This window comes from Carcharhinus amblyrhynchos, chromosome 13 (genome assembly GCF_965287045.1).
Source record: "Carcharhinus amblyrhynchos chromosome 13, sCarAmb.v2.hapA, whole genome shotgun sequence".
In the NCBI taxonomy this organism is placed as follows: domain Eukaryota; kingdom Metazoa; phylum Chordata; class Chondrichthyes; order Carcharhiniformes; family Carcharhinidae; genus Carcharhinus; species Carcharhinus amblyrhynchos.
In genome coordinates, this window is record NC_137336.1 from 78,236,280 (window position 1) to 78,308,368 (window position 72,089).

Here is a 72,089-nt window from a genome sequence, read left to right on the forward strand (position 1 = left end):
ATAATAACGCCAGAATAGGAATACAACGCACGCTGAACAGAGTCAGAGTCAGCAGAGCAATTCCACAGCATGAATGCAATACTCACAGGCCAGAGTCAGGGTGGTAACTTCATAGTATGAATAATAACCACTAAACAGATACAAGGTAATAAATTCATACAATGAATACAATACATCCCGAACAGATTCAGGGGAGCAACTTCTCGGCACAATACGCACTGAACACAGACAGGGTAGTAACTCCACAAAATGAATACAATAAACACTGAACAGAGCATCATAACACTACAGCTTGAATGCAATACACACTGAACAGAGTCAGGATAGTAACTCCACAGTATGAATACAATACACACTGAACAAAGCGTCAGAACTCAGTAGCATGAGTACAACACACAGTGAACAGAGTCAGGGTAGTAACTTCACAAAATGAATACAAAAAAAACAGTGAACTGAATCAGGCCACTCTTCACAGTATGAATACAATACACACTTAAGAGGTTCAGGGTAGTAACTCCACAGTATGAATACAATATACTTTGATGGGAGCATAGTAGATCCACAGTTTGAATACAACACATACAGAACAGAATCAGGGTAGTAACTCTACAATATGAATACAATACACACTGAACACAGTCGGGATTGTAACTTCACAGTATTAATACAATACACACTGAACAGAGTCAGGCTAGTAACTCCACAGAGTGCATACAATACAGACTAGACATAGCATCACAACTCCGCAGCATGAACACAATAGACGCTGAATAGAGTCAGGGTAGTAACATCACAGTATGAATGCAATATACACTGAACAGAATCAGGGTAGTAACATCACAGTATCAATACACTACACACTGAACAAAGTCAGGGGAGGAAATCCACAGCATGAACACAATACACACTGGACAAAGTCACCCTGATAACTTTACAGTGTGAACACAGTGCACACTGAACAGATTCAGGATAGTAACTTCACAGTATGAATACGATGTACATTGAACAAGAGTCAGGATAGTAACTCCACAGAGTGAATACAATACAGACTGGCCGAACATCGCAAATCCACAGCATGAATACAAAACACACTGAACAGAGCATCATAACACTGCAGCATGAATACGATATACACCAAATAGAGCACAGTAACTCCACAGTAGGAATACAATTGTCACTGAACAGAGACAGGGGAGCAACTTCACAGCATGAAAACAATACAAATGGGCCTGAGCCCAAGTAGTAACTGTGCAGAATGAAGACAATAGACACCGAACAGAGCATCAGAACATTGTAACACCACAGCATGAACACAATGCACAACAAACAGTCACAGTGGTAACTTCACAAAATGAAGACAATAAGTGCTGAACAGAGTCCTGATAGTAACTTCACAGTGTGAATATAATAAGCACTAAATGGAGTCAGGGTAGTAACTCCACAGAATGAATACAATAAGCACTGAACAGAGCATCATAAAATTGCAGCATTAATATAATACACACTGAACAGAATCAGGGTAGTAAGTCCACAGTATGAATAAAATACACACTGCACATAATCAGGGTAGTAACTCCACAGAGCGAGTACAATACAGACTGGACAGCACTTCGTAACTCCACAGGTTGAATACAATAATACTGAACAGAGCATAGTAACTCCACAGCATGAATACAATATGTGCAGAACAGAGTCAGGAGAGTAACTACACAGTATGATTGAAATACACACTGAACAGAGTCAAGGTAGTAACTCCACAATATGAATTCAATGTATACTGAACTTGGTCAGGATAGTAACAGTACAGTATGAATAAAATACACACTGCACAGAGTTAGGGTAGGAACTCCACAGTATGGAGTACAATACATACAGATTCAGTGAAGTAACTCCACAGTTTCAATACAATACACACTGAACAGAGTCAGGTAAGGAACTCCACAATATGAACACAATACACACTGAACAGATTCAGTTTAATAACTCCACAGTATGAATACAATAGCCACCTGAACAGAATCAGGGTAGTAACTTCACAGAATGAATACAATACACGCTGAACAGAGCCAGGGTAGTAACATCACAGCATGAATGCAAAATACACTGAACAGAATCAGGGTAGTAACTCCACAAGATGAATACAAAATACACTGAACTTCTTCAAGATAGTAACAGTACAATATGAATAAAATACACACTGAACACAGTCAGGGTAATAACTCCAGTTTGAATATAATACTCACTGAACAGAGTCAGGGTAGTAAATTCACAGTTTGAATACAATACACACTAACAGAGACATTGTAGTAACTCCACAGTGTGAAGACAATATTCATTGACCAGAATGTGGTAGATCCACAGTTTGACTACAATATACACAGAACAGTGTCAGGGTAGTAACTCCGCAGTATGAAGACAATATACATTGTTCAGTGCGGTAGATCCACAGTTTGAATACAAAACACACAGAACATAGTCAGGGTATTAATTCCAAGAATGAATACAATATCCCTAAACAGATTTCAGGGTAGTAATTTCCCAGAATGAATACAATACACACTGAACAGAGTCAAGGTAGTAACTCCACAATGTGAATACAGTACACAATAAAAGAGATTCAGGGTAGTAACTCCACAGTATGAGTACAATATGCATTGACCTGAACTTGGTAGATCCAGTCTGAATACAATACACAAAAGAACAATGTCAGGGCAGTAACATCACAGTAACAGAATCAGGACAGTAACTCCACAATATGAACACAATACACACTGAACTTGGTCAGGATAGTAACTACAGTATTAATAAAATACACACTGCACAGAGTCAGGGTAGTAAGACCACATTATGAATACAATATGCATTAATCAGAGCATGGTAGATCCACAGTTTGAATACAATACACACAATAGTGTCAGAGTAGTAACTCAACAGAATGAATACAACAGCCACTGAACACTGAGTTTAGTAACTCCACAAAATGAACACAATACATGCTAAACAGAGTCAGGGTAGTAACATCACAATACAAATGCAATATACACTGAACAGAGTCATGGTAGTAATTCCATAAAATGAATACAATACACACTGAACTTGGTCAGGATAGTAACAGTATAGTATGGATAAAATAGACACTTACCTGGTTGATCCTGCCAGTAGCATATGCTTGATTCAAAGACTAAAATAGACACTGAACAGAGTCAGGGTAGTAACTCACAGTATGAATACAATACACTGAGAAAAGCATCGTAACTCAGCCGCATGAATACAATACAGAATGAACAGAGACAGGGTAGCAACTTCACAGTAGAATACAATACAGACTGGACCAAGCATCGCAACTCCACAACATGAATATGATACACACTGAACACAGCATAGTAACACCACAGTAGGAATACAATTGTCACTGAACAGAGACAGGGGAGCAACTTCACAGTATGAATGCAATACACATGAGCCTCAGCCCAAGTAGTAAGTGTGCAGAATGAATACGATAGACACCGAACAGAGCATCAGAGATTCATAACACCACAGCATGAATACAATGCACAACAAACAGAGTCAAAAGTACTAGCTTCACAAAATGAAGACAATAAGCGCTGAACAGAGTCCAGATAGTAACTTCACAGTATGAATATAATAAGCACTAAACAGAGTCAGGGTAGTAACACCACAGAATGAATACAATAAGCACTGAACAGAACATCATAAACACTGCAGCATTAATACAATACACACTGAACAGAATCAGGATAGTAACTCCACAGTATGAATAAAATACTACCCTGACTATGCGCAGTGTGCAAGTCCACAGAGCGACTACAATACAGACTGGACAGAGCTTCGTAACTCCACAGGTTGAATACAATACATACTGAATAGAGCATAGTAACTCCACAGCATGAATACAATATATGCAGAACAGAGTCAGGGTAGTAACTCCACAATATGAATGCAATATATACTGAACTTGGTCAGGATAGTAACAGTACAGTATGAATAAAATACACACTGCACAGAGTTAGGGTAGGAATGCCACAGTATGAATACAATATACACTGAACAGAGTCAGGGAAGTAACTCCACAGTATGCATATAATAGACTGAACAGAGTCAGTGTAATAACTCCACTGTATGGAGACAATATACATTGACAAGAGTGTGGTAGATCCACAATTTGAATACAATGCACACAGAACAGACTCAGGGTAGTAACTCCACAGAATGAATACAATACACGCTAAACAGAGTCAGGGTAGTAACATCACAGTATGAATGCAAAATACACGGAACAGAATCAGGGTAGTAACTCCACAATGTGAATACAAAATACACAACTTCTTCAAGATAGTAACAGTACAGTATGAACAAAATACACACTGAACACAGTCAGGGTAATAACTCCACAGTTTGAATATAATACTCACCTGAACAGAGTCAGGGTAGTAAATTCACAGTTTGAATACAATATACACTAACAGAGACATTGTAGTAACTCCACAGTATGAAGACAATATACATTGACCAGAATGTGGTAGATCCACAGTTTGAATACAAAACACACAGAACATAGTCAGGGTATTAATTCCAAGAATGAATACAATATCCCTGAACAGATTCAGGGTAGTAACTCCACAGAATGAATACAATATGCATTGACCTGAACTTGGTAGATCCACAGTTGGAATGCAATACACAAAGAACAATGTTAGGGCAGTAATATCACAGTATGAATACAATACACTAACAGATTCAGGATAGTAAACCCACAATATGAACACTATACACACGGAACTTGGTCAGGATAGTAACAGTACAGTATGAATACAATACACACTGAACAGATTCAGTGTAGTAAGACCACATTATGAACAGAATATGCATTAACCAGAGCATGGTAGATCCACAGTTTGAGTACAATACACACAGAACAGTGTCAGAGTAGTAACTCCACAGAATGAATACAACAGCCACTGAACACAATGAGTTTAGTAACTCCACAGAATGAATACAATACACACTGAATAAAGTCAGGGTAGTAACATCACAGTATGAATGCAATATACACTGAACAGAGTCATGGTAGTAACTCCATAAAATGAATACAATACACACTGAACTTGGTCAGGATACTAACAGTATAGTATGAATAAAATAGACACTTACCTGGTTGATCCTGCCAGTAGCATATGCTTGATTCAAAGACTAAAATAGACACTGAACAGAGTCAGGGTAGTAACTCACAGTATGAATACAACACACACTGAGAAAAGCATCGTAACTCAGCTGCATGAATACAATACACAATGAACAAAGTCACGGTAATAACTTGACAGTATGAATACAATACACTCTGAACAGGGACAGGGTAGCAACTTCATGGTAGAATACAATACAGACTGGACCAAGCATCGCAACTCCACAGCATGAATACAATACACACTGAACAGAGCATCATAACACCGCAACATGAATACGATACACACTGAACACAGCATAGTAACACCACAGTAGGGATACAGTTGTCACTGAACAGAGACAGGGGAGCAACTTCACAGTATGAATGCAACACACATGGGCCTCAGCCCAAATAGTGACTGTGCAGAATGAATACAAGAGACCCAGAACAGAGCATCAGAGCATCGTAACACCACAGCATGAATACAATGCACAACAGAGTCAAAGTAGTAACTTCACAAAATGAAGACAATAGGCGCTGAACAGAATCCGGATAGTAACTTCACAGTGTGAATATAATAAGCACTAAATGGAGTCAGGGTAGTAACTCCACAGAACGAATACAATAAGCACTGAACAGAACATCATAAAATGCAGCATTAATTCAATACACACTGAACAGAATCAGGGTAGTAACTCCACAGTATGAATAAAATACACACTGTGCATAGTCAGGGTAGTAACTCCACAGACAGAATATAATATAGACTGGACAGAGCTTCATAGCTCTGCAGGCTGAATACAATACATACTGAACAGAGCATGGTAACTCCACAGCATGAATACAATATATGCAGAACAGAGTCAGGGTAGTAAATTTACAGTATGAATACAATACTCACTGAACAGCATCAGGGTAGTAACTCCACAATATGAATGCAATATATACTGAACTTGGTCAGGATAGTGACAGTATGAATAAAATAGTATGAATAAAATACACACTGAACAGAGTCAGGGTAGGAATGCCACAGTATGAATACAATATACACTGAACAGAGTCAGGATAGTAACAGTACAGGATGAATACAATATTCACTGAACAGAGTCAAGGAAGTAACTCCACAGTATGCATATAATACACACTGAACAGAGTCAGTGTAATCACTCCACTGTATGGAGACAATATACATTGAAGAGTGTGGGGTAGATCCACAATTTGAATACAATGCACACAGAACAGAGTCAGGGTAGTAATTCCAAGAATGAATCCAATACCCACTGAACAGACTCAGGGTAGTAACTCCACAGAATGAATACAATACACACTAAACAGAGTCAGGGGAGTAACATCACAGTATGAATGCAAAATACTCTGAACAGAATTAGGGTAGTAACTCCACAATGAATACAAAATACACTGAACTTCAAGATAGTAACAGTATGAACAAAATACACACTGAACAGAGTCAGGGTAATAACTCCACAGTTTGAATATAATACTCACTGAACAAAATCAGGGTAGTAAATTCACAGTTTGAATACAATACACACTAACAGAGACATTGTAGTAACTCCACAGTATGAAGACAAATATACATTGACCAGAATGTGGTAGATCCACAGTTTGAATACAAAACACACAGAACATAGTCAGGGTATTAATTCCAAGAATGAATACAATATCTCTGAACAGATTCAGGGTAGTAACTCCACAGAATGAATACAATACACACTGAACAGAATCAAGGTAATAACTCCACAATATGAACACAATACACAAAAACAGATTCAGGGTAGTAACTCCACAGTATGAATACAATATGCATTGACCTGAACTTGGTAGAGCCACAGTTTGAATACAATACACATAGAACAATGTCAGGGCAGTAACATCACAGTATGAATACGACACACAGTAACAGATTCAGGATAGTAACTCCACAAAATGAACACTATACATACAGAACTTGGTCAGGGTAGTAACAGTACAGTATGAATACAATACACACTGAACAGGTTCAGGGTAGTAAGACCACATTATGAACACAATATGCATTAACCAGAGCTTGGTAGATCCACAGTTTGAGTACAATACACACAGAACAGTGTCAGAGTAGTAACTTAACAGAATGAATACAACAGCCACTGAACACAGTGAGTTTAGTAACTCCACAGAATGAATACAATACACACTGAATAAAGTCAGGGTAGTAACATCACAGTATGAATGCAATATACAGAGTCACGGTAGTAACTCCATAAAATGAATACAATACACACTGAACTTGGTCAGGATACTAACAGTATAGTATGAAGAAAATAGACACTTACCTGGTTGATCCTGCCAGTAGCATATGCTTGATTCAAAGACTAAAATAGACACTGAACAGAGTCAGAGTCAGGGTAGTAACTCACAGTATGAATACAACACACACTGAGAAAAGCATCGTAACTCAGCTGCATGAATACAATACACAATGAACAGAGTCACGGTAATATCTTGACAGTATGAATACAATACACTCTGAACAGGGACAGGGTAGCAACTTCACAGTAGAATACAATACAGACTGGACCAAGCATCGCAACGCCACAACATGAATATAATACACACTGAACACAGCATAGTAACACCACAGTAGGAATACAACTGTCACTGAACAGAGACAGGGGAGTAACTTCATAGTATGAATGCAATACACATGGGCCTCAGCCCAAATAGTAACTGTGCAGAATGAATACGATAGACACAGAACAGAGCATCAGAGCATCGTAACACCACAGCATGAATACAATGCACAACAAACAGAGTCAAAGTAGTAACTTCACAAAATGAATACAATAAGCACTGAACAGAGTCTGGATAGTAACTTCCCAGAATGAATATAATAAGCACTAAACAGAACATCATAAAACTGCAGCATTAATACAATACACACTGAACAGAATCAGGGTAGTAACTCCACAGTATGAATAAAATATACACTGTGCATAGTCAGAGTATTAACTCCACAGACAGAATACAATATAGACTTGTCAGAGCTTTGTAGCTCCACAGGTTGAATACAATACACACTAAACAGAGCATGGTAACTCCACAGCATGAATACAATATATGCAGAACAGAGTCAGGAGTGTAACTACACAGTATAATTGAAGTACACACTGAACAGAGTCAGAGCAGTAACTCCACAGAATGAATGCAGTACACACTGAACAGAGTCAGAGTAGTAACTCCACAGAATGAATGCAGTACACACTGAACAGAGTCAGGAGAGCAACTTTACAGTAAGAATACAATACTCAATGAACAGAAACAGATGATAAACTTCATAGCATGAATAGAATACATACTGAAGAGAGCCAGGGTAGTAACTCCATAGAATGAATACAATAAACAGTGAACAGAGCATAGTAAAAATGCAGCATTAGTACAATACACACTGAACAGATTCAGGATAATAATTCCACAAAATGAATACAATATACACCTGAATAGAGAGTGGTAGCTCCACATTATGAATACAAAACACGGTGAACAGAGTCAGGGTAGTAACTCCACAATTTGAATACAATACTCACTTAAAGTCAGGATAGTAACAGTACAGTATGAATAAACTACACACTGAACAGAGCCAGGGTAGTAACTTCACAGTTTGAATACAATACACACTGAACCGAGTCAGCAGAATAACTCCACAGTATGAAGACAATATACATTGACCAGAGTGTAGTAACTTCACAGTTTGAATACAATGCACATAGAACTAAGAAACATAAGAACATAAGAAATAGGAGCAGGAGTAGGCCATCCAGCCCTTCGAGCCTGCCCCGCCATTCAATAAGATCATGGCTGATCTGTCGTGGCTCAGTTCCACTTTCCTGCCCTCTCCCCATAACCCTTAATCCCCTCTCTTATCAAGAACCTATCAACCCGCTTCTTAAAAATATTTAGCGAGGCAGCCTCCACCACTTCAACGGGCAGAGAATTCCAGAGATTCACCACCCTTTGAGTGAAGAAGTTCCTCCTCAACTCCGTTCTAAACCGCCTCCCCTTTATCTTGAGGCTGTGCCCCCTAGTCCTACTGTCTTTTTTGAGCGGGAAGAGTCTCTCCACCTCTATCCTATCCATCCCATTCATCATCTTATACGTCTCAATGAGATCTCCCCTCATTCTTCTAAACTCTAACGAGTACAAGCCTAGTTTATTCAGCCTCTCCTCATAGCTCAATCCCCTCAACTCCGGTATCAGCCTAGTAAACCTCCTCTGCACTCCCTCCAGGGCCAAAATATCCTTGCGCAGGTGCGGCGCCCAAAACTGCACACAGTACTCCAGCTGCGGCCTCACCAATGCCCTATACAGCTGCAGCAAGACCTCCCTACTTTTATATTCAATCCCCCTCGCTATGAAGGCCAGCATCCCATTCGCCTTCCTGACCACCTGCTGCACCTGCAAGCTGGGTTTTTGCGACTCATGCACAAGGACCCCGAGGTCCCTCTGCACCGTCGCCTGCTGCAGTTTTTCGCCACGTAAGTCCTTGAGTCAGGGTAGTAATTCTAAGAATTAATCCAATACCCAATGAACACATTCAGGGTAGTAACTCCACAGTATGAAGACAACACACACTGAACAGATTTAGTTTAGTAACTCCATAGCATGAAGACAATATACGATGAACAGAATCGGAGTAGTAACTCCACAGAATGAATACAATACACACTGAACACAGTCAGGTTGGCAACATCACACTAAGAATGCAATACACACTAACCAGAGTCAGAGCAGCAGCTCCACAACATGAATACAATACACACTGAACTTGGTCAGGATAGTAACAGTACGCTGAACAGATTCAGGGTAGTGAGTCCACAGTACGACTACCATATATATTGACCAGACCTTGCTAGATCCACAGTTTGAATACAATACACACTGAATGGAGTGAGGGTAGTAACTCCACAGTATGAATACAATATGCATTGACCAGAGCTTGATAGACCCACAGTTTGAATACGATACACACAGAACAATGTCAGGTAGGGTAGTAACTCCACAGAATGAATACAATAGCCAGTGAATAGAGTCATGGTTGTAACTTCACAGTATGAAGACAATATACACTGAACAGAGTCAGGGTAGTAACATCACAGTATGAATGCAATACACATTGAATAGAGTCATGGTAGTAGCTCCACAATATGAATATAATACATACTGAGCAGAGTCAGTGTAATAACTTCACAGTTTGAATACAGTACCCACTGAACAGATGATGGTAATTTCAAAGAATGAACACAATACACACTGAACACAGTCAGGGTAGTAACTTCACAGTATGAATGAAATACACACTGAACAGAGTCAAGGTAATCATTACACAATACGAGTACAATGCTCAAGAACAGAGTCTGGGCAGTAACTCCACAAAATGAATACAATACACATTGAACGTGGTCAGGATAGTAACATGAATAAAATACACACTGAACTGAGTCAGGACAGTAACTCCACATCATGAATACAATACACACAGAACAGAGTCAGGAGTAGTAACTTCAGAGTATGAATGCAATATACACTGAATGGAGTATGGGTAGTAACTCCACAGTATGAAATCAAGAAAATTGACCAGAGCTTGGTAGATTCGCATTTTGAATACAATACACACAAAACAGTGCCAGGATTGTAACTCCACAGAATGAGTACAATAGCCACTGAACAGAGTAAGGGTTGTAACTGCATAGTATGAAGACAATATATACTGAACAGAGTCAGGGTAGTAACTCCACAGAATGAAGACAATACACAGTGAACAGACTCAGGATAATAACTTCACAGAATGAATACAGTACACACTGAGCAGGGTCAGGGTAGTAACATCACAGCTTGAATGCAATACACATTGAACAGACTCAGGATAATAACACTACAGAATGAATACTGTACACACTTCATACAGTGGGATTAGTAACTTCACAGTTTGAATACAATACAGATCGAACAGAGTCACAATAGTAACTCGACAATATGAATACAATGCACACTGAACAGATTCAGGGTAGTAACTTCAAAGTTTGAATATAATACCCACTGAACAGATGATGGTATCTTCACAGAATGAGTACAATAAAGGCAGAACAGAGTCAGGATTGTAACTCCACAGAATGAATACAATACACACTGAAAAGAGTCAGCGTAACAACTTCACAGTGCAAATGAAATACACTCTAAACAGAGTCAAGGTGTTTATTACACAATATGAATGCGATGCACAATAATAGAATCAGGGTAGTAACTCCACAATGTGAATACGATACACACTGAACTTGGTCAGGACTGTGACAGTATAGTATGAATAAAATACACACTGAACAGAGTCAGGGTAGTAACAACACAGTATGAATACAACACACACTGAACACGGAGTCAAGGTTGTAACTCCACATTATGAAGACAACGCACACTGAATAGTGTCAGAGTAGTAACTCGAAAGCATGTATGCAATATACACTGAACAGAGTTAGGGTCGGAACTTCACAGTTTGAATACAATACACACTGAAATGGAGTCAGGGTAGTACCTCCACAGTATGAATACAGTATACATTGACCAGAGCTTGGTAGATCCACAGTTTGAATACAATACACAGTGTGTATTGTATTCCTATTGTGGAGGTACTATCCTGATTCTGTTCATTTTCTTCATACTGTGGAGTTACTATACTGACTCTGTCCTGTGTGTATTGTATTCAATATGTGAAGCTACTAACCTCAGTGTTAAGTGTGCATAATATTATTATTAATTAAGGGATTAAGGGTTATGGGGAGAGGGCGGGAAAGTGGAACTGAGCAGCGACAGATCATCCATGATCTTATTGAATGGCGGGGCAGGCTCGAAGGGCTGGATGGCCTACTCCTGCTCCTATTTCTTATGTTCTTATGTTCTTATGAACAGAGTCAAAGTAGTAACTCCACAACATGAATATTATGCACACTAACACTGAGGTTAGTAGCTTCACATATTGAATACAATACACACAGGACAGAGTCAGTATAGTAACTCCACAGTATGAAGAAAATGAACAGAATCAGGATAGTACCTCCACAATAGGAATACAATACACACTGAATTTGGTCAGGAGAGTAACCGTAAAGAGTAACAATAAAGAGAGTAACAGTAATAGTGTCAGGGTAGTAACTGCACAGTATGAATATAATCCACACTGAACCAGCACTGGATAGTAACTCCACAGTATGAATACAATATACATTGAACAGAGTCAGGGTATTAACTTGACAGCATGAATACTATGCATATTTAACAGAGTCAAGCTAGAAAGTTCAGTTAGAATACAATATACTTTGAACAGAGTCAGGGTATTAACTTGACAGCATGAATACTATGCATATTTAACAGAGTCAGGCTAGAAACTTCACAGTTAGAATACAATACACACTGAACAGAGTCAGGGTAGTAACTCCACAGTATGAATACAATATACATTGAAGAGAGTGTGGTAGATCCACAGTTTGAATACAATACACACAGAACAGTGTCAGGGTAGTAACTTCACAGAATGAATACAACAGCTACAGCACAGAGTCAGGATTGTAACTCCACAGTATGAATACAATACATGCTGAACAGAGTCAGGGTAAGAACAATCACATATGAATGCAATACACACTAAACAGATTCAGGGTAGTAACTCCACGATATGAATACAATACACACTGAACTTGGTCAGGATAGTAACATGAATAAAATACAACTCTGGTTCTGTTCAGTGTGGAACACCACATGAATACAATACACACTGAACAGAGTCACAGTAGTAACTCCACAGAATGAATAATATACACACTTAACATAGCAGGTTAGTAACTTCACAGTTTGCATACAATACACATTGAACAGAGTCACGGTAGTAACTCCGCAATAAGAATACAATACACACTGAACAGAATCAGGGTAGTAACTCAGCAATATGAATACAGTACACACAGAACAGAGTCAGTTTAGTAACTGCACAGTATGAATACTATACACACTTCATACAGTGGGGTTAGTAACTTCACAGCTCGAATACAATACAGATTGGACAGAGTCAGGGTAGTAACATCACAGTACGAATGCAATACACACTAAATAAATTCAGGGTAATAACTCCACAATATTAATACAATACACAATAACACATTCAGGGCAGTAACTCCACAATATGAATACAATACACACTGAACTTGTTCGGGATCATGACAAAAAAGTATGATTAAAATACACTCTGAACAGAGTTAGGGTAGTAACACCACAGTATGAATACAATCCACACTGAACAGAGTTGGAGTAGTAACTCCATAGTATGAGCAATATACACACTTAACACAGGAGGTTGGTAACTTCACAGTTTGCATACAATACACATTCAACAGAGTCACGGTAGTAACTCCACAATAAGAACACAATAAACACAACAGAGTCAGGGTAGTAACTTTACAGTTTGAATACAGTAACCACTGAACAGACGAAGGTAACTTCACAGAATGAATACAATACACACAGAACAGTCGGTGGTGGGGGGGGGGGGGGGGGGGGGGTGGCGGGGGTTGGGTCTTTCAGGTAGAAAAGTCAGGGTAGTAACTTCACAGTATGAATGAAATAAACACTGAACGGAGTCAGGATAGTTATTACACAATATGGATACAACGCACACTGAACAGAGTCAGGGTAGTAACTCCACAATATGAATACAATTCACACTGAAATTGGTCAGGATAGTAACAGTAAAGGATGAATAAAATACACACTGAAGAGAGTCAGGGTAAAAACTCCACAGTCTGAACACAATATACACTGAACAGATTCAGGGTAGTAACTCCACAGTATGAATACAATGCATATTGAACAGAGTCAGGGTATTAATGCAACAGCATAAATATAAAACCCACTGAACAGAGTCAGGGTAGTAACTCCACAGCATGAATACAATATACATTGACCAGAGCTTGGTAGATCCACAGTTTGAATACAATACACACAGAACTGTGCTAGGCTAGTAACTCAACAGAATGAATGCAATACACGCTGAACAGAGTCAAGGTAGTAATTCCACAGTATGAATACAATACACATTGAACAGAGCCAGAGTAGTAGCTCCATAATATGAATACTATACATACTTAACACAGTGAGGGTAGTAACTTTACAGTTCGAATACAATACACATTGAACAGAGTCATGGTAGTAGCTTCACAGAATGAAGAAAATACACACTGAACAGAGTCAGTTTAGTAACTCCACAGAATGAAGACGATGCACAATGAACAGAATCAGGATAGTAACTCCACAATATGAATACAATACCCACTGAACTTGGTCAGGAGAGTAACCATATAGAGTAACAGCAAACAGAGTAAGGGTAACAGCAAACAGAGTAAGGGTAACAGCAAACAGAGTAAGGGTAACAGCAAACAGAGTAAGGGTAACAGCACAGTATGCATATATGAATATAATCAACACTGAACCAGTTCCGGGTAGTAACACCACAGTATGAATACAATATTGCCCTGAACAGAGTCAGGGTAATAACTCCACAATATTAATACAATACACAATCACACATTCAGGGCAGTAACTCCACAATATGGATACAATACACACTGAACTTGGTCAGGATAGTAGCAGTACAGTACAAATAAAATACACACTGAACAGAGTCAGAGTAGTAACTCCATCGTATGAATAATATACACACTTAACACAGTGTTTAGTAACTTCACAGTTTGCATACAATGCAAATTCAGTGTCACGGTAGTAACTCCACAATAAGAATACAATACACACTGAACAGAGTCAGGGTAGTAACTTTACAGTTTGAATACAATACCCACTGAACAGATGAAGGTAACTTCATAGAGTGAATGCAATACACACAGAACAGAGTCAGGGTAGTAACTTCACAGTATGAATGAAATGCACACTGAACAGAGCCAGGGTAGTTATTACACAATATGAATACAATGCACAACAGAGTCAAGGTAGTAACTCCACAATATGAATACAATACACACTGATATTGGTCAGGATAGTAACAGTAAAGGATGAATAAAATACACACTGTACAGAGTCAGGGTGGTAACTCAACAGCATGAATACTATGCATATTTAACAGAGTCAGGCAAAGTTCACAGTCTGAATACAATACATCATGAACAGAGTCAGGGTAGTAACTCCACAGCATGAATACAATATACATTGACCAGAGCTTGGTAGATCCACAGCTTGAATACAATACACATAGAACTGTGCCAGGCTAGATACTCAACAGAATTAATTCAATACACGCTGAAGACAGTCAGGGTAGTAGCTCCACAGTATGTATACTATACACACTTAACAGAGTGAGGGTAATAACTTCACCGTTTGAACAGAGTCACGGTAGTAGCTCCACAGGATGAACACAATGCACACTTAACAGAGTCAGGGTAGTTACTCTACAATGTGAATACAGTACACACTGAACTTGGTCAGAATAGTAACAGTAAAGAATGAATAAAATACACACTGAACAGAGTCAAGGTAGTTACTTCACAGTATGAATACAATTCACACAGAACAGAGTCGGAATAGTAACTCCACATTATGAGTACAATATACAATGCACAGAGTCTGGATAGTAACTCCACAGCATGAACACAATACACACTGAACAGTCATAGTAAACTACACTATATGAATACAGTACACTCTGAAGATTCAGGATAGTAACTCCAAAGTATGAATACAATGCACGCTGATAAGTGCCACGATTGTAACTCCAGTTTGAATACCAAACACATCGAAAATGTGGATGTGTGCAGGCAATAGATTCATTTGGAACTGATACAGCATTTTGAGTGATATTTGGATAGTTAATTTGGTTTTGTCTTATTACAGGAATATGGGGAAAATCTTGGAATGGATAATATAGCTTTCAGATTGATACATGTTCTTTGGGAGTTAGTGCAGTCTCTTTTGGATTCATGTGGAGCAAAGGAAAAGCGCGAGTCAATGGCATAGCTTATGACCAATACCGCATTATAGAAGTATAACTGCACACTGGGTCTAGTTTAGGGATTGACACAGGGCTATGGGGAGATGCAAGCAGTACAGTGCGATTAGTTTGGGATTGATACTGACCTATGGAGATTTTAGGAAAATACAATTAGTTTGGGATTGATGTAGAGGTGTGTCAGATCCGGAGTAAAGTACATTTAGTTAGGGATTAATGGAGGTGTATCAGTGAACGGTGACTAACCTTGCCGTGATACAAGATTATGTGGAGAGAGCAAGGCAATGGGATTTGTATTGGATAATACAGAGCTATGGGAAGAATTTGTCTGGAGATTAGTTTGGAATTGATACAGGGCTATAGGGTTGAAGCAGAGCATAGCTTTGGTTTATAACAGGGCTATGAGGAGAGAATGGTTTAGTGGGAATCATTTGACATTGATACTGGGCTTTGAGGAGAGTAGGAGAGTGGGATTAATACCAAGCTATGAGATTTCAGTACAATAGGGTTGGTTTGCGATTGATAGTGAGGTATGAGGATAGAGAGAGACAGTGGGGTTAGACTGGGATTGATACTGGTTTATGAGAAAAGAATGAGCAAAAGGGTTAGTTTGGGATTGATACAGGTACGTGAGGAGAGAGGGGAACAGTGAGATTAGTTTGTGACTGTTTATGTGGACACAGTGGGATAGCAGGGTTAGTTTGGTATTGATACTGGTTTAATCAGGAGAGAATGGGACAGTGGGGTTAGTTTGGGATGATACTGGTTTATGTGGAGAGAATGGGACTGTGGGATGAATGAGAGATTTATTCAGGTCTAAGGGAAAAAGTGGGGCAGTGACAGTTGATAGGGTCTGAAAATGGATTATTGGGAGGAAGTCAGGCAATGGGATTTATTATTTCCCACTGTGGGGAGGGAGTGAGACAGTCAGTTACCTTTGTTCCATTCCTTGCTTCTTTACATTGATAGGTACATCATTTATTAGCTGGACACAAAGCCAGTGGTCTATTTGACTCTATCTGAAGTGCAAACCAGAGCTTGCGAGTTCAGATCCTGTTTTATTGCGGTGAGTTACTGAATTTTAATCTATCGGGCCATTTTGTTAGTTGGTATCAGTAATGGGGAGCAATGTGTATCCGTCAGTTCGCCAAAAGTATTGGCTGTCCCTCAGAAAATGGGTTTCTGCCCAGTACAATTCCTGACTGGGCCTACAAGCTTCTAAACGTGTGGTTATCTCTTGTACATCATCTTCAGTGACCCAGCCAGGGACCTATTTATACAGTCAACAACTCAAGAATGAGGTGCGGGCAACATCAGTGTTCAGGCAACTCATGGTCACTAAACTGGCCTTCAAATAAAAAGAATAAAGAATAAATAATAGTATTTTAGATAATCTATTTTATTGCAATGTATTTCAATACAGTTTTGTTCTTTGTTTGTCATTCAGAGAATGATCCCCCGTGGCCCAGTCTCATTAGGCTGCTTGAAAACGTCATTCTCGCTTGCCAGCTGAGGCTTTGTTTACCAGCTCACATCACGAGACTTGTTTTTGCAGGCAGAGAACAGCGTCTTCTGTTAACTCACTGACTGCCAGTGAACAGGCAAACAGCACAAGACTGCAACTAACCACTGCTGACCTTCTGGTCGCAGGGACAGAAGAACAGGAGTAGACCATTGAGGCCTCCTCTGCTCAATGGGAACATGGCTCATCTCTGTCCTAACTGCTTATCCCCACCTTTTTCCTCACAATTTCTTTGTACATTTGGCAAATCTATAAATCTGAGGTTCAAAATTAGCAACTGACCTGGCCTAAGGCAAGAAAATTCATCAAGTTTTTTTTTTACTATTTCCATTCTGCTATTTGATGGAAAACTTATTACAGGAGTGTTTTCTAAACATCCAACACTGGTTGCATAGAGAAATGTGCCTTCACTCTTTTTTTTTAGGCTAAGCCTTGATATTCCAATCAGCGTGTCCCTTATTGTCACAGAATTATTACGGTGCAGAAGGAGGCTATTCAGCCCATTGTCTGCGCACTGGGTCTCCAGATGAGCATCATGGCTTAGTGACATTAGCCCTGCCTTTTCCCTGCACATGGCTACTCTTCAAGTAATCATGTCATGCCCTCTTGAATGCCTCAACTAAACCTGTCCCACCACACTTCCAGGTAGTACATTCCAGACCCCAACCATTCGCTGTCAGTAATTTTTTGTTTCACATCACATTTGCAAATCACTTAAGTGTCTGTGCCCTCTCGCTCATGAAAGTTTTACGAGGGTAAACAGTTTCTCCCGAACTGCTCTGTCCAATTCTCTCAATTTTGAATATTTTCCCCTAAATGTTTTGAAAACTTCAATCCCCACCCTTTGAATTGCAATGGATCCAACTCTTTGTTTGTCTAATATGTCCTTGCTATTCATCTCTTGGAGAATAGGGGTCATTTTGGTGAACCTCAGCAGCACTAGGTCGGGAAGTGACCCGGAAACTTAACACAGTTCCCTAAAACGGAGTGTTTCCACCTGAGGGAACTCAAGCTGCCCCTGTCACTAGCTCTCAGCTGTACGTGAACAGGGCCACAGAATACTGATCTTCAATGCTAGGGACAGGAAACCACAAGAACAATTAGTACCCGGTCAAAATATTAGGACAGCTGATCAGAATCTTGGATAGAAAGCCAGTTTTCTAAGAGTGTCAGAAAGCAGGAGAGCGAAGCAGGGAATTTTAGTGCGGGAATTTAGCACCCAGCAGATGATTCAAGTCAATGAGGAGAAGGCAGTGGTAAATGGGGGTAAAGTAGATGAGAGTAAGATTGACACAGGGCTATGTGGAGAGGGTGGGGTATGGATTAAATTGAGGGATATATGGGAGAAACATACCTAATTTCATCCCCAAACTGCCCACCATGGACACATGCTTCCATGACCATATAGGTAGGAGTGGAGACAAAATTCCACATTGAGGATACCCTCCATCAACATTGTGCAGAATTACCATCATGTTAAATGGGACTGATTTCAAATACATCTAGCAAGTCAAGACCGGGCAACCACGAGGCACTGTGGGCCATCAGCAGCAGCAGGAGAATTGTATTTCAGCACAATGTGTAACCTTATGCCCCGTACGTCCTCCAATCCACCATTACCACCAAGCCAAGGGAATCAACCACACATGAAACAGGCCAACACATCCAGACCTTCAGTTCTAGAGACAGTAAACACAAAAACAACTTGCACCATGACAAAATATTAGAACAGAATCTTGGATAGAGAGCCAATTTACAAAGAGTATCGGAAAGCAGGAGAGTGCAGCAGAGAGTTTTAGTGAGGGAATTCCAGCGTTTAGGACCCAGATGATTCAAGTCAATGAGAAGAAGGCAGTGGTAAATGGGGGTAAAGTAGATGAGAGTAAGACTGACACAGAGCTACGTGGAGAGGGAGAGACAGTGGATTAGATTTAGGGTTATTTGGGAGATGTGCGAGTCCATGACTGTAAAGGTAGGAGTGAAGTCAAAGTCCCATCTTCATACTGAGGAGACTCTCCATCAATGTTGCACAGTATTACCACTGTTAAATGAGATTGATTTCAAATACCTCCAGCAAGTTAAGACTGGGCAGCCATGTGGGCCATCAGCAGCAGGAGAATAGTATTCCAGCACAAATCTGTAATGTTATAGTCCAGTATATCTCCCCACTCTACCATCCCCACCAAGCCAGGGAATCAACCCTGGTTCAATGAAGGTTGCAGGAGGGCATGCCAGGAACAGCACCAGACATACCTAAAAATGAAGTGCCAACCTGATGAAGGTGCAATGCAGACTACTTGTGTGCCAAAGAGTATAAGCAACAAGTGAGGGACAAGAGCTATGCAATTCCACAACCAAGAGGTCAAACCAAAGTCTACAGTCCTTCCACATCTAGTTGTGAATGTGGTGGAGAACAAAACAAGTCACTGGAAGAGGAGGTTCCACAACCATCCCCATCCTCAATGATAGAGGAGGCTGAAGCATTCGCAACAACCTTCAGTCAGAATGGATGATCCATCTCGTCCCCCTCCAGTGGTCCCCAGCAGCACAGATGTCAATATCCAGCCAATTCAACTGGCATCTCGTGATATCAAGAAATAGCTGAAGATACCAGATAATGCAAAGGCCACGGGCCCTGACAACATTCAGGCAACAGTACTGAAGACTTGTGCTCCAGAACTTTCTGTGCCTCTAATCAAACTGCAACACTGGCATCTACCCAACATCTGCTCACTTATGATCAACTTGGAATCCTCCAGGTTTACTTAAGCTCCTGGTCTCAATCCAGTCTTGGTTCAAAGTACTAGACAATGACCACTGACAAAAAAGTGAGAATCTAAACATCATCTCTTGACGGTCCATGGTATTGCTGTTGCTGCATTTGCCACTATCCACATGGGGGTTAGCATTGGCCATAAACTGAACTGGACTAACCATATAAATACTGTGGTTACAAGAGCAGGTCAACAGCTAAGAATTCTGCAGTGAGTAATTCACATCTGACTCCCACCCCTCTGCAACCCCCTGTCTCCCTATCAACCCCCCTCCACCCCCCCACTCCTACCTCAAAACCTGCCCATCATCTACAAGGCACAAGTCAATGTCATACTCCCCACTTGCCTGGATGAGTGAAACTCAACATCATCCACAATAGGTCTGTCCCGCTTTTTTGGCGCCCGATCCACAAAAATTCACTCCAATGGCAGTCGCACGTACCATCTACAAGATGTACTGCAGCAAGATTCCTTCGGCAGCACACTCCAAACCCATTTCTACTAATATCTAGAAGGACAAGGACAGCAGATACATGGGAACACCGTCATCTGTAAGTTCCCATATATCTTAGGTGGTGACCCGGAAACTCGAACACTGGTTCCCATGATGGAGTCCTACCAGCTGAGACACTAAAGTTACATTTATAGCTATCCTGCCACAGCAACCACACATGGAGTAGGCCATAAAATGATGGTCTTCAGTTCTAAGGACAGTAAAACACAAACACAACTTGCACCATGACAAAATATTAGGACAGCTGATCAGAATCTTGGATAGCGAGACAATTTACTAAGAGTATCAGGAGAGCGAAGCAGGGGATTTTAGTGAGGAAATTCCAGAGTTTAGGAACCAGCAGATGATTCAAGTCAATGAGGAGAAAGCAGTGGTAAATGGGGGTAAAATAGATGATAGTAAGATTGACACAGGGCTATGTGGAGAGTGTGGGGTAGTGGATTAGATTTAGGAATATATGGGAGAAACATACCTAATTTCACCAAACTGCCCACCAGCGATGTGGAAATCAAAAGTTAGGAGTGAAGTCAAAGTCCTGTCTTCATACTGAGGATACCTTCCATTGATGTTGTGCAGTATTACCACTGTATCAAATGAGATTGATTTCAAACACATCTAGCAAGTCAAGACTGGGCTGCCATGTGGCACTGTGGGCCAGCAGCAGAATTGTACTCCAGCACAATCTGTAACCTCATGGCCTGGCATATACTCCACTCTACCATTCCCACCAAGCCAGGGAATCAACCCTGATTTAATGAAGATTGCAGGAGGGCATGCCAGGAGCAGTCATATCTAAAAATGAGGTGCAAACCTGGTGAAGCATAACCAACAAGTGAGAGACAGAGCTCTGCAATTCCACAACCAAAGGGTTTGATCCAAGGTCTGCAGTCCTTCCACATCCAGTCGTGAATGTGGTGGAGAATTAAGAAAGTCACTGGAAGAGAAGTTTCCTGAAACATGCCCATACACAATGATAGAGGAGCCCAGCACATCATTGCAAAAGATAAGGCTGAAGCATTCGCAACAATCTTCAGGCATTGTGCCAAATGGATGATCCAAACTGACCTCCTCCAGTGGTCCCCAGAATCACAGGTATCAGTGTCCAGCTAATTCAATTCACTCCTCGTGATATCAAGAAATAGTTGAACACGTTGGATAATGTAAGGGCTATGAGCTCTGACAACATTCTAGCAACATACTGAAGACTTGAGCTCCAGAACTTTGTGCCCCTAATCAAGCTGCAACACTGGCATCTACCCAACATTTGTTCAGCAATAACCTGCTCACTGACGCTCAGTCTGGGTTCTGCCAGGGTTACTTAACTACTGGTCCCAATTCAGACTGGGGTCAACATGCCAAGCAATGACCACTGGGAGAAAAAAAGAGAGAATCTAACCACATCCCGTGTTGCATGGTATTGCTGCTGAATTTTTCACATGGGGGTTAGCATTGGCCAGAAACTGAACTGGACTAACCATTTAAATACTGAGAACATGAGAACATGAGAACATGAGAACATGAGAACATGAGAACATGAGGGCCATCTAGCCCTTCGAGCCTGCCCCACCATTCAATAAGATCATGGCTGATCTGTCGTGGCTCAGTTCCACTTTCCCGCCCTCTCCCCATAACCCTTAATCCCCTTGCCTATCAAAAACCTATCAACCCGCGTCTTAAATATATTTAGCGAGGTAGCCTCCACCACTTCAACGGGCAGAGAATTCCAGAGATTCACCACCCTTTGAGTGAAGAAGTTCCTCCTCAACTCCGTTCTAAACCACCCCCCCTTTATCCTGAGGCTGTGCCCTCTAGTCCTACTGTCCTTTGAGCGGGAAGAGCTTCTCCACCTCTATCCTATCCATCCCATTCATCATCTTATATGTCTCAATGAGATCTCCCCTCATTCTTCTAAACTCTAACGAGTACAAGCCTAGCTTATTCAGCCGCTCCTCATAGTTCAACCCCCTCAACTCCGGTATCAGCCTAGTAAACCTCCTCTGCACTCCCTCCAAAGCCAAAATATCCTTGCGTAACTGTGGCGACCAAAACTGCACACAGTACTCCAGCTGCGGCCTCACCAGTGCCCTGTACAGTTGCAGCAAGACCTCCCAACTTTTATACTCAATCCCCCTCACTATGAAGGCCAGCATCCCATTCGCCTTCCTGACCACCTGCTGGCTGGGTTTTTGCGACTCATGCACAAGGACCCCGAGGTCCCTCTGCACCGTTGCATGCTGCAGTTTTTCGCCAAGTAATTAATAGTCCTTCCTACCATTATTGCTACCAAAGTGGACAACTTCACACTTGCCAATATTAAATTCCATTTGCCAGTTCCTGGCCCATTCGCCCAGCCTATCTAGATCCTTCTGCAGACTCGCCACACCATTTGCCGTTCCACCAATCTTGGTGTCAACAGCAAATTTCGACGCCATACACTCGGTTCCCTCCTCCAGATCATCTATATAAATGGTAAATAGCTGAGGCCCCAGCACCGACCCCTGGGGAACTCCACTAGTCACCAACCGCCAATCCGAATAGCACCCATTGACCCCCACTCTCTGCCTCCTATTTGACAGCCAATCCTCTATCCACGCTAACACCCTACCCCCAACTCCATGCCCCCTAACCTTCTGCAATAACCTCTTGTGCGGCATCTTATCAAACGCCTTCTGAAAAATCAAGAAACACCACATCTACTGGCTCTCCTCTGTTCAGCGGCCTAGACACATCCTCATAGAACTCCAATAAATTCGTCAGGCACGACTTCCCCTTAACGAAACCGTGCTGCGTCTGCTCTATCAAACAATTCTCAAGATGCCTCGCTATTTTCTCCTTGATCACGGATTCGAGCATTTTACCTACAACAGACGTTAAACTAACTGGCCTATAATTCCCTGCCTTTTGCCTGCCACCCTTCTTAAACAACGGCGTAACATTAGCTGCTTTCCAATCTTCCGGCACTTCCCCGGAATCCAGCGAGGTTTGGAAAATGATCATCAAGGCATCCACTATCACCTCCGCCATTTCTTTCAGAACCCTTGGATGCATTCCATCTGGTCCTGGGGACTTGTCCACAATCAGTCCCTCCAGTCTGTCGAGCACTGCCTCTCTAGTAACAATAATGTCATTCAAGCCCTCCACTCCTACCATCTTTCCATCGCTACCACCCGGCAAACTATTCACATCCTCCTCCGTGAAGACCAAAACAAAAAAGTTATTCAAGGCCTCAGCCATTTCCCCATCCCCTACCACTAAGTCCCCCCTCTCATCCACTAAGGGTCCAATGTTCACCCTAGTCAGCCTCTTCCTTTTTATATATTTATAAAAAGTCTGACTATCCTTTTTTATATTTAGCGCTAGCCCAGCTTCATAGTTTATCCTACCCTTCTTTATCAACTTCGTCATCCTTTGTTGATATTTAAACCTCTCCCAATCCTCTTCTCGCCCACTACTCTTAGCTACTCTAAACGCATCCGCTTTTAATTTAATAGTCTCCTTTACCTCCTTCGTTATCCACAGCTGATTATCTCTCCTCCTAGGATCCTTTTTAACCATCAGAATAAATTTCTGCTGAGCACCAAGAAAGATCTCCTTAAAGATCCTCCACTGTTCCTCAGCAGACCTACCTTCCAATCAACATTTGCCAATTCCTCTCTCATCCTATCGTACAAACAAAGGGCACAGGTCCGGGAACCCACTTTCTTCTCCTCCATCTGCATCAGAAATTCCACCATACAATGATCACTCTTCCCAAGAGGATCCTTCACCACAAGGTCCCTAATTCTACCTTCCTTGTGGTAACAAGAACAGGTCAACGGCTAGGAAATCTGAAGTGAGCAACTCACCTCCCCCACCTCCTCTACCACCTCCCCCCCCATCAAAGCCTGCCCACTATCTACAATGCACAAGTCAGGAGTACAATTTAATACTTCCCACTTGCCTGGATGAGTGAAACTCAATACCATCCATAAAAGGTCAGTCCTGTTTTTTTTTGATACCCCATCCACAAACATTCACTCCATCCATGACCAATGTACAGTGGCAGCCGTGTGTACCGTCTACAAGATATACTGCAGCAACTCAGCAAGGTTCCTTCGGCAGCACACTCCAAACCAAATTCTACTACCACCTAGAGGATAAGGGCAGCAGGTACATGGGAACACCATCACCTTTAAGTTCCTAGGTATTTTAAGTGATGACCCGGAAACATGACACAGGTCCCCAAGATGGAGACCTACCACTTGAGGCACCTCAAGCCACATTTATCGTTATTCCACCACCGCAACCGCTCACAAAACGGGCCATAAAATGCTGGCCTTTGATTCTAGGGACAGTAAAACACAAAAGCAACTTTCACCATGACAAAATATTAGGACAGCCAATCAGAAGAGAGCCAATTTACAAGGAGTATCAGAAAGTGGTAGAGTGCAACAGGGAGTTTTAGTGACGAAATTCCAGCATTTAGGAGACAGCAGATGATTTAAGTCAATGAGGAGGCAGCAATGGTAGATAGGGGTAAAGTAGGTAAGAGTGAGATTGACACAGGGCTATGTGGAGAGGGAAAGACAGTGGATTAGATTTAGGAATATATGGGAGAAACATACCTAATTTCATCCCCGCCAGAGATGTGAGTCCATGACTGTAAAGGTAGGAGTGAAGTCAAAGTCCCACCTTCATACTGAGGAGACTCTCCATCAATGTTGCACAGTATTACCACTGTTGAATGAGATCAATTTTAAATACTTCCAGCAAGTCAAGACTGGCAGCCATGTGGGCAATCAGCAGCAGGAGAATTGTATTCCAGCACAATCTGTAACTTCACGGTCCGGTATATCTCCCCACTCTACCATTCCCACCAAGCCAAGGAATCAATCCTGGCTCAATGAAAGTTGCAGGGGGGCATGCCAGGAACAGCACCAGACATACCTAAAAATGAAGTGCCAACCTGGTGAAGCTGCAACACAGACTACTTGTGTGCCAAACAGAATAAGCAATAAGTGATAGATAGAGCTATGCAATTCCACAACCAATGGATTAGTTCCAAGATCTACAGACCTGCCACATCTAGTCATGAACGTTGGTGAACAGTTAAACAACTTACTGGAAGAGGAAGTTCCATAAAAATCCCCAACCTCAATGATGGAGGAGCCAAGCACAGTGCAAAAGGTAAGGCTGAAGCCTCACAACAATCTTCAGCCAGAAGTGCCTCGTGAATGATCCATCTTCACCCCTCCAGTGGTCCCCAGCATTGTGGGTGTCAGCCTCCAGCCAATTCCATTCCCTCCACACTATATCAAGAAATTTTTGAATATAATCGGATAACGCAAGGGCTATGGCCCTGAAAATATTCTGGCGACAGTACTGAAGACTTGTGCTCCAGAACTTCCTGTGCTCCTAATCAAACTTCCAATACAGCTGTAACACTGATGTTTCCCCAACAGTTGCTCAGCAATAACCTACTCACTGATGCTCAGTTTGGATTCTGCCAGTGCTACTTAGCTCCTGGTCTCAATATAGCCCTGATTCAAAGTGCCAGGCAGTGACCACCGACAAAAGCGTGAGAATCTACCCATTATCCCTTGATGTTCCATGGTGTTGCTGCTGCGGAATTTTCCACGGGGGGGGGGGGGGGGGGGGGTGTGGGGGGGTGGTGGTGGTGGTGGTGGTGGTAGTGGTAACATTGGCCAGAAACTGAACTTGACTAACCATATAAATATTGTGGCTTCAAGAACAGGTCAATGGTTAAGAATTCTGCAGTCAGCAACTCATCTCTGAACACCCCACCCTCCAAGAGCTATCCACCATCTACAAGGCACAAGTCAGCATGTAATGTAATACTCCCCACTTGCCTGGATAAAAGATCAGTCCTGCTTTTTTGGTACCCCATCCACAAACATTCACTCCATCCATCACTGATGCACAGTGGCAGCTGTGTGTACCATCTATAAGATGCACTGCAGGAAGTCAGCAAGACTCCTTCAGCAGCCAAAGATGCACGTGTCCATATCCACATAGGTAGAAGTGAAGTCAAAGTCCTGTCTTCATACTGAGGGTACCCTCCATCAATGTTGTGCAGTATTACTGCTGTGCTAAATGGGTTTGATTTAAAACACATCTACCAAATCAAGGCAGAGTATCCATAAGGTGCTGTGGGCCATCACCAGCAGCAGAATTGTACTGAACCACAATCTGTAACCTCATGATCTGACATATTCTCCTACTCTACCATTCTCATCAAGCCAGGGAATCAACCATAGTTCCAACAAAGATTGCAGAAGGGCATGTCAGGAACAGTACCAGGCATACCTAAAACTAAGGTGCCAACCTGATGAAGTTGCAGCACAGACTACTTGTGAACTAAGCAGCATAAGCAACAAATGAAATAGAGCTATGCAATCCCACAACCAATGGATCAGATCCAAGCTCTGCAGTCCTGCCAGTCCAGCTTGATTTAATTTGATTTGATTTGATTTATCATTGTCACATTTATTAACATACAGCAACATGTATTGTTTCTTGCATGCTATACAGACAAAGTATACCATTCATAGAGAAGGAAACGAGAGAGTGCAGAATGTAGTGTTACAATCATAGCTAGGATGTAAAGAAAGGTCAACTTAATACAAGGCAAGTCCATTCAAATATCTGACAGCAGCTGGGAAGAAACTGTTCTTCAGTCAGTTGGTGTGTGATATCAGACTTTTGTATCTTTCTCGCAAAAAAAAAGTGGAAAAAAAGAGAGTGTTTGGAGTGTGTGGGGTCCTTAATGATGGTGGCTGCTTTGTCGAGACAGCAGGAAACATAGACAGGGTCAATGGAAGGGAGGCTGGTTTGCCTGATGGATTGGGTTACATTCACGACCTTTCGTAGTTCCCTGGGCAGAGCAGGAGCCATACCAAGCTGTGATAGAACTAGAAAGAATGTTTTCCATATAGCATCTGTAAAAGTTGGAGAGAGTCATAGTTGACATGCTAAATTTCCTTAGTCTTCTGAGAAAGTAGAGGCATTGGTGGGCTTTCTTATCTATAGTGTTGGCATGGGGGTCCAGCACAGATTGTTGGTGATCTGGACACCTAAAAACTTGAAGCTCTCGACCCTTTCTACTTTATCCCTATTGATGTAGGCAGGGCATATTCTCCTTTACACTTCCTAAAGTTAATGACAATCTCCTTCATTTTGTTGACATTGACAGAGAAATTATTGTTGCCACAGCAGTTCATCAGATTCTCTATTTTATTCCGGTACTCTATCTCATCATTGTTTGAGATCCAACCCCAACGGTGGTGTCATCAGCCAACTTGAAAATTGAATGGGAGGGGTATTTAGCCACACAGCATTAAGTGTATAAGGAGTATGGTAGGTACGAAGAACATAGTTGTGAATGGTGGTGGATAATTAAACGATTTACTGGAGGAGAAGGCTCCACAAATATCCCCATCCTCAACGATGGAGGAACCCAGTACATCAGTGCAAAAGGCAAGGCTGAAGCATTCACAATAATCCTCAGCGCTGAATGGATGTTCCATCACGGCTTCCTCCAGAGGCCCAACATCCACTCAGCATCACATATATCAATCTCCAGCTAACTTGAATCACTCCCTGTGACATAAGAAACATTTGGAGGCACTGGACACTGCAAATGCAATGGATCCTGACAACGTGTCAGCATTAGTATTGAAGACTTATGTTCCAGGAATTGCCACATCCCTAGCCAAGCTCTTCCAGTACAGTTACAACACTGGCATGTACCTGACAATGTGGAATGTTGCCCAGGTATCAGGTATGTCCTGTACACAAAAAGAAGAACAAGTCCAACCCAACCAATTATCACCCAGTCTACTCTTGATCATCAGTAAAGAAATGAAAAGGTTCATCGACAGTGCCATCAAGCAGCACTTGCTCAGCAATAACCTGCTCAGTGACGCCCAATTTTGGCTTTGCCAAGGTCACTCAGCTCCTGACCTCATTACAGCCTTGGTTCAAACATGGACAAAAGAGCTTAATTCCAGAGGTGAGGTGAAAGTGACAGCCCATGAACTCAAGGCCACATTTGACCAAGTGCGGCATCAAGGTGCCCTAGCCAAACTGGAATCAATGGGTATCAGGGGGCAAACTCTCCACTGGTTGGAATCATACCTGGTACATAGAAAGATGGTTGTGGTTGTGAGATGAGGTGTCAGTCATCTCAGCAGGAATCTCTCAGGGTAGTGTCCTAGACCCAACAATCTTCAGCTGATTCATTGATGACCGTCCCTCATCATAAGGTCAGAAGCAGGGATTACTGTGCCAATAATTGCACAATGTTCAGCACCATTTGTGACTCCTCAGATTCTGAAGACGCCCATGTTCAAACACAACAAGATCTGGAGAATATCCAGGTTTGGGCTGACGTGACAAATAACATTCACACCAATAAATGCCAGGCAATGAACAAGACCAATAAGATACAATCTAACCATCACTCAGTGGTGTTATTGTCACTGAATTCCCCCACTCTCAACATCCTTAGGGTTACCATTGATCAGAAACTCAACTGGACTTGCCACATAAACATTGTCTACAACAGCAGGTCAGAGGCTAGGAATACTGAGGCAAGTAACTCACATCCCCATTCCCCAAAGCCCATCCACCATCCACAAGGCACAAGTCAGGAGTGTGATGGAATATTCCCCACCTGCCTGGATGGGTGGAGCTCCAACAACCTCAAGAAGCTTGACACCATGCAGGAAAAAGCAGCCCACTTGATTGGCACCACTTTCACAAACTTCCACTCCCACCATCACCAATGTACAATAGTAGCAGTGTGCTTTATCTACAAAACGCATTGCAGTGTTATCCTAGAAACCCTACAGTACAGCAAGAGGCCATTCAGCCCATCAAGTCACCACTGACTACAATCCCACCCAGGCCCCACCCCATATCCCTACATATTTTACCCTCTAACTTACACAGATTATGCAGTTACAGGTCAGGTTGGATGCTTTAACATGTTCCATGAAGCTTGCTTGTCCTGTAATGTTTTACGTTGACTTTGGCTGGGATGAGCTTGAGAGAATTCCCCCCAGCAGTGATTCAACTGACCCACAAGGAGCTTCTATCAAAAACAAAGTTTAATTAAGAATATTGTTGACCTGTATAGGAAGACAATTTGGAAGAAATTTTAACAATTACAAACAAGAAACACAACAACCAGGATAACGGAAATATCTCTAATGCGTTCCAACCAAAGCCAACGACCAATACACAAAACCCTCCACACATACACAATACAACAGAGGTTAATGCCCACTTGTTACAGGATTCCTGCCTCCTGGATTAAATACTGAAACGAAACATAGAAGAAGTTGTAGTCAAATCTGTTCTCCAAAAAGCAGATTGATAAAGAGAAGAACAGGGAGTGAGAGATTGCTTCTTAGCTAAACTGCTTCCAAATACACACCCCAAAATAAACCTAAAATCCCAAAGTAAAAAAAAAAGCCCTATCACCTGACTGCTAAAAACAAAGCTGAAAGACCCTATCACCTGACAGCCACAGATTAGCTCCACCCCCCAATGACATCTCTAAAGCTGTAAACTGCAAGATTTTTAAAGTCTTTCTTAAAGGTACATTCACATGACACCTCCCCCTTAAGGAAAAAAAATGAACCATCAACATTCAAAATTGGTTTCATTTTTCAGTTAGACATTATTAGTACTCTACAATATACATACATTTTACAAAAAAAAATATACAAACATAACAGTAACAGCCCATTTTAGTCCCTCACTTCCATCTAAACCTTCTTTCCCTTTAACACATTCATGACAAAGCATCAGCAGTCTTCCTACCACATGTATAACTTTTAAATTAAATGACTGCAGCAATAGACTCCATCAAAACAGTCTGGCATTTTTAGCCTAAATTTCTCCAAAAATAGATTATGATCAGTGTGCATCAGTGTCTCCAACAAATTGCTGGCAACATAAATGTTAAAATGTTCCAATGCCAGCTCTAAGCTCAAGTTCTCTTTTTCAATCATTGAAGACTCTTCTGGTGATTGTCCAATTTGTTGGAAAAATACCCAATAGGCTGTTCTACTCCTTCATTGTCATTTTGCAAAAGCACAGCACCTACAGCTACATCACTCTCACTGATAGCCACCATGAATGGTGTTCTGTAATTTGGTGTAGCCAACAAAGGAGCAGTGCTCAACACAACCTTCAGGCCATCAAATGCCTGTTGACACTTGTCGTCAACTGAATTTTGCTACGCTTTTTCAGCAAGTCAGTCAGTGGAGGACCCACATGACTAAAATTCGGCACAAATTTAAACTCTCAGGCCCAAAAATCTCATTATTTCCATTTGGGTCAATTGTATTAGGAACTTCCCAAAAACTTTTGTTTTTACATCTATGGGGCCATCTTTCCATGTCCAATGATATGACCGAGGATTGTGACTTGGGATTTTCCAAACTCATTCTTAGCTAGGTTTATCACCAAACCTGAAATCGATCGAATGATTCCACCAGATGCTTCAAGTGATCTTTCCACGTCTGAATAAAAATCACCAGACCGTCTATGTAGACTGCACAATTGGGTAATTCTAAAATGACTTTGTTAGTTAAGCTTTGAAATGTGGATGGGTGCTTTTCATGCCAAATAGCATAACTTTAAATTGGTGCAAACAATTTGGTGTCAAAAAGCTGAAATCTCCTTCACCCTTTCGGATAAAGGTACCTGGCAGTAACCTTTGTATAAATCCAGTTTGGAGATAAAGGTTGATGTCCAACCTTCTTAATGCAGTCCTCCACCTGTGGATAGGATGAGAGTCTGTTTTTGTAACTACATTAACTTTCTGAGAGTTCACATAAGAACATAAGAAATAGGAGCGGGAGTAGGCCATCTAGCCCTTCGAGCCTGCCCCGCCATTCAATAAGATCATGGCTGATCTGTCGCTGCTCAGTTCCACTTTCCCGCCCTCTCCCCATAACCCTTAATCCCCACTCTTATCAAAAACCCATCAACCCGCGTCTTAAAAATATTTAGCGAGGCAGCCTCTACCACTTCAACGGGCAGAGAATTCCAGAGATTCACCACCCTTTGAGTGAAGAAGTTCTTCCTCAACTCCGTTCTAAACCGCCCCCCTTTTATCTTGAGGCTGTGCCCCCTAGTCCTACTGTCTTTTTTGAGCGGGAAGAGTCTCTCCACCTCTATCCTATCCATCCCATTCATCATCTTATACGTCTCAATGAGATCTCCCCTCATTCTTCTAAACTCTAACGAGTACAAGCCCAGTTTATTCAGCCTCTCCTCATAGCTCAACCCCCTCAACTCCGGTATCAGCCTAGTAAACCTCCTCTGCACTCCCTCCAAGGCCAAAATATCTTTGCGCAGGTGCGGCGCCCAAAACTGCACACAGTACTCCAGCTGCGGCCTCACCAATGCCCTATACAGCTGCAGCAAGACCTCCCTACTTTTATATTCAATCCCCCTCGCTATGAAGGCCAGCATCCCATTCGCCTTCCTGACCACCTGCTGCACCTGCAGGCTGGGTTTTTGCGACTCATGCACAAGGACCCCGAGGTTCCTCTGCACCATCGCCTGCTGCAGTTTTTCGCCACGTAAGTAATAATCCTTCCTACCATTATTCCTACCAAAGTGGACCACCTCGCACTTGCCAACATTAAATTCCATTTGCCAGTTCCTGGCCCATTCACCCAGCCTATCTAGATCCTTCTGAAGACTCTCCACACCCTCCGCACAATTTGCCGTTCCACCAATCTTGGTGTCATCAGCAAATTTCAACACCATACACTCGGTTCCCTCCTCCAGATCACCTATATAAATGGTAAATAGCTGAGGCCCCAGCACCAACCCCTGGGGCACTCCACTAGTCACCAACCGCCAATCCGATTCAGTCAATTTGAATTGATTTTTGGTCATGAGGCCAGGAGGCTACTTAAATTGATTAAGGAGCAATTGGTGAGTGAGTGTTCTGAGACAACATTATTGGACTATGTGTTAAATTTTAGGGAAGGGTTAAATAGAGCAGGCGAATTGCCTGGACAACATTTAACAGTTGCACGGTGTGTGATGTAACAGGAAGTGGATAAGAAATCAAAAATGAGTAGTTTTGCATGTGGAGATAAAGTTTTAGTATTGTTACCAGTGGCAGCTGACGATTTAAAAGCAAGACTTAGTGGACCTTATCAAATTGAAAGGAAATTGAGTGAAGTGAATTATTTGATAAGAACGCCATATAGAAGAAAAAAACTCACAAGAGTGTACCATGTGCATATGCTTAAAAGGTATGGAAGTAGAGCAGAAGCAGGAAGTTTTGCGGTCACAAATCAGAGGGAAGAAATGAATCCAGATGACTCTGAATTTGAAATGCCTCAAATTACCTTGGATAATGAGAACATTATTAAAAATTGGGATAAAGTATTGAGCTACCTTTCAGAGGAAAATCAAACTGACCTGAAAGAGTTATTAATAGCACACGGACAAATATGTGGGAATTAGTTGGGAAGCTCTAAAATGGCTATGCATGACGTAGATGTGGGAAATGCTGTTCCAATTAAACAACATCTTTATAGACTTAACCCTCTAAAATTGGCACAAGTTCAAAGGGAGGTCAAAGGTATGCTTAGGAATGACATAATTGAAGTGAGTGGAGTTGAGTCATGTTCATGGTACCGAAACCAGATGGTATCCAATGATTGTGTGCCTCGGGGTCCTTGTGCATGAGTCACAAAAACCCAGCTTGCAGGTGCAGCAGGTGGTCAGGAAGGCGAATGGGATGCTGGCCTTCATAGCGAGGGGGATTGAATATAAAAGTAGGGAGGTCTTGCTGCGGCTGTATAGGGCATTGGTGAGGCCGCAGCTGGAGTACTGTGTGCAGTTTTGGGCGCCGTACTTACGCAAGGATATTTTGGCCTTGGAGGGAGTGCAGAGGAGGTTTACTAGGCTGATGCCGGAGTTGAGGGGGTTGAGCTATGAGGAGAGGCTGAATAAACTAGGCTTGTACTCGTTAGAGTTTAGAAGAATGAGGGGAGATCTCATTGAGACGTATAAGATGATGAATGGGATGGATAGGATAGAGGTGGAGAGACTCTTCCCGCTCAGAAAGGACAGTAGGACTAGGGGGCACAGCCTCAAGATAAAGGGGGGAGGCGGTTTAGAACGGAGTTGAGGAAGAACTTCTTCACTCAAAGGGTGGTGAATCTCTAGAATTCTCTGCCCATTGAAGTGGTGGAGGCTACCTCGCTAAATATTTTCAAGACGCGGGTTGATGGGTTTTTGATAAGAGAGGGGATTAAAGGTTATGGGGAGAGGGCGGGAATGTGGAACTGAGCCACGACAGATCAGCCATGATCTTATTGAATGGCGGGGCAGGCTCGAAGGGCTAGATGGCCTACTCCTGCTCCTATTTCTTATGTTCTTATGTTGTTGACTCATTCAGTGCATCCCTAATTGCAAAGAGTACAAATGGTATTTCTTTATCCCAATCCTCTGGACAATCCTGACAATAAGGTCTCAACATTGTCTTCAAAGTTTGGCGCTACCGTTCTAATGCTCCTTGTGATTCCAGATGATATGCAGTTGATTTAAATTGTTTTATTCCTGAGCTATCCATAACCTCTTTGAATAACTTTGATGTAAAATTTGATTCTTGATCTGATTGTATATCTGTGCGGAGTCCATATCTAGTAAAAATTCCTTTTTGCTGCAATATTGTGTATTGGAATGGCCTCTGGAAACCTAGTAGACACTGTCCACTAGACACTGTGGTCAATAGATATGATTTCCATTTTTATTCTAGGGAGGGTCCTTGTAAATGATTCCTCAAATGCTGGAATGGGAATTAAGGATGCTGGTTTTATTACCGTTTGAGGATTCCCTATCACTTCACATATATTAAATGACTGACAAAATGTAACTACATCTTAATGCAGCCCAGGTCAATAAAAATATTTTTTGCATTTTAGTTTGAGTTTTCCTTACCCCAAAATGACCTCCTACTGGTACCTCATATGCTACTTGCAACATCTTCTTATACCTTACTGGCAATATCACTTCATGAACCTTTGCCCACATTTCATCCACCTGAATATGGGAAGATCTCCATTTTCTCATTCAGACCTCATTTTTAAGGTAATAACATTCCAGTATACACTCAGATTCCTCTTCCATGTACGCTTTTTGATACAGTTGTTGAATTTCTCTATCCTTCTATTGCAACTGTCAACTTTCCTGAACTAAAAATATCCACCTTAAGCTCCATCTGTTCCAACCACCTGATCAAAACTCATTTCTGATAATTGAACTTCAACCTTCTTATCTTCACTCTTTGATTTCTCCTCCTGTTTTAACCTGTGACTTTGCAACCATGTTACTATACAATCAGAAAAAATCCCAAGTATGTGTCCTTCAACAATTCAGTTGTTTGATTTTCCACTGGCATGTAAACCACAGTAGGCATCACTCCCACCTTTGATCCAGCTATATTGTTAACCAAGATAAACTGTATTCCTGGACAAAATAATTTCTAAACCCTCAACACTGTGACTTTCCATGGCCTAATATATTACAGTAAAAACATCTGAAGCTTTTAATTTCTCTTCCACCCTCCTGGATTTCTTTTTTAACCTGAGGTACACTTTCTTTATTATCTCCTACAAAATCTCCTTTACCTTTCCCACCTGAGTATTTCTCCTTTGCCCAGTTTTTATCCCTCACCAGATTAAACTGTTGTTGGAAACTACACTTTGAGTTATGAACTAATTCATAATCATCTGCCAATTCTGCTGCTAATCTCACAGTTTTAACCCTCTCCTCTTCCACATAAGTTCTCACTACATCAGAAAGTGAATTTCTTTAAGAGCTTCATGCGTCTGGTCACTTTTCAAAGCCCTTATCCACCTATCAAAATTACTCTGTTAGGTCCTTTCAAATTCTATGTACATTTGACCTGGTTTTATCCTTAAGGTTTCTAAATCTTTATCTGTAAGCTTCTGGCACTAGTTCACCTAAGATGGATTTCTTTACCTTCTCATGTGTACCAGATACCACCTCTGACAGCGATGCAAATACTTCACTAGCTCTACCTACTAACTTTGTTTGAATCAGTAATACTCACATATCCTGTGGCCATTTCATTTGTTCAGCCACTTTCTAAAATGAAATGAAAAAGGTTTCTACATCCTTCTTATCAAACTTTGGTAATGCTCAGACATATTTAAATATATTTAAAAAGACACCAAGACTTTGACTACGATCGTCTTTCCTTCTCACTAGCCTCATCACTACTCTTTCCCCTTTACCTCTGTCAATCGTATCCGACATTCACTTTTCAAGGTCAGTCTCCGAAGCTCAAAGTCTGTCTCTTTTTCTTTCTCTTTCCCCTACCTCCCTTCCTTTCCTTTTTGCCTGCAATTCAAATAGTTTAAATTCTTTTTTCATATCCAAGCTGTTTCAGTTGTAACTCATCTCTTGCCGTTTTCAACAATTCTGACTGTGCTGGCAATTTCAAATACTGTACCATCGCCACAATTATCTCTCCTTTCCGTATTCTGTCAGGCAATGTCAACATCAATGTGTTTGCCAATTCCAAAAGCTTTGCTTTTGGGAGGATTTTTGCTTTAAGACAATACATGTCTGGGATATTATTAAAAAAAGGGTTTAAAATGGAAGAGAAAGGTTATGATCTCACACTGAATTCAACTATCAATGACTGAACCTGCCCCCATCACACTTTCGTGTGAAAGAGGTTTCTTTCCTTTCACATTTGTTTCTTTTACAAATCACTTTAATTTTGTGCTCTCCCTCTCAAAGTAATTTATTTATTAAACATCAGTAGGCTTACATTCACGCTGCAATGAAGTTACTGTGAAAATTTTCTAGTCGCCACACTGCAGTGCCTATTCAGGTATACTGAGGGAGAATTTAGCATGGTCAATGCACCTAAAAGTCACAAGGTACAAGGCTATGGACCACGTACTAAATCATGGGGACAAACACAATAGGCTAAAGGGTCATTTGATGATGTGTAACTCTTTGACTCTACAACAATTTATGATTTCACGGTCATCACTACTGAGACTAATTGCATCATTCCAGCTTTATAATCTTAGTCATGTTGGGATTTGAACTCATATTTCCAGAACAATATCCTGAGCTTCTGGATTACAAGTCCAATGACATGACCACTGTGCCATCTTCTTCCTACGCCAATGCTCTGTCCAGTGTACCCGAACCGGAGTGTGTCACTGGGGGATTTTCACACTAACTTCATTGCAGTGTGAATATAAGCCTACTTGTGACTGTAATTAGCTTTAAATCATTTAATATCATGTCCATTGTAAATTATTAACTTATTGTTTTGGGTTTTTTTGCTCAGTAAGTTGTTCCTTTTCTACATCAGTTTCTTTTTGTTTGAAATTCATGTTTAATCGCGTGCAAGACTTAACTTTCCAAAACTTACTCATCAGCAGGAGTGTGGGGAAAATTGAAACATGGCTCCCCCATGTGGAAAGGTTGGATAAGTCTTGTGCTCGCACTGCTGTTCCCGCTGTTCTGATGCATGTGAAGCAAATGCCCAAAGTCCATTGCCTGAGCTTGGATTGAAGCTCCCAGCCGCTCCCAGAAATGAGCACGTGAGTGAATTTTCAGTGCTCTTGTGATCTTCTCCATGACTGGGAGATCAGCCCTTGCTGCTGACTCAAGTGACACTGACTAAACTAAATAGACCCTTCCCATCCACTAGATCCAGGCCTCTCACAACATTGAAAATCTCAATCAATTTATATCCATTGGAGTTTAGAAGAGTGACAGGAGATCGCTTAGAAACTTATACAATTCTAACAGGGTTAGACAGGATAGATTCAGAAAGAATGTTCCTGATGGTCGGGGAGTCCAGAACTAGGAGCCATAGTTTGAGGATAAAGGGTAAACCTTTTAGAACTGAGGCGAGGTGAAATTTCTTCACCCAGAGGATGGTGAATGTGTGACATTTACCTCCACAGAAAATAGTTCAGGCCAAAATACTGTATGATTTTATGAAGAAATTAGATAAAGCTCTTAGGGCTAGAAGGCTCAAGGGAAGCTGGGATCAGAATATTGAAATTGATGATCAGCATGGTCAAAATGAATGGTGCAGCAGACCCAAAAGGTCGAATGGCCTACTGTGCTTCTATGTTTCTATGACTGCATCTGCATACATGTGGGAAATGTACACCACTAAGTGCTGTGGCATTATTGAGTGCAACCTTGCATTGAGCCACAAGAGGAGGAGGAGGAGGGGGAAGATAAGATCCAGAGAACATGCTAAACTAGCAGGATCCAGACTCACCACCATCCAACTGAAAGATTAAATGTGTCTGGTTAGGAACCTGAAGCGTTGTAACCTGCAAGACTTTTCTCTATCCATTTACTGTATGTGGGTGTCATTGCCCAGGTCAGCATTTATTGCTCATCCTGAATTGCCTCTTGAGAACATAAGAACATAAGAGCATAAGAACATAAGAAATAGGAGCAGGAGTAGGCCATCTAGCCCTTCGAGCCTGCCCCGCCATTCAATAAGATCATGGCTGATCTGTCGCTGCTTAGTTCCACTTTCCCGCCCTCTCCCCATAACCCTTAATCCCCTCTCTTATCAAAAACCCATCAACCCGTGTCTTAAAAATATTTAGCGAGAAGGTGCTGGGTGAGCTGCCTTCTTGAACTGCTACAGTCCTGAGGTGTAGATACACATGCAGTGCTGTTGGGGAGGTAGTTCCAGAATTTTGATCCAATGACAATTGAGGAACAGTTGTTATAGAACATAGAACATTACAGCACAGTACAGGCCCTTCGGCCCTGAATGTTGTGCCAAGCTGTGTCCAATCCCAAGAGCAAGCTATCCCCTCCCTGTAATTCTGGAGTGCTCCGTGTTCTATCCAATAACCGCTTGAAAGTTCCTAAAGTGTCCGACTCCACTATCACAGCAGGCAGTGCATTCCACACCCCAACCACTCTGAGTGAAGAATCTACCTCAGACATCCCTCCTATATCTCCCACCATGAACCTTATAGTTATGCCCTTGGTAACAGTTACATCCACCTGAGGAAATAGTCTCTGCATGTCTACTCTATCAATCCCTCTCATCATCTAATAAACCTCTATTAAGTCGCCTCTCATCTTCCTCCACTCCAAAGAGAAAAGCCCCAGCTCTCTCGACCTTTCCTTATAAGACCTACCCTCGAAACCAGACAGCATCCTGGTAAATCTCCTCTGCACTCTCTCCAATGCTTCCACATCCTTTTTATGGCGAGGTGACCAGACCTGAACACAATATTCCAAATGTGGTCTCACCAATGTCCGATATAGTTGCAGCATAACCCCATGGCTCTTAAACTCAAACCCCTGTTGATAAACGCTACCACACTATGAGTCTTCTTCATGGCACTATCTACTTGAGTGGCAACCTTCAGAGACCTCTGGATATGAACCCCAAGATCTCTCTGTTCCTCCAAATTCCTTAGAACCCTGCCGTTGACCCTATAATCTGCATTCAAGTTTGTCCTACCAAAATGAATCATCTCACACTTATCAGGGTTAAACTCCATCTGCCACTTTTTGGCCCAGCTCTGCGTCCTATCAATGTTGCTTTGCAGCCTGCAGGAGCCCTCCACCTCATCTACTACTCCACCAATCTTGATGTCATCAGCAAATTTACTAGCCTACCCTCCAGCCCCTTCTTCCAAGTCATTGGTGAAAATCACAAACAGCAGAGGACCCAGCACTGACCCCTTTGGTACACCACTGGTAATTGGCCTCCATAAGAACGTAAGAAATAAGAGCAGGAGTAGACCATCTAGCCCCTCGAGCCTGCCCCGCCATTCAATAAGATCATGGCTGATCTGTCGTGGCTCAGTTCCACATTCCCGCCCTCTCCCCATAACCCTTAATCCCCTCTCTTATCAAAAACCCATCAACCCGCGTCTTAAAAATATTTAGCGAGGCAGCCTCCACCTATCAAAAACCTATCAACCCCCGTCTTAAAAATATTTAGCGAGGCAGCCTCCGCCTATCAAAAACCTATCAACCCCCGTCTTAAAAATATTTAGCGAGGCAGCCTCCACTACTTCAACGGGCAGAGAATTCCAGAGATTCACCACCCTTTGAGTGAAGAAGTTCTTCCTCAACTCCATTCTAAACCGCCCCCCCTTTATCTTGAGGCTGTGCCCTCTAGTCCTACTGTCCTTTCTGAGCGGGAACAGCCTCTCCACCTCTACCCTATCCATCCCATTCATCATCTTATATGTCTCAATGAGATCTCCCCTCATTCTTCTAAACTCTAACGAGTACAAGCCTAGTTTATTCAGCCTCTCCTCATAGTTCAACCCCCTCAACTCCGGTATCAGCCTAGTAAACCTCCTCTGCACTCCTTCCAAGGCCAAAATATCCTTGCGTAAGTGCGGCGACCAAAACTGCACACAGTACTCCAGCTGCGGCCTCACCAGTGCCCTGTACAGCTACAGCAAGACCTCCCTACTTTTATATTCAATCCCCCTCGCTATGAAGGCCAGCATCCCATTTGCCTTCCTGACCACCTGCTGCACCTGTAGGCTGGGTTTTTGTGACTCAAGTCCGAAAATTATCCCTTCACCACCACCCTCTGTCTTCTACGAGATAGCCAATTACTTATCCAATTGGCCAAATTTCCTTCTATCCCACACCTCCTTATCTTCTTCGTGAGCTTACCATGGGGAAACTTATCAAACGCCTTACTAAAATCCATGTATATAACATCAACAGCTCTACCTTCCTCCGCACACTTCGTTACCTCCTCAAAAGAATTCAATCAAATTTGTGAGGCAGGACTTACCCCTCACGAAGCCATGCTGACTATCCTGGATTAAACTGTACCTTTCCAAATGGTCATAAACCCTATCTCTCAGGACCATTTCCATTAACTTACCGACCACTGAAATAAGACTAAATGCCTATAATTACCAGGGTCATTCCTATTTCCTTTCATGAAAAGAGGAACAACATTTGCCACTCTCCAGTCCTCTGGCACTATCCCTGTGGACAGTGAGGACCCAAAGATCAAAGCTAAAGGCTCCGCAATCTCATCCCCTGCCTCCCAAAGTTTCCTAGGATGTATCCCATCTGGCCCAGGGGACTTATCCACCCTCAGGTTTTTCAAAATTGCTAATACATTTTCCCTTAGAATATCTACCTCCTCCATTCTATCAGCCTGTATCACACTCTCATCCTCAAAAATATGGCCCCTTTCCTTAGTGAACACTGAAGAAAAGTATTCATTCAACGCCTCACCTATCTCTTCTGACTCCATGCACAAGTTCCCACTACTATCCTTGACTGGCCCTAACCTCATCCTGGTCATTCTTTTATTTCTCACAAAACAGTAAAAAGCCTTGGGGCTTTCTTTTACCTGACCTGCCAAGGACTTCATGCCCCCTCCTAGCACTCCTAAGCCCTTTCTTTAACTCATTCCTAGCTACCTTGTAACACTCAAGCAACCCATCTGAACCTCGTTTTTTCATCCTTACAAAGGCTTCCTTTTTCCTCTTGACAAGACATTCAACCTCCTTTGTGAACCTCACTCAGCCATTCCCTCCCCGCCTGTCAGGGACATACCTATCAAGGACACACTGTGTTTGTTCCTTGAAGAAGTTCCACTTTTTATATTTCAGAATGTTATATTTAAGTCAGGATGGTGTGTGGCACAGAAGGGAACTTGCAGGTGGTGGTGTTCCCAGGCATCTGTTGCTCTTGTCCTTCCAGGTGGAAGTGGTTGTAGGTTTAGAAAATGTTGCCTAAGGATCTTTGATGAGTTACTGCAATGCATTTTGCAGATGGTACACACGGCTGCCATTGTTCGTTGGTGGTGAAGAGAGTGAATATTTGTTGATGGGATTCCAATCAAGTGGGCTGCTTTGTCCTGAATGGTGTCAAGTTTCTGAAGCATTATTTGAGCTGCACTCGTACACACAAGTGGAAAGTATTCGATCACACCTCTGACATGTGCCTTGTAGATGGTGGACAGACTTTGGGGGAGTTGGAACTAAATGCTAGGAAGTGGGATTAGTCTGTGAAGCTTTAGTATCCCAGGGTGCTAAAAGAGATGGCGGGGGAATAGCAAATGCATTAGTGTAATTTACTAAAATTCACTGGGCTCTGGGATGGTTCCAGCAGATTGGAAAATAGCAAATGTGATGCCACTGTTTAAAAAAGGAGGTAGACAAAATACGGGTAGCTATAGGCCGGTTAGCTTAACTTCTGTAGAAGGGAAAATGCTTGAATCTATCATCAGAGAAGAAATAGCTGAACGTCTGGATATAAATTGTCCCATTAGGAAGATGCAGCATAGGTTCATAAAGGGCAGGACATGTTTGACTAATTTGGTGGGATACTTTGAGAACATTACACGTGCAGTGGACATGTGGCTCTGGTGTATATGGATTCCCAGAAGGCATTTGATAAGGTGCCGCACCAAAGACATAAGATAAAGGTGTGCAGTGTTGCAGGTAATGTATTGACATGAATAGACAATTGATAAACTACAGAAAGCAAAGTGTAGGGGTAAATGGATGTTTTTCTGGCTGGCGATCAAAGACTAGTGGGATCAGTATTGATTGTTAATGATTTAAATGGATGATTTGGAGTTGGGGACCAAGCGTAATGTGTTAAGATTCGTAGATGACGCTGAGATGAGAGGCAAATAAAAGTGTGCAGAAGACGCTGAAAGCCTACAAAGGGATACAGATAGTCTAAGTGAAAGGGCAAGAGTCTGGCACATGGAATACAATGTTGATAAATATGAGGTCATCCGTTTTGGTAGGAATAACAACAAGATGGACTATTATTTAAATGGTAAAAAATTGCAGCTTATTGCAGTGTGGTGGGGCATGGGTGATCTTGTGCAGGAATCTCAAGAAGTTGGTTTGCAGGTGCAGCAGGTAATTAAAAGGAAAATTGAATTTTGTCCTTCATTGCTAGAAGGACGGAATTTTAAAATAGAGATGTGATGTTGCAGCTGCGTAAGGCACTGGTGAGGCCACACCTGGAATACTGTGACCAGTTTTGGTGTCCTAACTTGAGAAAGGGTTTACTGGCACGGTGGGGGTGGGGGGGGGGAATACCGATGAGATTCACCAGGCTGATTCCAGAGTTGAGAGAGTTGGCTTATGAGGAGAGACTGAGTAGACTGGGGCTATACTCATTGGAATTAGAGTCATAGAGTCACAGAGGTTTACAGCATGGAAACAGGCACTTCAGCCCAACTTGTCCATGCTGCCCTTTCTTTTAAACCCCTAAGATAATCCAAACTGCCCGGATTTGGCCCATATCTGTCTATACCCATTTACCCATGTAACTGTCTAAATGCTTTTTAAAGGACAAAATTGTACCCACCTCTACTACTACCTCTGGCAGCTCATTCCAGATACTCACCACCCTCTGTGTGAAAAAGTTGCCCCTCCGAATACTTTAATCAGATAAGAGGCCAAGAGTTGAATGGGTTGACTTGCTGCCACCCTAACTCCACTTGTAATCTTAGAAATCATAGAACCCCTACAATGCAGAAGGAGGCCATTCAGCCCATCAAGTCTGCACTGACCACAAACCCACCAGCCCTACCCCCCATATCCCCACACATTTACCCACTAATCCCTCTAATCTACGCATCTCAGGACCCTAAGGGGCAATTTATAGCATGGCCAATCAAGCTAACCTGTACATCTTTGGACTGTGGGAGGAAATCAAGCACCTGGAGGAAACCCACGCAGACATGAGGAGAAAGTACAAACTCCGCACAAACAGTGACCCAAGCCGGGAATTGAACCTAGGTTCATGGAGCTGTGATGCAGCAGTGCTAACCACTGTGCTACCGTGCCAGCTTCCACAGCCCTTCCTCTCTCTGTAACCTCCCCAATCCCTACAACCCTCCCTACCTCAGTAGCCTCCTCCAGCCCCTAAAATCCTAACTGTGTAAACTCTTCCAGTCACTCCAAACCTCCCTGTGTGTTATACCTCTGCCAGAACCTACAATATTTCCTATGTCTGCAACTTCCTCCAGCAGCTACAACTCTTCCCTACCTCTGTAACCTCCTCCAGCCCTCAGAACTCTCATATTCGTGTAATCTCCTCCAGCCTCAACAACTCTCCCGATCTCTGTAGCATTGTCCATCCCCCTACAATCCTCACTATCGCTGTATCCACCTAGAGCACCTACAACCCTTCCTATCTCTGTAACCTCCTCCAGTCTCTACTATTGTCCCTATCTCTGTAACTTCTTCCTGCCCCTACAACCCTCCCTACCCCTGTAATATCCTCCAGCCCCTACAACCCTCCCTATCCCTGTAACTTTCTCCAGCCCCTACAATCCTCCTTAACACTGTGACTTCCTCCAGCTCTGACAAAATTCTGCTCCCTATCTCTGTAACCTTCTGCAACCTCTAAAACCCTCCTTATCACTGTAATCTTTCCAGCTCCTACAACTCAATACTGAAAAAGCCTTTGAACTGTTCAACAGGCAGTAATGAGGAACACTGCACTCGCTCCAACAATGCAAGGCTCTCTCAGTGCTAACACATCAACAGTGTATTGCAACCTCAGTATATCACCTAAGTCTTTGCCTAGATGTTGTGATGTCAAGATAGTTGAAGGCATTGGATACTGGAAAAGCTACAGTCCCTGTCAATATTCTGGTAAATGTACTGAAGACGTGTTCTCCAGAGCTTTCCACATCCCTAGCCAAGATGTTTCAGTACAGCTACAACACTGGCATCTTTATAGAAATGTGGAAAATTGCCCAGTTACATTCTGTACACCAGAAACAGGGAAAATTCAATGCAGTCAATTATCACCCCAACAGTCTACTCTTAATCATCAGCAAAGTGATGGAAGGGATTATGAACAGTGTTATCAAGCAACACTTGCTCACCAATAACCTGCTCTTTGACAAACAATTCTGCTTCTACCAGGGTCACTCAGCTCCTAACCGCATCACAGCTTTGTTTCAAACACAGCCAAAAGTTCTTAATGCCAGAAGTAAAATGAGAGTGACTGTCCTTGACAGCAAGGCAGTATTTGACTAAGTGTGATATCATGGAGTGCAAGAAAACCTGAAATGAACAGGAATCAGGGAAACCCTCCACTATTGGGAGTCATACCGAGCACAAAGATGATGATTGTGCTGGTTGGAGGTCAATCATCTCAGCTCCAGGACATCCTCAGGGTCCTAAAGCCAACCATCTTCAGCTGCTTCATCAATGATGTTCCTTCCAACATAAAATCAGAAGTGGAGATCTTCGCTGATGGCTGAACAATGCTCAGGACCATTTGCAAACTCTTCAGATACTGAAGAAATCCATGTCCATATGCAGCACAATCTGGGAAATATTTAAGTTTCAGCTGAAAAGTGGTGAGTAATATTCAAGCCGCACAATGCCAGGCAATGACCATCTCCAACAAGAATGGATCTAACTACCGCCACTTGACATTCAATAGCATTACCACCACTGATTCTCCCACTATCAACATCCTGAAACTGAACTGGACTAGCCTTATAAATACTATGGCTTCACGAGTAGGTCAGAGACTAATCCTGGAGTGAGTAACTTACCAGCTGATACCCCAAAGTCTGTCCAGCATGTACAAGGCATCAGTCAGAAGTGTATTGGAATACTCTCCACTTGCCTGGATGAGTGCAGCTCCATCAAAACTCAAGAAGCTCAACACAACTCATGCCAAAGCAACTCATCTGATTGGTACTGTATCCACCATTTTAAACCAGGCCCCAATCACATACAATCCTAATCTGGAATTAAATTATCATTCCTTCACTATTGCTGGGTCACCTACACCTGGTGGACTGCAGCAGTTCAGGAAGGCAGCCCACAAATACATTCTCAAGGGCAGTTAGGGTCAGGCAAGAAATGGTGACATATCTATTGATTTCCACATTGCTTCAAAGGCCAGAAGGAACAGAATCCTTCATTCTTGGTAATCTGGTAAAGCTCCTCTCTAGGAACTTTTAAGATTATTCCTGAAATGTGGTGTACAGAAATGTCCGCAATATTCTAATAAGGCCCATATAGTAATTTATGAGCTTGAAATATGATCTGTTTGCTTTTTGTTTTTGTGTACTCTTTCACAGGGTATGGGCATCACATGCCAGACTTCATTTTCCAAGATTGTCTTGCTGGACTCTTTCAGAAGGGCAATTAAGAAGTAATCACATTGTGAGTCTGGAGTCACATTTAGACCAGACCAAGTAATGGGGGAAGATTTCCTTCCCCAAAGGACGTTAATAAGTTAAATAATAACAGTCAATCAGTGAGGAGGTGATAATCTAGTGGTATTATCACCAGATTATTAATCCAGAAACTCAACTAATATTCTGGGGACCATTCAGGGTTTGACTCCCACCATGGCAGATGGTGGAATTTGAATTCAATAATAAGTATTTGGAATTAAGAATCTACTGATGACCATGAAACCATTGTCAATTGCCAGAAAAAAAACCCATCTAGTTCACTAATGTCCTTTAGGGAAGGAAATCTGCTGTCCTTACCTGATCTAGCCAAAATGTGACTCCAGATCACAGCAATGTGGTTGACTCTCAATTGCCCTCAGGAAACTAGGGATGGGCAATAAATGCTGGCCAGCCAGCAACGCCCATGTCCCATGAATGAATAAAAAAAATGATCATTATCGCCATGACAAGTTTTTAATTGCAGTTTTTATTAATTATATTTAATATGCAACTGTGTCCCCAGAACATTAGCCTGGTCTCTGGGTTACAAGTATAATAAAATTACCACAGCACTACCATCTTCTGACTGCAGTTATACAGGGCCCTGGTGAGACCACATCTGGAGTATTGCATGCAGTTTTGGTCTCTCTACCTAAATAAGGATGGACTTTCCACAGGAGAAGGCTCACAGTGGAGTTTCACCAGGCTGATACGAGGGTTGGTGCGACTGTCCTAGAAGGAGAGGTCAGTTTGACTGGGTCTGTATCCACTAGAGTTTCGCTGGATGAGAGGAGATTTGATTAAAACGTACACAATTCTAATAGCTCTGGACAGACTAGGTGAAAGGAGGATGTTCTCCCTAGTTAGGGATTCTAGATCTCGGGGCACAGTCCCACAATATGGGATAGACTATTTAGCATTGAGATGAAGAAACATTTCTTCACTCAAAGAGTAGTGAACAAAGGGAATACTTTACAGCAGATGCTTTGGAGGCCAGGTCAATTAATATTGCCAAGAGATAGCAACTCTTTCAGACTTTAGTGTCATCAAGGGGAATTGCATTGAGATAGAGGATCAGCCATGACCATGTTGAATAACAGAACAGATTCGAAGGGACAAATGACTTACTTCTGCTCCTACTTTCTATGATTCCTTTTCGTGCTTTTGGTCTCCAATAATTAAAAGCAAGTAACAATATATTTATTTTGAAACCACTTGCCCTGCCATCCTTCAAGATTTGTGTTCATGGATGCCAGTAGCTCTCTGCTCATCTGTATTTTTTGAAACAACGCCCCAGATAATAAATCATCTTTCCATGTCAGTTCTCCCAGAGCACCTCACTGCGTACTTCCTCACATTAAACTTCATCTGACGTGTTGCCGTCCACTTCACCATCCTCGCTTTGTCCTTCTGAAGTCTACACATCTGTCTTGATCAAGATCCACGTGCTGCCAAGTACAGTATCACCTGCAAATTGAATAATACTACTTCTTGCATAGGAATAGGGGCAGCTGGTGGGTGTAATGGTAATGAAACTGGACTAGTCATCCCAGTCTATTAGTCTAAGGTTGTGGGTTCAAATTATAGAATCACAGAATCCCTACAGTGCAGATGGAGGCCATTCGGCCCATCAAGTCTGCACTGACCATGGTCCCACCCAGACCCTATCCCTGTAACCCAACATATTTACCCTGCTAATCCCCTAACAATAGGGGATTTAGCATCGCCAATCAACCTAACCCGCACATTTTTGGACAGTGGGAGGAAACCAGAGCACCCGGTGGAAACGCACGCAGACACATGCAAACTCTGCACAGTCACCTAAGGCCAGAATTGAACCTGGGTTGCAGGCGCTGTGAGGCCACCGTGCCACCCAATGGTGGTAATCTGGGGTAAGTCTATTAAGTGTAAACTAATCTCAGTAATAGTGGCAATGAAATCATTGTTGATTGTTGTAAAAAAACCCTTCTGTTTCACTAACTTTAAGGAAGGAAATCCTTATGCATTCCGGCCCACGTGCAGGACTCCAGACATACAGTAATGCAATTAATTCTTAAATTGAGTCATACAGTGCAGCAACAGGCTCTGCGGCCCACCATATTGATGTCAATCCTCACATCTTTGGACTGTGGGAGGAAACCTGAGCACCTGGAGGAAACCCATGCAGACATGAGGAGAATGTGCAGCCTCCACACAGAGCATGACTCTGGCCGGGAATTGAACCTGGGCCCCTGGCGCTATGAGCAGCAGTGCTAGCCACTGTGTCACCACGTTGCCACATTCCTCCCGCGATTCGGCTTAGAAAGCCAAATTGGGGGTCAATAACAGTCACAGGCCTTGTAAGTGTTGTGTGAAAGTGTAAATGGAGGAGAAAAAAGTTCAATTTATGTATATAAAAATGTGTCGGCTTAAATGGGACCAGGATTTAGGAAGGAAACAACAGAAAATAGTGCTGGGTAAAAGCCAAGGTGGGGGGGGGTGCGGTTGTGAGGGGGGTTGGAAACAGCGATAGGGGCAGGGATACACAGTGAGCAGGACAAGGGGACAATGATAGGGACAGGGGTAGGGAGAGAGAGAGACTAAGGCAAGGGACTATGATAGGGGCAGGGATAGAGAGAGAGAGAGGGAGTAGGACAAGGGACTGTGATAGGGACAGGTATAGGAGGAGAGAGAGAGAGCAGAACAGGGGAACAGTGATAGGGACAGAGGTAGAGAGAGAGAGGGTAGGACAAGGAACTGTGATAGGGACAGGGACAGGGATAGGGAAAGAGAGAGAATAGGGCATGGGACTATGACAAGGGCAGGGATAGAAAGAGAGTAGGACAAGGGACTGTAATAGGGACAGGTATAGGGGGAGAGAGAGAGAGCAGGACAGGGGGACAGGGATAGGGATAGAGAGAGAGAGAAAGAAGGACAAGGGACTGTGACAGGGACAGGAACAGGGATCAAGAAAGAGAGAGAGCAGGGCAGAGGGACAGTGATTGGAACAGGCATACAGAGAGAAACAGCAGGAATAGGGACTGTGATAAGGACAGGGATAGAGAGAGAAACAGCAGAAATAGGGACTGTGATAAGGAAGGGGGTAGACAGAAAGACAGCAGGACAGGGGCAGTCATAGGGACAGGGGGACAGTGATAGGGACAGGGATAGAGAGAGACAGTAGGACAGGCGGACAGTGATAGGGACAGGGATAGAGAGAGAGAGAGACAGAGTAGGACAGAGGACAGTGATAAGGACAGGAATAGAGAGAGACAGCAGGACAGGGTGACAGTGATAGGGACAATACTTGCAGTGAGAGCATGGGAGTGAGGGACATTTAAACATTATTGGACAGAGGACGAGCCCAGGGGAGGGCAACAGATGAGAGGAGCAGGCACAGGCCTTATCATTTGGCCTTCACATTTGCTTAAAAGTGACCATAGCCCATTCTCTGTCAATGAGGATTTCTATTTGCCTGTGTACTGCTAAACTTTCCATGTTCCCTGTGGGCCGCTCCAGTGGGAGATGAATGCTGTCATTTGTTTTTCTGAGAGCAGCTATTTTCAACGTGGCATGATCGCGAGCAGCAATTCTTAACAGCCAATGGGAGGTCTTGCGCAAGAGCCAATCAGCAGCAGCAGAGGCCATGAGAAAAATGTCAGCTTCCTGAGGGAGAGGGAGAGGAGCCTGCTGATAGGCTGAGCTTTGCAGCGTCTAGCAGATGTGTCCCTTTCAGATCCCAAATATTCTGAAGTAAAATTTGACCAAAGAACATACAAGACCACTATGCAAAAAAAATATCAGTGTGGGACCTGACTCTTCAGTGTCCTAACACTGGCTCAAGCCCACTCTATCCAGCACACTGACTCACCATCAATCAGAGCCGCTCTCTGACAACACATCTCCCTTTAACGCAGTCAAAAATCAAAGGGTAGAAGCAAGAGGAGACTTGTAGGCCAGTTTATTTTTTATTTGTTCAGGAGATGTGGGTATCGCCAGCTGGACCAGCATTTGTTGCCCATCCCTTCAACTGAGTGATTTGTTTGGCCATTTCAGAGGGGTGACACAGTGGTTAACACCGTTGCCTCACAGCACCAGTGACTTGGGTTCCATTTCAGTCCTGGTTGACTGTCTACATGGAGTTTACACATTCACCTTGTGTCTGTATGGATTTGCTCCAGCTTCCTCCCACAGTCTGAAAGGTGCATTGGCTATGGTAAAATTGCCATTTACTGCCCCAAGATAGGAAGGTTAAGGGAATCAGTGAAGTAAAATTTTTTTATTCATTCGTGGGACATGGATATCACTGGCTGGCCATGGAGGGCAGTTGAGAGTCAACCACATTGCTGTGGCTCTGGAGTCACATGTCAGCCAGACTAGGTCAGAACGGCAGATTTCCTTCCCGAAAGGACATCATTTTATCCAGCAATCAATGGTTTCATGGTCATCAGTAGTTTATTAATTCCAGCTTTTTTATATATAGAATTCAAATTCCACCATCTGCTGTAATGGGATTCGAACCCGAGTCCCCAGAACAATACCCTGGTCTCCAGGTTACTAGCCCAGTCACAACGCCACTGCCACACCACCCCCAATTTGCTGTGCCATTCAGTAATAAGAGGGCTGATCTAATGTGTCAGCTTCACTTCCCCCATCTCGGTGAATCCCATTTGTACCCAAGACTCAATTTATTCGCCTTGAGTACACTTACTGACAAGGCATCCACATTCCTTAAGTAGAGAATTCCAAATATCTCTAGCACACAGAAGGGAGAAATTCCTCTTCTTTGTCCGAAAGGGTAAAGCAATTAATTCTGTGAACATTCTTTCTAACCACAGGGTATCATTCTCTTAGCGTTGCCCCTGTCAACCTCTCCAAAAAAGGTGGATGGAAGTCTCTGGCCATTGATGCCCTGCCGGCACTGCCACTGAGAACTATACTCACTGTACAGTGAGTAAACAGTGAATACTCACTGTATTTTGAACAGTGAGTCCAAACTACGCTTTGGTCTTTGGGGTTTCAGCCCAAAGTCCAAAGATGTGCAGGTTAGGTGTATTGGCCACACTAAATTGCCCCGAATGACCCAAGGTCATTAGCCATGGGAAACATGTGGGGTAAGGGGACAGGGTCGGTGGAGAGACCCTGAGTGAGATGCTTTTTCGGAGATCTGGTGAAGACTCAATGAGCCAAATGGCCTTTTTCTGCACTGGACAGATTCGATAGAGAATTGAGATGTTGACACTCAACTAAATCTTCTTCCATTGCAGCAGGACCAGAGAATCCCAATTGTGGGTGAGGTTGAAGATCCAGCCATTATCTTTCACAATCTGATCACCTCTCCTTCTAACTTCTAGAATTCAATGCCAACTCCACTCAAGGTCATATCATGGGAAAGACATGATGAGGGAAATTATTGCAGTAATTAGGTGAGTGAAACGTCACTGTGATCAGTCAAAACTAAGGATGCCCTGACATATGCAACTCACCATTCAATCACTCTCACTGCCTCTAACTCTCCACTCACTCCTCACACTCACTGACTAACTCTTTATTCACTCAACTTCACCGACTCAAACTCTTCATTCGCTCAACCTCACTGATTTTAAGTTTCCATTTGCTCCCTCACTTGCACTGACTGTCCTCTCACTCACCCTCATTAACTCTAATCTTCATTTGCTCCCTCACTGACAGTAACTCTACATTCACTCCCTCACAGATTCTAATCCTTTATTCACTCCGTCACTGACTCTAACTCATCATTCGCTCCCTCACTGACTCTAACTCTTCATTCGCTCAACCTCACTGATTTTAAGTTTCCATTTGCTCCCTCACTTGCACTGACTCTCCTCTCACTCACCCTCACTAACAGTAATCTTCATTTGCCCCCTCACTGACAGTAACTCTTCACTCACTCCCTCACTGATTCTAATCCTTTATTCACTCCCTCACAGACTCTAACTCTTCATTCGCTCCCTCACTGACACAAACTCTTCAATTCAACCCCTCATTGACAATAATTCTTCATTCACTCCCTCACTGACTCTAACTCTTCATTCACTCCGTCACGGCATCTAAGTTGCGCCCCTCTCACCCCACCTGACATTAACACTTCATTCAATCACCCTCAGACTCCAATTCTCCATTCACTCATCCTCAATGAATCTAACTCTTCCTTCAATCCCCCACTTAATTTGATCACCTGAATGAACCTATCTCTCCACTCACTCACCCTCACTGACTCTTACTCTTCATTCACTCCCTCACTAATACAAACTCCTCGTTAACCCTCGCTGACCCTAACTCTTCATTCACTCCCTCACTGACCCTAACACTTCATTCACTCCCTCACTGACTCTAACTCTTCATTCACTCCCTCACTGACTCTAACTCTTCATTCACTCCCTCACTGACTCTAACTCTTCATTCACTCCCTCACTGACTCTAACTCTTCATTCACCCTCACTGACACTAACTCTTCATTCCCTCCCTCACTGACACTAACTCTTCATTCATCCTCACTGACACTAACCCTTCATTCCCTCCCTCACTGACTCAAACTCTTCATTCACTCCCTCACTGACCCTAACTCTTCATTCACTCCCTCACGGAACCTAACTCTTCATTCACTCCCTCACGGACCCTAACTCTTCATTCACTCCCTCACTGATCCTAACTCTTCATTCACTCCCTCACTGACTCAAACACTCCCCTCAATCACACTCAATGACTCTAACTCTCCAAACACTCACACTCACTGACTCGAATTCTCCACTCGCTCATTCTCATTCACTCTAACTATTCCTTTGCTCCCCCACAAACTGAAACTCTTCACGCATTCACCCTCACTAAGTCAAAATCTTCATTCACTCCCTCACTGACACTAACTCTTCATTCACTCCTTCACTCACTCTAACTCTTCTTTCACCCTCACTGACACTAACTCTTCACTCACCCTCACTGACTCTAACTCATTATTCTCTCGCATTGTGGCACTAACTCTTCATTTGCTCCCTCACTGGCACTTACTCTTCATTCGGTCCCTCACTGCCTCTAAAACTTCATTCACTCCCTCACTGACTCTAAAACTTCATTCACTCCCTCACTGACTCTAACTATTCATAAACTCCCTCACTGACTCTAACTCTTCATTTGCTCCCTCACTGCCTCTAACTCTTCATTCATTCCCTCACTGCCTCTAACTCTTCATTCACTCCCTCACTGACTCTAACTCTTCATTCACTCCCTCACTGACTCTAACTCTTCATTCACTCCCTCACTGACTCTAACTCTTCATTCACTCCCTCACTGACTCTAACTCTTCATTCACTCCCTCACTGACTCTAACTCTTCATTCACTCCCTCACTGACTCTAACTCTTCATTCATTCCCTCACTGACTCTAACTCTTCATTCACTCCCTCACTGACTCTAACTCTTCATTCACTCCCTCACTGACCCTAACACTTCATTCACTCCCTCATTGACGCTAACACTCCCCTCAATCACACTCAATGACTCTAACTCTCCACTCACTCACACTCACTGACTCGAATTCTCCACTCGCTCATTCGCATTCACTCTAACTATTCCTTTGCTCCCCCACAAACTGAAACTGTTCACTCATTCACCCTCACTGAGTCAAAATCTTCATTCACTCCCTCACTGGCTCTAACTGTTGTTCACTCACTCACTGACTCTAACTTCTTTCACTCACACAATGCTGCTAACTCACTCGCACTGACTGTAACAATCCACTCACTCACCCTCACTGACACTAACTCTCCAGTCACTATTCCTTAGAGACTCAACTTCTTTCCTTACCTCACTGACTCTAACTCTTCATTCACTCCCTCACTGTCTCTAACTCTTCATTGGCTCCCTCACTGACCCTAACTCTTCATTCACTCCCTCACTGCCTCTAACTCTTCATTCACTCCTTCACTGACTCTAACTCTTCATTGGCTCCCTCACTGACCCTAACTCTTCATTCACTCCCTCACTGTCTCTAACTCTTCATTCACTCCCTCACTGACTCTAACTCTTCATTCATTCCCTCACGTTCTCTAACTCTTCATTCACTCCCTCATTGACTCTAACTCTTCATTCACTCCCTCACTGACACTAATTCTTCATTCACTCCCTCACTGACTCAAACACTCCCCTCAATCACACTCAATGACTCTAACTCTCCACTCACTCACACTCACTGACTCGAATTCTCCACTCGCTCATTCTCATTCACTCTAACTATTCCTTTGCTCCCCCACAAACTGAAACTCTTCACTCATTCTCCCTCACTGAGTCAACATCTTCATTCACTCCCTCACTGGCTCCAACTGTTGTTCACTCACTCACTGACTCTAACTTCTTTCACTCGCACAATGATGCAAACTCACTCGCACTGACTGTAACACTCCACTCACTCACCCTCAATGACACTAACTCTCCAGTCACTATTCCTTAGAGACTCAACCTCTTCTTTCCTTCCCTCACTGTCTCTAACTCTTCATTCGCTCCCTCACTGACCCTAACTCTTCATTCAATCCCACACTGACCCTAACTCTTCATTCACTCCCTCACTGTCTCCAACTCTTCATTCGCTCCCTCACTGACTCTACCTCTTCATTCAATCCCTCACTGACCCTAACTCTTCATTCACTCACCCTCACTGACTCTAACTCTTCATTCACTCCCTCACTGACTCTAACTCTTCATTCAATCCCTCACTGACCCTAACTCTTCATTCACTCCCTCACTGATTCTAACTCTTCATTCACTCCCTCACTGACCCTAACTCATCATTCACTCCCTCACTGACTCTAACTCTTCAATCACTCCCTCACTGACTCTAACTCTTCATTCACTCCCTCACTGACTAACTCTTCAATCACTCCCTCACTGACCGTAACTCATCATTCACTCCCTCACTGACCCTAACTCTTCATTCACTCCCTCACTGATTCTAACTCTTCATTCACTCCCTCACTGACCCTAACTCATCATTCACTCCCTCACTGACTAACTCTTCAATCACTCCCTCACTGACCGTAACTCATCATTCACTCCCTCACTGACCCTAACTCTTCAATCACTCCCTCACTGACCCTAACTCTTCATTCACTCCCTCACTGACTCTAACTCTTCATTCAATCCCTCACTGACCCTAACTCTTCATTCACTCCCTCACTGTCACTAACTCTTCATTCGCTCCCTCACTGACTCTAACTCTTCATTCAATCCCTCACTGTCTCTAACTCTTCATTCGCTCCCTCACTGACCCTAACTCTTCATTCACTCATCCTCACTGACTCTAACTCTTCATTCACTCCCTCACTGACCCTAACTCTTCATTCACTCCCTCACTGACTCTAACTCTTCATTCACTCATCCTCACTGACTCTAACTCTTCATTCACTCATCCTCACTGACTCTAACTCTTCATTCACTCCCTCTCTGTCTCTAACTCTTCATTCACTCCCTCACTGACTCTCCCTCTTCATTCAATCCCTCACTGACCCTAACTCTTCATTCACTCACCCTCACTGACTCTAACTCTTCATTCACTCCCTCACTGACTCTAACTCTTCATTCAATCCCTCACTGTCTCTAACTCTTCATTCACTCCCTCAGTGACTCTAACTCTTCATTCAATCCCTCACTGACCCTAACTCTTCATTCACTCCCTCACTGACCCTAACTCTTCATTCACTCCCTCACTGCCTCTAACACATCATTCACTCCCTCACTGACACTAACACTCCCTTCAATCACACTCAATGACTCTAACTCTCCACTCACTCACACTCACTGACTCGAATTCTCCACTCGCTCATTCTCATTCACTCTAACTATTCCTTTGCTCCCCCACAAACTGAAACTCTTCACTCACTCACCCTCACTGAGTCAAAATCTTCATTCACTCCCTCACTGGCTCTAACTGTTGTTCACTCACTGACTCTAACTTCTTTCACTTGCACAATGATGCTAACTCACTCGCACTGACTGTAACACTCCACTCACTCACCCTCACTGACACTAACTCTCCAGTCACTATTCCTTAGAGACTGAACCTCTTCATTCCATCCCTCACTGACCCTAACTCTTCATTCACTCACCCTCACTGCCCCAAACGCTTCATTCACTCCCTCACTGACTCTAACACTTCATTCACTCCCTCACTGCCTCTAACTTTTCATTCACTCCCTCACTGACTCTAACTCTTCATTTACTCCCTCACTGACTCTAACTCTTCATTCACTCCCTAACTGCCTCGAACTCTTCATTCAGTCCCTCACTGACTCGAACTCTTCATTCGCTCCCTCACTGCCTCTAACTCTTCATTCGCTCCCTCACTGCCTCTAACTCTTCAATCACTCCCTCACTGCCTCTAACTCTTCATTCACTCCCTCACTGCCTCTAACTCTTCATTCACTCCCTCACTGACTCGAACTCTTCATTCACACCCTCACTGACACTAGCTCTTCATTCACTCGCTCACTGCCTCTAACTATTCGTTCACTCCCTCACTGCCTCTAACTCTTCATTCACTCCCTCACTGCCTCTAACTCTTCATTCACTCCCTCACTGCCTCTAACTCTTCATTCACTCCCTCACTGCCTCTAACTCTTCATTCACTCCCTCACTGCCTCTAACTCTTCATTCACTCCCTCACTTTCTCAAACTCTTCATTCACTCCCTCACTGCCTCCAACTCTTTATTCACTCCCTCACTGACACTAACTCTTCTTTAATCCCTCACTCCTCTTACTGTTCACCTCCCTCACAGACTCTGACTCTTCATTCGCTTCCTCACTGATACCAACTCTTCATTCAGCTCCCTCACTGCGTCTAACTCTTCACTCACTCCCTCACTGACTCTAACTCTTCATTCACTCCCTCACTGACTTTAACTCTTCATTCAGCTCCCTCACTGACTCTAACTCTTCATTCACTCCCTCACTGTCTCTAACTCTTCATTCACTCCCTCACTGACTCTAACTCTTCATTCACTCCCTCACTGACTCTAACTCTTCATTCACTCATCCTCACTGACTAACTCTTCATTCACTCCCTCAGTGACTCTAACTCTTCATTCACTCCCTCACTGACTCTAACTCTTCATTCACTCACCCTCACTGCCTCTAACTCTTCATTCGCTCCCTCACTGACTCGAACTCTTCATTCACACCCTCACTGACTCGAACTCTTCATTCGCTCCCTCACTGACACTAGCTCTTCATTCACTCCCTCACTGCCTCTAACTCTTCATTCACTCCCTCACTGCCTCTAACTCTTCATTCACTCCCTCACTTTCTCAAACTCTTCATTCACTCCCTCACTGACTCGAACTCTTCATTCACACCCTCACTGACACTAGCTCTTCATTCACTCGCTCACTGCCTCTAACTATTCGTTCACTCCCTCACTGCCTCTAACTCTTCATTCACTCCCTCACTGCCTCTAACTCTCCATTCACTCCCTCACTGCCTCTAACTCCTCATTCACTCCCTCACTGACTCGAACTCTTCATTCACACCCTCACTGACACTAGCTCTTCATTCACTCCCTCACTGCCTCTAACTCTTCATTCACTCCCTCACTGCCTCTAACTCTTCATTCACTCCCTCACTTTCTCAAACTCTTCATTCACTCCCTCACTGCCTCCAACTCTTTATTCACTCCCTCACTGACACTAACTCTTCTTTAATCCCTCACTCCTCTTACTGTTCACCTCCCTCACAGACTCTGACTCTTCATTCGCTTCCTCACTGATACCAACTCTTCATTCAGCTCCCTCACTGCGTCTAACTCTTCACTCACTCCCTCACTGACTCTAACTCTTCATTCACTCCCTCACTGACTTTAACTCTTCATTCAGCTCCCTCACTGACTCTAACTCTTCATTCACTCCCTCACTGACTCTAACTCTTCATTCACTCCCTCACTGACTCTAACTCTTCATTCACTCATCCTCACTGACTAACTCTTCATTCACTCCCTCAGTGACTCTAACTCTTCATTCACTCCCTCATTGACTCTAACTCTTCATTCACTCCCTCATTGACTCTAACTCTTCATTCACTCATCCTCACTGACTTTAACTCTTCATTCAGCTCCCTCACTGACTCTAACTCTTCATTCTCTCCCTCACTGACTCTAACTCTTCATTCACTCCCTCACTGACTCTAACTCTTCATTCACTCCCTCACTGACCCTAACTCTTCATTCACTCCCTCACTGCCTCTAACACTTCATTCACTCCCTCACTGACTCTAACACTCCCCTCAATCACACTCAATGACTCTAACTCTCCACTCACTCACACGAATTCTCCACTCGTTCATTCTCTTTCACTCTAACTATTCCTTTGCTCCCCCACAAACTGAAACTCTTCACTCGTTCACCCTCAGAGTCAAAATCTTCATTCACTCCCTCACTGGCTCTAACTGTTGTTCACTCACTCACTGATTCTAACTTCTTTCACTCGCATAATGATGCTAACTCACTCGCACTGACTGTAACACTCCACTCACTCACCCTCACTGACACTAACTCTCCAGTCACTATTCCTTAGAGACTCAACCTCTTCTTTCCTTCCCTCACTGACTCTAACTCTTCATTCACTCCCTCACTCCCTCTAACTCTTCATTCAATCCCTCACGGACCCTAACTCTTCATTCACTCCCTCACGGACCCTAACTCTTCATTCACTCCCTCACTGACTCTAACTCTTCATTCACCCTCACTCCCTCTAACTCTTCATTCACTCCCTCACTGACCCTAACTCTTCATTCACTCCCTCACTGACTCAAACACTCCCCTCAATCACACTCAATGACTCTAACTCTCCACTCACTCACACTCACTGACTCAAATTCTCCACTCGCTCATTCTCATTCACTCTAACTATTCCTTTGCTCCCCCACAAACTGAAACTCTTCACTCATTCACCCTCAGAGTCAAAATCTTCATTCACTCCCTCACTGGCTCTAACTCTTCTTTCACTCGCACAATGATGCTAACTCACTCGCACTGACTGCAACACTCCACTCACTCACCCTCACTGACACTAACTCTCCAGTCACTATTCCTTAGAGACTCAACCTTTTCTTTCCTTACCTCATTGACTCTAAATCTTCATTCTCTCCCTCACTGACTCTAACTCTTCATTCACTCCCTCACTCACTCTAACTCTTCATTCACTCCCTCACTGACACTAACTCTTCATTCACTCCCTCACTGACTCTAACTCTTCATTCACTCCCTCACTGACACTAACTCTTCATTCACTCCCTCACTGCCTCCAACTCTTCATTCACTCCCTCACTGACACTAACTCTTCATTCACTCCCTCACTCACTCTAACTCTTCATTGACTCCCTCACTCACTCTAACTCTACATTCTCTCCCTCACTGACTCTATCTCTTCATTCGCTCACTCACTGACTCTAACTCTTCATTCACCCCCTCACTGACTCGAACTCTTCATTCTCTCCCTCACTGACTCGAACTCTTCATTCACTCCCTCACTGCCTCTAACTATTCGTTCACTCCCTGCTGACCCTAACTCTTCATTCATTCCCTCACTTTCTCAAACTCTTCATTCACTCCGTCACTGACTCTAACTCTTCACTCACTCCCTCACTCTAACTCTTCATTCACTCCCTCACTGACTCTAACTCTTCATTCACTCCCTCACTGACTCTAACTCTTCATTCACCCTCACTGACCCTAACTCTTCATTCACTCCCTCACTGACTCTAACTCTTCATTCACTCCCTCAATGACTCTAACTCTTCATTCGCTCCCTCACTGACTCTAACTCTTCATTCACTCCCTCACTGACTCTAACTCTTCATTCACTCCCTCAATGACTCTAACTCTTCATTCGCTCCCTCACTGACTCTAACTCTTCATTCACTCCCTCACTGACTCTAACTCTTCATTCACCCTCACTGACTCTAACTGTTCATTCACTCCCTCACTGACTCTAACTCTTCATTCATTCCCTCACTTTCTCAAACTGTTCATTCAATCCCTCACTGACTCTAACTGTTCATTCACTCCCTCACTCCCTCTAACTCTTCATTCAATCCCTCACGGACCCTAACTCTTCATTCACTCCCTCACGGACCCTAACTCTTCATTCACTCCCTCACGGACCCTAACTCTTCATTCACTCCCTCACGGACCCTAACTCTTCATTCACTCCCTCACTGACTCTAACACTCCCCTCAATCACACTCAATGACTCTAACTCTCCACTCACTCGCACTCACTGACTCAAATTCTCCACTCGCTCATTCTCATTCACTCTAACTATTCCTTTGCTCCCCCACAAACTGAAACTCTTCACTCATTCACCCTCACTGAGTCAAAATATTCATTCACTCCCTCACTGGCTCTAACTGTTGTTCACTCACTCACTGACTCTAACTCTTCTTTCACTTGCACAATGATGCTAACTCACTCGCACTGACTGTAACACTCCACTCACTCACCCTCACTGACACTAACTCTCCAGTCACTATTGCTTTGAGACTCAACCTCTTCTTTCCTTCCCTCACTGACTCTAACTCTTCATTCGCTCCCCCACTGTCTCTAACTCTTCATTCACTCCCTCACTGACACTAACTCTTCATTCATAAGAACATAAGAAATAGGAGCAGGAGTAGGCCATCTAGACCTTCGAGCCTGCCCCGCCATTCAATAAGATCATGGCTGATCTGTCGTGGCTCAGTTCCACATTCCTGCCCTCTCCCCATAACCCTTAATTCCCTCGCTTATCAAAAACCCACCAACCCGCGTCTTAAAAATATTTAGCAAGGCAGCCTCCACCACTTCAACGGGCAGAGAATTCCAGAGATTCACCACCCTTTGAGTGAAGAAGTTCCTCCTCAACTCCATTCTAAACCGCCCCCCTTTATCCTGAGGCTGTGCCCTCTAGTCCTACTGTCTTTTCTGAGTGGGAAGAGCCTCTCCACCTCTATCCTATCCATCCCATTCATCATCTTATACGTCTCAATGAGATCTCCCCTCATTCTTCGAAACTCTAACGAGTACAAGCCTAGTTTATTCAGCCTCTCCTCATAGCTCAACTCCCTCAACTCCAGTATCAGCCTAGTAAACCTCCTCTGCACTCCCTCCAAGGCCAAAATATCCTTGCGTAAGTACGGCGACCAAAACTGCACACAGTACACCAGCTGCGGCCTCACCAATGCCCTATACAGCTGCAGCAAGACCTCCCTACTTTTATATTCAATCCCCCTCGCTATGAAGGCCAGCATCCCATTCGCCTTCCTGACCACCTGCTGCACCTGCAGGCTGGGTTTTTGCGACTCATGCACAAGGACCCCGAGGTCCCTCTGCACCGTCGCCTGCTGCAGTTTTTCGCCACGTAAGTAATAGCCCTTCCTACCATTATTCCGACCAAAGTGGACCACCTCGCACTTGCCAACATTAAATTCCATTTGCCATTTCCTGGCCCATTCGCCCAGCCTATCTGGATCCTTCTGCAGACTCTCCACACCCTCCGCAGACTCTCCACACCCTCCGCACAATTTGCTGTTCCACCAATCTTGGTGTCATCAGCAAATTTCGACAGCATACACTCGGTTCCCTCCTCCAGATCATCTATATCAATGGTAAATAGCTGAGGCCCCAGCACCGACTCCTGGGGCACTCCACTAGTCACCAACCGCCAATCCGAATAGCACCCATTAACCCCCACTCTCTGCCTCCTATTTGACAACCAATCCTGGGTCCACGCTAACACCCTACCCCCAACTCCATGTCCCCTGACCTTCTGCAATAACCTCTTGTGAGGTACCTTGTCAAATGCCTTCTGAAAATCAAGAAACACCACATCCACCGGCTCTCCTCTATCCACCGCCCTAGACACATCCTCATAGAACTCCAGTAAATTTGTCAGACACGACTTCCCCTTAACGAAACCGTGCTGCATCTGCTCTATCAAGCAATTCCCCTCAAGATGCCTCGCTATTTCCTCCTTGATAACGGATTCTAACATTTTACCTTCTAACATTTCACTCCCTCACTGACTCTAACTCTTCATTCACTCCCTCACTGCCTCCAACTCTTCATTCACTCCCTCACTGACACTAACTCTTCATTCACTCCCTCACTGACACTAACTCTTCATTCACTCCCTCATTGACTCTAACTCTTCATTCACTCCCTCACTGACTCTAACTCTTCATTCACTCCCTCACTGACACTAACTCTTCATTCACTCCCTCACTGACACTAACTCTTCATTCACTCCCTCATTGACTCTAACTCTTCATTCACTCCCTCACTGACTCTAACTCTTCATTCACTCCCTCACTGACACTAACTCTTCATTCACTCCCTCACTGACTCTAACTCTTGATTCACTCCCTCACTGACTCTAACTCTTCATTTGCTCCCTCACTGACACTAACTCTTCATTCACTCCCTCACTGACTCTAACTCTTCATTCACTCCTTCACTGCCTCTAACTCTTCATTCACTCCCTCACTGACTCCAACTCTTCATTCACTCCCTCACTGACTCCAACTCTTCATTCACTCCCTCACTGACTCCAACTCTTCATTCACTCCCTCACTGACTCTAACACTTCATTCACTCCCTCACTGCCTCTAGCTATTCGTTCACTCCCTCACTGACCCTTACTCTTCATTCATTCCCTCATTTTCTCAAACTCTTCATTTACTCCCTCACTGACTCTAACACTTCATTCACTCCCTCATTCACTCTAACTCTTTATTCCCTCCCTCACTGACTCCAACTCTTCATTCACTCCCTCACTGTCTCTGACTCTTCATTCACTCCTTCACTCACTCTAACTTTTCATTCACTCCCTCACTGACTCTAACTCTTCATTCATTCCCTCACTGCCTCTAACTCTTCATTCACTCCCTCACTGACTCCAACTCTTTATTCACTCCCTCACTGACTCTAACTCTTCATTTGCTCACCAATTGGATCGTGTGAGAGACAGAATGTAGCCCTGTTTCCAGTGTCTGATTGCCAAGCAATGGCCTTCGATTGAAAGGGAGAGGAACTAACGAGGCTTACTTCCAAGCGCTGTCCATTGAGCCCTGTGTGAGAGAGACAGGTGAAATCAGTCTGCACTTCTGCTTCCACTTTCTGTATAGTTTATTCATGCATTAGCAAGAGAGGGAAATTTGCCTGTGAAATTATCAAATTCATTCTCAAATAATTGCTGAATTAGGAAGAGAAGATAATAGCTGTGTTTCTTGCTTCAGACCTGGTATCATGTCACCCCAGTTTTAGCAAGAGAATGAGTTCAGTTTGAGTTCCTATTCTTGATCACTGTCAAATGACTCCTTTCATAGAGAGGGTGGGAAATCACCCAGAGATCTTGTTTCTGATCACTGGCCATTGACCACTGGGTTGTTATGGGGAAAAATTAATCATTGTTCAACTCCCTGATCGCTGTAGTGATCACTGGATTAGTCAGTGTATGTAAGCAATCTTGAGTTGCTGATTTAGGTCACTTGTGTAGTAAGATCTTGTCGAGACTCTAACAGACATTCTAATAGCCCCTCCGGAGCACCCATACTCTTATCAGCACATTCCACCCAGCACAGACTTAGTGCAGTCTATATCCAGAATGGCAGACCAATAGCCTTTGCTTCAAGGGCCCTCAATGACACTGAGACTAACTATGCACAGATCAAAAGGAATGTTTTGCTCTAATCTTCCTCTGTGTGAGATTTTATGACTATAGAATGATAGCACAGGAGTCCATTTGGCCCACTGAGTCTGCCCCAACCACAATCCCATCCAGGCCATAACTCAAGCTTGTCCCCTTGACACTAAGGGGCAATTCGCCAATCCACTTAACCCACTCATCTTTGGATTGTGGGAGGAAACTGAAGCACCCAGAAGAGTCCCATGCAGACACGGGGAGAATGTGCAAAGTCCACACAGACAGTGACCTGAGGCAGGGAATCCCCAACACTGTAGGCAGCAGTGCTAACCACTATGCTACTATGCCACCCATGTCGCTATATGTATTATCGTTCTGTTGAAGTGATCACCAGCCACTCATAATTACCTTAAAGAAGCCTCTGTGCACTGTGTCTGTGCAGCTGCAACACATGATGCTAAATCTACAGCTCTGCAATCTCAGTGTCATCCATCAATGTGGTAAGGAGCTGTACTTGGCTGATGCTCTCTCCAGAACTTCCTACCCACCACAGATCATGAGGAAGAGAGAGACATTATCACAATACAGGTGTTGATCTCTTGGGTAATCCAGGAGCTCAAATAGGCCTTACAGGCGGACATCAAATACAGACACCAAAAGAGACAACGCTGGAAAACCTCAGCAGGTCTGGCAACATCTGTAAGGAGAGAAAAGAGCTGACATTTTGAGTCCAAAGCTTTGACAAAGGGTCATCTGGACTTGAAACATCAGCTGCTTTCTCTCCTTACAGATGCTGCCAGACCGGCTGAGATTTTCCAGCATTTTCACTTTTGGTTTCCGATTCCAGTATGTGCAGTAATTTGTTTTTATCAGATCCAGTCAACAACACAACATCATCATGAGGGGCTGGCCTCAGTTGTCACCATTAGGTGAACTAACTGTACAGGATGGACTGATACTGTGTGGCCTTCAATTCATCATCCCTGCTACCTTCCAGAGGTGCTACACCCAGCAACTTCACCAGGGCAAATGGGGTTGGAAGCATCCAGATACAGGGCCAAAGAGTCCCTGTACTGGCCCTCCATTATGTGGAAAGGAAAGTTTCCAAATCTGCTCTGCACTCAAACCATTTCAAAAAATAGAACTGGCACATTAACATGAAGTTCCAGACCTCCCATTGTCATACACAAACTCTGACATCTTTGAATAGAATGGTGAGGATGACACAGTGGTTAGCACTGCTGCCTCACAGAACCAGGGACCCAGGTTCATGACCGAGGCTTGGGTCACTGTCTGTGTGGAGTTTCCACATTCTCCCTATGTCTGTGTGGGTTTCCTCTGGGTGCTCCGGTTTCCTCCCACACTCCAAAGATGTGCATGTTAGGTGAATTGGCCACAGTACTAAATTCTGCCTTGGTGCCGGAGTGTGGTGACTAAGGGATTTTTCACAGTAACTTCATTACATTGTTAATGTAAGCCTACTTGTGACTAATAAATAAACTTTCGCAACATTTAGTCTGAGTCAGTTCATATTCTGTGTGGTCTGAGCTCAGCTACCTGCCAAATATGACAAGTTATGCTGTCATCATCAAACTTAAGAGATTTTTCACCATCTTCCTCCTGGTACCTTAGAAAAAGGAAGCAGCATGCCTTAATGACTATTGGCCAGTGGCTCTGACATCCATCATTATGAAGTGCTTTAAAAGGTTAGTCATGGCACAAATCAATTCCAGCCTCCTGGACTACTTGGATCCACTACAGTTTGCTTACCGCCACACAGGTCCACAGCAGATGCCATTTCCCTAGGCCTGCACTCAACCCTGGAACAAGGACACCTATGTTACACTCCTATTTATTGACTACAGTTCAGCCTTCAACACTATTATTCCCATGAAACTCATCTCCAAACTCCATGACCTGGGCCTCAGCACATCCCGCTACAACTGGACCGATAACCTCCTAACTCACAGACTACGATCAGTAAGGATAGGCAACAACAACTCCTCCACGATCATCCTCAACACCGGTGCCTCACAAGGCCATGTTCTCAGCCCTCTATGATGCTCCTTGTACATCTATGATTGTGGCCAAATTCCCTTCCAATTCGATTTTCAAGATGACACCACCATAGTGGTTCAGATCTCAAACAATGATGAGACAGAGCACAAGAATGAGATAGAGAATCTGTTGACCTGGTGTAGCAACAATAATCTCTCCCTCAATATCAACAAAGCAAAGGAGATTGTCATTGACTTCAGGAAGTGTAAAGGGAAACATGCCCCTGTCTACATCGACGGGGATGAAGTAGACAGGGTCAAAAGCTTCATGTTTTTAGGTGTCCTGATCACCAACAACCTGCCCTGGTCCCCCTTTGCCAACACTATAGTTAAGAAAGCCCACCAACGCCTCTACAGTCTCAGAAGACTAAGGAAATTTGACATGTCAGCTATGTCTCTCACTAACTTTTACAGATGCACAGTAGAAAACATTCTTTCTGGTTGCATCACAGCTTGGTATGGCTCCTGCTCTGCACAAGGCCTCAAGGAACTGTGAAGGGTCATGAATGTAGCCCAGTCCATCACTAAACCAGCCTCCCATCCATTGACTCTGTCCGTGCTTCCCGCTGCCTCGGCAGAGCAGCCAGCATAATTCAGGACCCCATGCGCGCTGGGCATACTCTATGATAACAATGCTCACAGACTCAATCTTCTGACACCTGGTCAGATGATTAGGATTCAGAGCACATGTGGCCATGTCCCCCAATTGAACAGTTATGTGGGATCAAGAACCGGTACCCGATAATTACTCAACTGCTGGCAACTCCTACTGGTATCGAAACCAGAACCAGCAGAAGGCACAGTGCCCCAGCCATTCGACCTAGAACACAGACCTCCTACATCAGTGGAAACACAGGCCCTGCCAGCAGCCTGAGCAACAGGCTCTGATAGAATATCATAGAATAACTACAGTGCAGGAGGAGGCCATTCAGCCCACTGAATTAGGAGGGCTAATGGAACATTGTCATTGTTAAAGTGGCTGACAATGTACTGTACTGTACTGTACCTCACTGTACTGTCTGGAGACAATACACATCTCTTTAACCTGTGATCAGTGCTCCTTCCACTCACATTGTCGGCCACTTTAAGACTTGAACAGCAGGTTAGGTGTAAAGATTTGCATTCTAATCAGTAATCTGTAAACTGTCTGTGTTTTATATGCTCTGTCTGAGGCCAGAACTCTCCATTCACCTGACGAAGGGGCTAACCTGAAAGCTTGTGCGTTTACTATCAAATAAATCGGTTGGACTTAAACCTGGTGTTGTCAGACTTCTTACTATAGATAAACAGAGGTAAGCTATTCCCTATGTTAGAGACACACAGTACGAGGGCCACGGGCTTAAGGTGAGGGGGGAGAGGTATAACACGGATATTAGAGGGATGTTTTTCACACAGAGGGTAGTGGGGGTATGGAATGGTCTGCCAAGTAAGGTGGCGGAGGCAAACACGCTGGAGTTGTTTAAGAGTAACTTAGACAGGCACATGAGTGGGTTGGAGATGGGAGGATATAGGAGATTGTTTTAAATAAGGTTCATTAGCATTGGGACGTCCCTGGTAATGTAAAAGGATGTGGTATGATAATAATGTTTTTTCTCTTTTAATTCACAGGTTTAAGTCGGTCCGCCTTGTTGTCCAACGAGGGGCATACACGCGATGGGTCGTACTTGGGCTGCTCTTGGATGTTCGAGAATACCCTAGTGCTTCATGTCGTTAGTGTGTGCTTAAACTGGACCAGATGTGGGCAACACGACAGCTCAGTGACTATCACTGTTTGCTGTGCAGACACATGGACTTGGGCCAGTGTCTGTGGAAGTTTGTGCATTCTCCCCGTGCTTGCGTGGGTTTTCTCCGGGTGCTCCGGTTTCCTCCCACACCTCAAAGATGTGCTATTAGGCTGATTGGAAGTAATAATCTGTCCCTAAATTAGTTTCCCTCAGTGTGGATTGCCATAAAAACAATAGATAAGGGTCATGGGTGGAGGGAGGGACTGGTAGTATTAAAATGGCAGCGCGGGCTCATTAGGCCGAAGGGCCTGTTTCCCGGGCTGTTATTGTTCTTTGTTTAAGTGAGTGTGTGCACGTGTTCGTGTGAACATGGGGAAGAGAGAATGTGAGTGAGAGTGAGAGAGACTGTGTGAATGACTGTATATGTGTGTGTGTGTTTGCCAGTGTGATAGTGCATGCAACAGTGTAAGTGTGAGATTGCAAAGAGAATTGTGTGTCAGTGTGATTCTGAGTGACTGTGTGAGTGTACATGAGTGTGAAAGAGAATGTGTGAATGTGTATGATCTTGTGTGGGAGAGTAAGTACTTGTGAGACAGAACTGTGTCTGAATGTGTGTGAGAGTGAGGGTCTGTGTGAGTGAGACTGAGTCGCAGAAGGGTGTGTGATTTGTGAGGGTGTTACTGCTTGCCACAGTTTAAGTGTGAGATTGTGAGGATGAATGTGTGTCTATGCCATCGTGTTGCTGATAGTAATCATGGGAGTGTCATGAATTTGAAAGAGGATGTGTGAATGCGTGTGAGAGTGTGTGTGTCTGTGAATGTGTGCGAGTGAGGGTCTGTGTGAGAGAGTGTGTGTAAAGAAGTGGGACTGTGGCAGTGTGTATATCTATGTGAATGTGGGAATGTTTATCGATGTGAATCTCTAATAGGGCCTGATTTTACCATTTTCATTCTAAGTGCTGAATCTGGCCGTAAGGCAGATCTGACTTAGAAATTTGCTTTCAGGTGCCCCCATACGCACTCAGCCATCTCCAGTATTCGCACTGTAGGCAGGTCTTAGCACGGCTGAAACAATCAGAGCTCTGAACTGTACATGCGCAGTTGGAAAAAATTTGAAGAAGTGTCAGATCGTTCCCGGGCTGCAGAAAGCAGAGAAAGTGGCCCGGGAGCAAAAAGCATGAGCAATGGCCCCCACACACATTACTGTCCCCCTTATTCACCACCCCCCCCCCCCCACTACCCACACACATCACTGTCCCCCTTATCCACCCCCATTACCCACACACATCACTGTCCCCCTTATCCACCCCCACTACCCACACACATCACTGTCCCCCTTATCCACCCCCTACTACCCACACACATCACTGTCCCCCTTATCCACCCCCTACTACCCACACACATCACTGTCCCCCTTATTCACCACCCCCCCCCCCACTACCCACACACATCACTGTCCCCCTTATCCACCCCCTACTACCCACACACATCACTGTCCCCCTTATCCACCCCCTACTACCCACACACATTACTGTCCCCCTTATCCACCCCCCACTACCCACACATATCACTGTCCCCCTTATCCACCCCCTACTACCCACACACATTACTGTCCCCCTTATCCACCCCCCACTACCCACACACATCACTGTCCCCCTTATCCACCCCCTACTACCCACACACATCACTGTCCCACTTATCCACCCCCTACTACCCACACACATCACTGTCCCCCTTATCCACCCCCACTACCCACACACATCACTGTCCCCCTTATCCACCCCCTACTACCCACACACATCACTGTCCCCCTTATCCACCCCCTACTACCCACACACATTACTGTCCCCCTTATTCACCCCCCCCCCACTACCCACACACATCACTGTCCCCCTTATCCACCCCCTACTACCCACACACATCACTGTCCCACTTATCCACCTCCCACCACCCACACACATCACTGTCCCCCTTATCTAACCCTCCCGACTACCCACACACATCATTGTCCCCCTTATCCACCACCCCTGCTATCCAGACCAATTGCCATCTCTGCTCCCCCATCCCCACCAATCACCCGTAGAGTGGCAGCGGACCCCCCTGCCCCTCCAACCAGAGATCCAACTGCCCTCCCCCACTTCAGAGATCCATCTGCACCCCTCCTCCCCTCCCCTCATCAGTGAGCGATCGGGCATCCCCTACCCCACCCGACAACAATCTAGCCTCACTCCCCTTCCACCCCCAGAGAATGGTCTGACCTCACTCCCCACCACCCCCAAGACAACAATCTAGCCTCACTCCCCTTCCACCCCCAGAGAATGGTCTGACCTCACTCCCCACCACCCCCAAGACAACTATCTAGCCTCACTCCACCCCCACCCCCAGAAAATGATCTGGCCTCACTCCCATCCCTAGAACAATGATCTAGCCTCACTCCCTGCACCCCCTCCCCCTCCCAGAGAATGATCTGGTTTCACTTCCTTCCCCTCCAGAGGGGCATCTCACCCACCTCCTCCTCCCCCCCACCCCCTCAACCAGACAACGATCTGGCCTCACTCCCCCCACCCCCTCTAAACCAGAGAATGATCAGGCCCACCTCCCTCCTTCCCCCCCACACTGATCTGAGTCAGAGACATTGGAAACACTGAACGCACTCTTCAGCAGCTGGAGCACCTGATTCAGACTTTTATTTAGCAGGTCCATTATGGCGCGATTCTGGATTGGCAAACGCGGTGGTAAAGGGGGAAATGCTAATAGAGTTGGGCGGGCAGTTCATTTATTCAATTTAAATGCATGCAAATACACTTAAATCATCGTTGCGCCTGTTTTGGATGCAAAGCGGATCGCCACCATTCCCAGGTTGAGGTAAAGTAGCAATGTGCGCGGATGTGGGTGCAGATTGCGTTAATGGCCTTCACCTGACTTTGCCACGTTCAATGTTAAAATAGAGCCCATAGTGTCTCCATGTATATGAATAAGATGGTGTGTGTGAGAAAGTGAGAGTCTATGTGAGTGTATGTGTGGGAGAATTAGTCAGCACGTGTTTGTAAGTGCACATTTGTACGTGAGCATATGCATGTGTGTGTGTGTGAGAGGGAATGTGTGTGTGTGGGTAAGTGAGGGTGTGTGAGTGTGAGAGTGCGTGTGAATGTGTCAGAAAGTATTGTGTGACTGTGTAAGTGTAGGAGTGTATCTGTCTCTGTGTGGATGTGAGACAGTGCTTCTAACTGTGCATATGAGATTGTCAGGATGAGCGTGTGTTCTACCTATGTCATTGGTACCGACATGGACCACGATAACTGGGTCTTTACCCTTCCATTCTAAGTTCCTCTGCAGCCCAGATGAGATATGCTGAACTTGAGCACCAGGCAGGCAACACATCTTTCAGGATTCTCAATCCTGGACACAGAGAACAGTATCAATGCCCCTAACTATACTATCCCCAATTACAACTACATTTCTTTTTTCTCTCTGCGGGGCACTGTAGTACAGTGGTTAGCACTGCTGCTCCACAGCTCCAAGGACCTGGGCTCAATTCCAACCTCAAGTGGCTGTCTGCGTGGAGTTTGCATGTTCTCCTCCAGGTACTTTGGTTTCCTCCCAAAGACCAAAGAAGTTCGGATAAGGTTGATTGGGCATGCTAAATTTCCCTTAGTGTCAGGGGGACTAGGGGGTAATAACATGGGGTTATGGAAATAGGACACGGGTGGGATTGTTGTCAAAGCAGGTTTGATGGGCCAAATGGCCTCCTTTTGCATTGGAGGGATTCTATGATTCTATTCTATGATTCTGAGAATGTGTGATTGTGTCAGTGTGACCAAGTATGAAAGGGGTTATGAGAATGTGTTAGCATGAGATTGTTTGTGTGTGCGTGCGTGTGTATGTGAAAGTGTGTGCAAGTGTCTGAGCATGTGAACAAGAGGGAGAAAATGCATGTGAGTGAGATAGTGAGGATGTGTGTTTGTGCAGGAGTCATACAGACTTAACTTTTTGGCTATGGGAGGAATCACATAGCCGGTGTTCCTTGGCTACGGGAGGAATCACACAGACAGTGCTTAGGGGAATCACATAGATAATGCTCATCGGCTATCTGAGGAATCACACAGATGATGTGTGAGAGAGCACATGCGTGTGTATGGGAGTGTGGGAGAATGGGAATGTGACTGAAATATGTGTCTGTGTTTGTGGGTAAGTGAGCATATGTGGGAGAATGTGCGTCAGAAAGTGTATTACTGAGTATATTGTCAATGTGATTGTGCTTTCAATTATGGGAGTAACATTGTGTGATTGTGTGTGTGAAGTTGTGTGGGTGTGCATGTGTGTTTGTATTTGTATTTGTTGTTGTCAAGAGTGAGTGC